The sequence below is a fragment of the Styela clava genome, chromosome 3 (assembly GCF_964204865.1).
Source record: "Styela clava chromosome 3, kaStyClav1.hap1.2, whole genome shotgun sequence".
Taxonomy (NCBI): domain Eukaryota; kingdom Metazoa; phylum Chordata; class Ascidiacea; order Stolidobranchia; family Styelidae; genus Styela; species Styela clava.
The window spans coordinates 4023276-4087030 of NC_135252.1; the positions used below are offsets into that span (position 1 = coordinate 4023276).

The 63755-nt window shown below is 34.1% G+C and overlaps 4 protein-coding genes across 7 annotated transcripts; 1 reads left to right on the top strand and 3 right to left on the bottom strand.

Annotated features, from left to right (window-relative positions):
• Window positions 1-2076: 2076 nt before the first annotated feature.
• On the bottom strand, window positions 2077-24849 carry LOC120342588 (myosin-binding protein C, cardiac-type-like). Of its 2 annotated transcripts, XM_078110713.1 has the most exons (27): window positions 24690-24849; window positions 24019-24228; window positions 23514-23561; window positions 22229-22277; window positions 22070-22123; window positions 21742-21914; window positions 21326-21478; window positions 21134-21238; window positions 20912-20988; window positions 20570-20683; window positions 20373-20486; window positions 20075-20191; window positions 19813-19960; window positions 19516-19649; window positions 18071-18284; window positions 16662-16766; window positions 16243-16431; window positions 14738-14850; window positions 13634-13832; window positions 9340-9428; window positions 8118-8310; window positions 7441-7585; window positions 5695-5846; window positions 5247-5456; window positions 4152-4274; window positions 4050-4063; window positions 2077-4009 (listed from the first exon to the last, which is right to left on the bottom strand). In XM_078110713.1, exons 1-26 carry the CDS (start codon window positions 24709-24711, stop codon window positions 4053-4055), a joined length of 3261 nt encoding a protein of 1086 aa, XP_077966839.1. In that variant the 5' UTR covers window positions 24712-24849; the 3' UTR covers window positions 2077-4009; window positions 4050-4052. The 2 variants fall into 2 exon arrangements, with proteins under 2 accessions (XP_077966839.1, XP_039267422.2); XM_039411488.2 differs by having other exon boundaries at window positions 2077-4063.
• Window positions 24850-25865: 1016 nt separating this feature from the next.
• On the bottom strand, window positions 25866-33096 carry LOC120342589 (dual oxidase maturation factor 1-like). 2 transcript variants are annotated; one of them, XM_039411490.2, is made up of 8 exons: window positions 32952-32975; window positions 30321-30509; window positions 30008-30065; window positions 29006-29140; window positions 28353-28554; window positions 27840-28063; window positions 27269-27379; window positions 25866-27094 (listed from the first exon to the last, which is right to left on the bottom strand). In XM_039411490.2, the coding sequence occupies exons 2-8, from the start codon at window positions 30465-30467 to the stop codon at window positions 26856-26858; spliced, it is 1116 nt and encodes a 371-aa protein (XP_039267424.1). In that variant the 5' UTR covers window positions 30468-30509; window positions 32952-32975; the 3' UTR covers window positions 25866-26855. The 2 variants fall into 2 exon arrangements, with proteins under 2 accessions (XP_039267424.1, XP_077966840.1); XM_078110714.1 differs by lacking the exon at window positions 29006-29140 and having other exon boundaries at window positions 32952-33096.
• Window positions 33097-35910: 2814 nt separating this feature from the next.
• On the top strand, window positions 35911-51693 carry LOC120342587 (dual oxidase 1-like). 2 transcript variants are annotated; one of them, XM_039411487.2, is made up of 33 exons: window positions 35911-36143; window positions 36707-36793; window positions 36918-37067; window positions 37715-37884; window positions 37960-38173; window positions 38476-38600; window positions 38703-38808; window positions 38967-39163; window positions 39698-39794; window positions 39948-40108; window positions 40883-41067; window positions 41521-41636; window positions 41731-41868; window positions 42160-42312; window positions 42865-42986; window positions 43061-43164; window positions 43643-43799; window positions 43872-44118; window positions 44196-44289; window positions 44791-44969; window positions 45246-45312; window positions 45379-45456; window positions 46111-46268; window positions 46463-46693; window positions 48445-48544; window positions 48742-48902; window positions 49167-49337; window positions 49523-49653; window positions 49726-49824; window positions 49919-50083; window positions 50262-50417; window positions 50708-50836; window positions 50977-51693. In XM_039411487.2, the coding sequence occupies exons 1-33, from the start codon at window positions 36104-36106 to the stop codon at window positions 51097-51099; spliced, it is 4611 nt and encodes a 1536-aa protein (XP_039267421.2). In that variant the 5' UTR covers window positions 35911-36103; the 3' UTR covers window positions 51100-51693. The 2 variants fall into 2 exon arrangements, with proteins under 2 accessions (XP_039267421.2, XP_039267420.2); XM_039411486.2 differs by having other exon boundaries at window positions 35926-36143; window positions 46108-46268.
• LOC120342591 (meiotic recombination protein SPO11-like) lies at window positions 51380-59536 on the bottom strand. The gene is made up of 12 exons (XM_039411496.2): window positions 59434-59536; window positions 58298-58414; window positions 57834-57917; window positions 57505-57620; window positions 55157-55248; window positions 54743-54913; window positions 54440-54586; window positions 53825-53924; window positions 53600-53637; window positions 52964-53040; window positions 51736-51847; window positions 51380-51663 (listed from the first exon to the last, which is right to left on the bottom strand). The coding sequence occupies exons 2-12, from the start codon at window positions 58399-58401 to the stop codon at window positions 51544-51546; spliced, it is 1161 nt and encodes a 386-aa protein (XP_039267430.2). The 5' UTR covers window positions 58402-58414; window positions 59434-59536; the 3' UTR covers window positions 51380-51543.
• Between the last annotated feature and the right edge of the window lie 4219 nt (window positions 59537-63755).

Here is a 63755-nt window from a genome sequence, read left to right on the forward strand (position 1 = left end):
GAATATGTTTTGTAAACTTGATAAAACCTATAATCAGTGTGAAAATTTCATATTTACGCTTCGGGCAATGGAAAATGTAGAATCCCACAAAAAGTGTATTTCAGCCTATACGGAATTGTAAAGTATCCATCTTTATCATGTGCTGCTATCATGCTATGTGGGATGTTACGAGTTGCCGATAAAGAATTCCATCCGTATCAAATATTATTCAACTTTTATATAATAATTTCCCCACTTTTTTTCAATTATTTGAACCTAACGATGCAATCGAACTTGGTTTATTTCTATAACTATTGGATCTTCAATATTTCTTTCAAATTGGAAAAATTTATTTTAAGTCAAGCCTTATAAAAATATGTTCCATGAAAAAAATTAAGCTTAAGTTGGACTTTTTTAGTGTTGTTTTCCTTCTCTAAACCTGATTTGAATTTTATTGATGAAAACTGATTTGAATGTTAGTTATCACAAACTAAATATTTAATTTAACAAATCAAATTGGTAATTTGGATATGAAGCAAGCTACCATGAATTGCTTTTATTTTTTATTGCGGTTTTAAAATTTATTGTCCAAACTGCCTGGTAATTTATTATATTGCATGAAATTTAATATGTCGTCAACTTCAGAACAACTTGACTAATCTTTAATACCGAAACTGCCACAAAATAGTAAATCGAAATATGGCATTTATCATAGGCTCAACAATCGTACTTCAATATAGAAAACAATATTTTCCTAGACATATCCTATGGTTTGATTACATACATATCTAACATATAACAATTTACATAAAAAATCTGATATAAAGTATCGTATATTTGACACTCAATGATGTAAAATATTATATAACAAGTTCATACACTTCACTTGATATATTTCATATTTCATCTAACCGTTAATGGGATCAAATTGTATGCTAGTAAAAACCCATCACTCAAGATGAAATTTGATCTCTAGTTTGATTTGAAATAGAAAATCATATTTTACCACCCGAGAGGTCAAAAATACATGTAGTCTGCTTCGTATTATAAAAGATACTTCTGCAGCAGTAATATTTGCAGAATATATGTCGTGGGAAATGCTTGTCTCATTTTTCATGTTTGGCAGCGTTCGGTTTTTATTGTGTTGAGGTTTTGTAATATAATGCTATCACAATGTAATTTTATCTTATATCGGTTACTGTTTCATTTCTATTTTCGGTCAAAATGTAGTTGTGCTGTTTTCGCATTGTATTGGGAAGGTTTTCAGGTAGTTCAGACAATAGAAACATTTATTCGTTTAAATTAATGTGATGATTGACGTGATACTGGAGATAACTTGACAGTAATAGTTTAATGAGGCATCATCCACTTTATACATTAATCTGAAAATCACCCAACAGTACTTTTTCTTCTATTGAAACAGGCATACGGGTTTTTAAGTTCTAGTCGGTTTGAACTATAATGGTGTTCAACGAGTCAAATGCGTTGCCACACAAATATATCTACCACTTTAGTGAACTGAACTTTTCCTGAACGATATTTCGACTAATAGAGAAATGAAGAAGTGGGTTTCTGACTATTAAACTGCAGTAGTTCGGTCATATTTGTAGTTATGTAACTTTTACGTAAGTTCAAAATTACAGTTCCCAACAACAAACTATTTATGATATATAGTTATCAAAGTAGTTCATAACGAATTGCAATCGCTTTAAAATAACAAAACTTGTTTCTTTATTACAATATAATGATATTAATGTTATTCGTGAGAAGATTTTAGAAGATTTTATGAAGATTACATCACATTGTGCTGAAAATACTGTTTTCTCTCGATTTCGTTAATAATATACAAAAATGTTACTATATTCAATTATTGCAGCCTGTTTGGTGTGGTCTAAATATAATTTTAACAGAATATGCATTTTTGTTTGAATAATTCATATGAATTTTATTTTTTAAAACGACATATATATTTAAAAAAATTTAAATTTGTAATTGTATCTCAATTTGATTACAATATTTATAGAATCTATTCTGAACTTTTATCAGTATATTGACTGATAAAATATATTGAAATACCTTATCGAATAATTTTCAATATACTTCTGAATTATTTATTGTATACTCGACCGTAAATATAAATTGTATTACAGTGACCAATGAATGAAGTAAATAAATGTATTTCATAACCAAAGCATTCAGATACGAAACACGAAAAACGTTTATGTCAATTTGATGCAATATATAATTGGAATAATTGAATTTATTGGAAGTATATTAATACGTAATTTTCTTAAATAACTCTTCAATTTGACAGTCATAAAGGTCACGCTATCTCGGATATTCCCATCTGTATATCGTGTCACATAAACGCCATCTTGAATACCATAATGTGACGATAAGTATGCAGTTTCGACCAAATTATTTTAATATTGCTCCAGATATCAAACCTTAAATATGGCAATTGTGTTGTATTTTATTTTTCTCTCAATGAATCATGGTTTCCATTGTGAATCATTGTTATATGGAAATACATTTGAATAATTTCATTGCATTGCAGCAACTTGAACGCGGAAATGAAAAATCACTGAATTGAAAAACGAAATAGAATATCAAAAAAAAATATTATATCATTATAACGAAAGTAATAGCGAGAGGAGAATTTTTCTTGTGCTGTTTCGATTTTGCAATAAGGGAGCTTTTAGTAATCACACACCAAGTAACAGCGTGCCTCAAAGTTTAGAGATATGTATATCCCAACACACTTTTATGTAGCCGCACCATGTATTGTCCTCAACTAAATTAAATAATTGGAATAACTTGAATGATAGATAAGGGGGAAGTCGGCATAAATTTTCAAAATTAGAGTACAAATACTCAAATCATAAAAATTTAAAGATAACCATCATTTAATAAATCTAACAACGGCATCTAGCAACTGATATGAAAATACTCATATTTTAACACACGTCATCTTTCTGTGTCATGCATATGATATAATATATTTTGAAAGAATATTTATTTACAAAATTAACAACAAAATAAGTTGACAGATGAAATAAAAAGATATTATTCAAAATAACTAAATACCCAATAATTGTTTATATTTATTCGTTGAACAAAACGTTAAATAATCTATGCTAATACAAGGTCGATGAAATTTGAACCCTTTTAAAACCAAGTCTAACATTTCCAATGTTGAATTCAACAATTTATTTTACAAAAATGAATAACATTTTACTGTAACCTATAGAAATACATACAACACATGGAAAACATTATTTTTAAAAAATACGCTGCAAACAACTTTGTCATGCACGAGACGAGAATTCAGTAAACACTGTTGAAATCTCAAGTCTTGGAACTTCGGAACGGCTTGAATGTTATATAATATTTAATATATTTCAGTTTACATTCAAACAATCCGAAGTTATTTTCTGCCGACAAAATGAGCAGTTAAATGATTGCATAATATTAAAGCGATTATATGTTATATAATTTTGTTTCCATTAGTGAGTGAATGCGCAATGGCCTTTTAATTTGACAAAACCAGAAAATATTTGTTCATCACCACAAAAATTGGTCTACGATTTTAATCATAAAATAAAAATAAAAAAATTAACTTTACGTCATCAAAAGAATGAATCCTCCTAAAACATGGTTCTGATTCTTTCAATATCAGCTGTTTTCTAATAAGTGACTTATTGTATAGAGCGCTCGTTACAACTATTGGTTTATTCAGAATTTGGAGAAAATGTATTTTTCTAATAATATCAAATTCTCTAAGTTACTCAATAAATTACCGACTTTCCAAAATGCTTTGAATTGTACTATATTATAAATGTATGTATAATTTATTAGTTCAGAAATAAAATATTATTTTTATCGAATTCGTGACTTATCCAAAATTGGTCAATCATAAATAACAATCACTATAAGAATAAAGAATATAATATATCATTATCATTTACAGATGATGTTCGTCGAGCACGAGTCTTTTATTTCAAATTAAGTTGATAGGATTTGATGAAAACACATTCTTGACCGATATCTCAATACATCTTCAAATACCTCCTTTATCCTTGAGCTGTAAAAATAATGAAAAGAGATAAGCAGGGGATATTGTTGAAACTTTATGTTGCTATAAATTTACGAGTTTAACACTAGGAACAAACCTTTGATTTCTTTGATGGTGACTTCAGCAGAGCAGGATGCTTCTCCGAGTTCGTTCGTAGCAGTAACTGTGTAAGTGCCGGCGTCATTCAGTCTTGCACGACGAATTTCAAGTTGTACGATTCCTGTTAATTAACAAAGACATATGAAAAGCTTCATATATTATATCATATTTATAAGTCATTCAATGTTCATGATTTTGAGTATTTCTAATCGCAATACTATTAATGTATAACCCCTTCAAACTCTGAGCGAAAGTGATCGCACTGCACTCGGAATAGGGGAATCTGGGGTTGTGTATATAATCACCCATACTGAGGAACAATTTATATCATCGGAATTTAATATGCAGACACTACAAAAACTACTCAATTAAGGCGTGAAGTCGATCTGTCTATCTATCTATGGCGTGATTGGAAAATTATTAAAATCTGTTCTAAAATTAGCAAATTCAACTTAAAGTCAAAATTACATTACAAACAGAAAATATAAATACTTATTCTAGTGGTCTGTAAACACCTACAACGAGCTATAAACAAAAATTCTGGTGTTACAGTGAGAGACAGCCTCTCAAACCTGCTTCACGCCAATTGAGATAAGCCTTGAAGTCAAAAACCCTTCTTTCAACAAAAAGTATAATATTTCAGAACAATTTTTCCTCTGTTAATAGGGGGGTCAATAAAAGGATATTTATCACTATAGTAAAATAGAAGTTAAGTTGAAAAACTTCCATAGTAACTATACATTTAGTCAATTCTGTCTTATTTAAGAGGGATACTGCTGACAATTACAAAGAAAGACATTTTTATTTGTAATGAAATAACTACACAATAACAAAATTCCTGTCAATTTACTGGTATATACTGTAAAATTTTATTAATAATATTTCAGGTTTAACAGTAGGTAATTATGCCAACCATCCGTGTTTGAAAGCGTACTCAAAAAAATGAAAAATAACCATAAATTCGTCAATAGTGCAGAAAATTTACTGACATTTCTAAGAGCAGATACCATTACATAGCAAGGGTCAAATCGGTATAAACTTTTGACCAGAAGTCACGGGAAAAAGCACATCACGTGACATAAACAGCACTTACCCATGGACTGAGTCAGCTTGTATTTAGGGTTATCAATGATTTCGATCTTGTTTTTAAACCAACGTATCTTGGGTCTAGGATTGCATTTCAGAGCACAGCTTAGTGTTCCGTTGTAGTTTTCAACAATTCTTCTGTTATTGAGAGTTTGAGTAAATTCTGGCTTCATTCTGAAATCCATTGCTGCGTATTCTGGCTTTTTGTACACGGTTTCTGTCAAATTCGTGTAGGATATTAATATTATGTTATATGTAAGGAAGGGGTAAAAATGAAGCAATAGTATGACATATGTTAATTACCCTGGACACTACGGAATATTTTATAACTTGAAACAGTTAATTGAATATCGTATCGCATAAGCTTTTGAAACATTAGTTTGACAAAAAAAAGAGTATCCATCGATATTGTTGTTTTGAATTTGCTTCTTCTGTGGGAAACCTAAAGTTCTTACTTTCTTTGGGGATATTTGCACTGTCCTTTGTTGCAGCTCCATCTCCGACACCGACTTCATTCATTGCTTTCACTCGGAAGAAATAATTATTTCCTAGGACCAGATCACTGACTTGGCATTGCTTGTGTCGGAGCTTGTCGTAAACAACAAACCTGAAAGAACATAAAGAATAATGTCAACAAACACGCTCAGTATTTTGTGGCGAACGCTTCTTATCTACTTTCAATGGTGAATATACATTGATTTGATAAAAAAGACATAACAAACAGTAGCATAACTGAAGGCAAATAAAAACACATTAATTGCACCAAATTGCTGTTGTATTTATTGCTACAACATACTTCATGCGTTATCTTTATATAATCGGAAATTGTTTCATTCAAGACAAAACACATTAATGCTTAAAATTAATCTACCGTTTCCGATATCAAATTATCCACGTACAATCATGTTATGTTAATGATTCGGGTATGGACTTAGTTTGGACAACCCTGATATAACTTTAATATTCAAATAAGTTTGATTGTTTGTTGTTATAGAAACAAGTATTCTTCTTCGACATCAACGCGGCGGGTATATTCAAACGATTTTCTGGAAATGGTTTATTTTGAGTGACTGGGATGCTACCGATTGTCAGCTTGTCACTTTGATGACAGTTAGATAATGGCTTTGAATGTTTTAACGATTTGATGCCTTCAGAACTTTGATTAATTGCTCCGATGCAAACCTCCGTAACCATCCTGCCCATAAAATATTTCATATTCGATGTGCAACTGTCAACCAAGTCAACCGAAATGCAAGGGCAAGTTTTAACGAAAACTTTCAGCGTTTCCAATATCAAAACCAAACTTGATAAAGCGTAAATTAATAACGTTGTGTTGGTTTGCTACTTTCAGAAGACGTAATGACACGTAAACCATGTGTATCCTTAACTTTAAAGCCATGTTATGTTTTATAAATCATTCCCCTTTCTCGTTTTTAATACAAACTCTGTGTACTAAACACCACGCACTTGACCATGCGTAAAACAGTCTGACATTACCCCAATATATTCGCACTTTTGCGGCAAATTTGTATTGTGTAAACCCGAACCAGCTGAAAACTACATAGATACATAATTTTTTACAACCGACATGTTAACTGAGAGTAAGGCCGTAGGCAATGGGCAACTTAGGAGATGATCAGTCCAAACAGGGAATAAACAGGTTTTAAAACAGAGAATATTCTATGTTCCTGGTCCATTAAACATATTACCCTTGTGCGGTTCAAAAATGGGAATTGACGTTGCATGATTTTCTCATTTCATTATCAACATACTCAGCTATACAAACAAAAACGTTTTTGATTTTCACTACACTAAAAATCTAGTTGTTATTTGCCAAGTTTCAGCATTTCAAGGCAATATTTTATCTTTCAGAAATGGGATTGCTTTAAGATTGAAAGTGTAATTCTCAGATGACATTATGTACTTTGTTGGATTATATTGTGATAAATAAGCTGACAAATGTATGTAAGAGTAAATATTGGAGAGAAAACCAAACCGCAAATTATTCAAAATCCCCCAAGCTGTTTAAACTAAACAACGCTATTTATATACACCAGAAAGAACAATTCACATTTCTGTGTGCAATTAATATGGGCCACTAATAGTGCGATATTATTGATAGCGCGATTCATTTATTGCTCATGCAAAACAATAAAACTACCTCATTGGATTATCCTCTGACAGAGTAAAATACAACTTACCAGTCTTCACTTCTGGCATCCCTCTTTTCAACCACATAGCCAATGATATCAGTGTTGCCAGAATCGCTCGGTTCTTCCCATTTGAGTGAAGCTGAATTCCCAAGCACTTCAACAAGTTTTACTTGTCGTGGTTTTGATGGGATATCTGTAAATAGGTTATGATTGCAGTCTACACTTTATCTTAAGACGTTTTTAGGCATAAACTTGATTAATTTTTTATATACCTAATGACTAATGAGAAGGTGAAAAAAATGCTGTACATCATATACCGGGAGAAATAGAAACATGGAAAATAAAATAAATAGATTAGCTTTGTGGCTGTACTGCAGATATGATACTTTGCAGGTGTTCAAACTCTCATAAATATACAGAATTTATTTATGAATTCAACGTTTCCAATTTTTTATTCAAACTTATTTTTGTTTTATTTTATAAATTATGATAGTTTTTCCAGTCATTTTTAAGGCATTTCCGATAGTCTCGATTGGACAATTTATTTGATGATCAAGAAGTCAAGTAGAAATTAGAGTAACTAGGGGACCAACAGATATAAATTAAGCTTAATTAGATAAAGAAAATCGACAATAAGATAATAGCTTACTATATCTTTCAAAATATTGCTATTTAACTCTAGAAAAAGCATAGAGTATGGATGGAATGACAGTGAAATATCATACCAATGACAGCAACATCAATGTGTGCTTTTACAATATCTTCCCCAACTTTCAATTCCAGTTGATAACGACCAGAATCCCATCGTTCAGCTTTTCTGATGAATAGCACTGTGGAGTCAGGAGAGTTACGTACGGCAACGTGTTCCTCCAAGGGTTTTTCGTCCATTGTCCATGTCAACACTGGTTTTGGTTTTCCCTGCAAAAAAACACGGAACAGTGATAAATTTATTATTTTGTGGAGCTGAATCGTTTGTATGAACTCAGTGTAAACACGCGTGGATGCATATAATTTTCTGTTCCGCATAGCCCGATTAAATATATTATAGTGCAGATAAGAAATGACCATAAGTTAGAAAGTTAGTTAATGGGGTATAGTATTGGGTTTGAGCGAGAAAGATTCACTATTGACGAGTTTAAATGACCTTCTAACCATTCTAAGTATATTGTATTATGTGCTATATTCGTGACGATACTTGCAATTCTATGTTGCGTGATAGTAATGTTTTCAAAATATTTGTAACAATAATACAATAATGCGAGCGGTAAGTAGGTTGAATTTTCACAAAATAACAATTTAAATTTTTTCCACGAACTTGGACATGCATTTTGCAAACTAGTAAGCATATAAAGCTATAAAGTTACACGTTTCGCATCATCTATTGCATTAAATCGCTATATTCCGTGAAAACTCTAAGTTATTTGATATTTTGATCCGAGACAAACATTGATGCGAGATCGAGATACCATACATCGTGAATGCTTTTCATGTTGTTGCTATAAATAAATTATATTAAATATAATATACCTGACAAACATGAAAATCATTGCTAAGTTTGAGTTCGCGATATTGTTTTGATCTAGTTTCATGCAGTTTGAATACCAGGGATATCCCCAACGAAATTGCTGACCTTCGGTATTTGTATCGAGTAGACTATTTTTTAAAGTAATGATAAAATGATATGACGGGGTTGCTATTCTGCTCTAACTCCCCTCATTGCAGGCCCTAGTTTTTGTAATTAAATTCCACCCACCCATAAGCCATAACCAATGTGAAAAAATATCATTATCACGAACATGTTTGAAATCATCTAAACAATTTCTAAAAAGCAAAATATGACAAAGATATTCAGATCTATGTGCATTTTACCAACTTGTTCCAGAGCAATAGATAGATATATATTTCATATATATTTCCCAAGACAAACAGTTTATAAACTTGACATACCTGATATGGCACATTGATATGAAGTTTACCGCCCACTTTTACTTTCACCGGTTTCAGATAAGGTCTTGGTAGAGATATCTTCGGTTCCTCTGTAAAATATCAAATTTCAAAATTATTTTATTTTTTTTATTTTTTTACAAATGCCGATAGACTATGTGATTTTGTTCACTTTTTGTTAATTTTTGAAAATTCAGAACATACAAAAAGATAGCTAATTTTGGAACATGAATGAACATGGAATCGATATTCTGACAAAAACCGTAGGAATGTTTCTGAAAGGCATTGTTAACATAATATGGTACTCTATTTTGTAACCGGTAAGATATTAATTAAAGTAAACAAGCAACCATTACATTCAATAGAATCTGCATATATTCAAAGTAGGTAAAATTGTAGCGCCCTATAATCAAATATATTCTTTCTAAATAGTGCAAACACACGTGCATGATGCCAACTTATGTAACCAATTTTCATTGCTCAGTGTTGTTTCAAGTCAAGAACATGTAATCCTAACTCAATCTCATACAAAATCTCGGTATGCACGTTACATAATATTTGAAGATTTTTACAGAGTCGAAAAATATGAATTGACCACAAAAGCATCGAGTTTCACTCTAAAACAACCTTTTAAAGTGCTATGTTTGTCTGTTTAAAACTTTCGTTTAATGTACCATTGATAACTCGTGCTGTTTCTGGCATAGTTTACTTTTCTACCTATTGCCTACAAAAATTTAGATAAATTGATTAAAATATGTCACGCAAGCCAGATGGTATTTGCACTTTAAAACTAATCAGGTATGCTGTAATTTTATCTGTAAATAAATATATATTGCTTTACAAAACACTAAAATAACACCAAATAAAATTAGAAATAATGACTCAGGCGAATCTCATATATAGCCTTTGACATTTTTGGTTAGTGAGATCATCTTAGAATGCAAGCACTCAGCATCTTTTCAACGAAAGTAGTCACCATTATTATATTATATAGTGCCATAAATCAAGATTTTGAGAGTTGAAAAAGCTCTCCTCTTATCCTACTCATAATACAAATATTAAAAAGTTAGGGAAAGACTACTTTATCTGTTTCATTATTGACTATGTTTTTATTTCACAAGAAAAAACCTTTTGCCATTTGAGCGTTTGAGAAGAAAAATGCACATAGACATACAGAACATATTTGATTTGCATGTTATAAATTGTAGAAACAACTATTCAATTACCCGCCGTGCGAAGGAGTCACCCGACGTTTTTTCAGTAGCCCTAGTTTTTTCTACCTCACAAATTTTCCCCATTAATTTGGAAAGCAATGGGAATACCCCATAACATTATGGCGTTATCACAAATTCGAAACTGAATAGTCGTGTCTGTTGTCAACCAAATTGACGTCATAGTTATTTGATTAAAATTATAAATAAATGATAATAATAGTATATTTATTGGGACTACGTTTCCATGTTAGTCATCTTTAATAGCCAATATCTGGCAAAATTAGGACTTTTGACGTGAGCTCAGATTTTATCTTACAAGCGGTTACTTACTTATCTTACAATTACGATTTAGACGCAAAAAATAAATGTTATTCTGCATTATATGCATGGCCTTACCCCGTTTCGTTTGTTTGCTTTTTGATAAAATCTACAATCTTTCTACGAAAATGCAATTTCCAACTTTTATCAGATGCATGACTTGATGTTTTAGTGCATCAAAACGGAAAGAGATCGTTATTATGTTATGTAAAGATTGTTCTAGAAGCCTATTCAAGATGATTTTTGAGTTTTAAGATAAGACTACTACATCGTCGCAAATCATGTGCGTAAATATTTACGTCATATCATCATATAATTAGTGAAAATTGCGAGAAGATGCAAAAGGCATGTTCCGGCAAACTCTGAAAAAACGACGTATCACTCATACGTTTACATTTATGCCTATAGTATAGAAAGTAATATAAATTTTAATTCTAGATAAAACATATATTCATTGCATTTGGTTGAATGGGAATGTAAATATGGGAAATATTCATTTATTGAACTATCCAAAATGTTAATGAAATATATTAGATTAATTTCAAGATTTTTTCTTTCTGTTTTATAGTTAATAAAAAAAAATCATAAATATTGCTTAACAACAATAACTAAAGTCATTACATGAGATAAATGCAAAAAAATATGATACGGTTTAATTATAGGACTATTACGTGTTGCTATATCTATACCATTAACATTTTTTCATTGTTATATGTTAATATTATGTAAAACCATGTCTGGAGTTGCAATCTTAAATATATTATAATTGGCCTATATGAAAGTTAGTGATGTACGATAAAATTGTCCTCGTCCCAGGTTTGTTAAATTACTCAAACTTAAAACAGCATAAGTATGTCAAGATCGGAACTGTCGATAGACCGGTCACGTCTTGTCTTGGGTTTGACTTTGACATCAAATTAATTCTTTGAGCACTGCGAGTTTTATAAATTTACTATGACGTTTACAAAAATGAAATTGAGTATTGTGTTATTCAATACTCCGATTAAAGAAGATTATAAAACACAAGCGTTTAGTGAAAACTCACAAGTTGTATACGAGATAATTAAAAAATGAACTTAAATGAAAAATAAAAAAGTGGAGCAAATGAAAAAAGATTTTGATAATCAATATTTTTTTGAATAAATGTGAACTTTGACAAAAATTAACTGTAAAAAAATTCGCAAGGGCATTTGTCAAATCTATACTTCTTAGGTCTTTATATTGGTATAACATTCTTGAAGAATGCTTCAAACGCTCGTGTTGAAATTTGAGTGATTTCAAAGTCAAATATCAAGTCAAGGCAAAGTTTGACTAGATTTTGTGATAAGATTTCTACAACAGGTATTTCAATCAAGCCCACAAAATAATCTCTGTTCTTTCTATACTTTCTGAGTTTCATGTACAACAACTCCATATATGCGCGTAGAATATAAGAAATATTTGAGATGTCAGTCCCAAAATGGCAGGGTTAATATTTTTAGTTGTCAATCGGCGCCGTCAGACATAATGCGATGCCAAATCGTGCGACGACCATCGAGATTCCCGAGTTCAAGAATATGATGAACTTTATAATGTAGTAATGATAGATGAGTGTAAGTGTCAAATTTAATGCGTGAATTCAAAACTAACAACCTCAAGTTATTTAGTTTTTATACAACTTGGAAAATTTCGGAAATGATTACAATCGGGTTATTGTATGAATGGAAATTCCGTTACGAGGTTAAAAATGAAAAAATCTGGAAAATAATTTACATTAATATGACGTTTTATGATTATCAAATTAGCTGTTGGGATACATCACTCAATAGGTACCTGTTGATTCCAATGTCGAACTGGACGAATACATACTATCGTTGAATTCGAAAGATCATTGATTTGGCGGTAAATGGTATATTCATTCAGATATTTTTAAGAAAAATGCCCATAAGGCATATTGTAAAAAGAACTTAAAAAAAATTCAAATGTTCTTCCATTGAATGTACCACGTTTATATACTAAACATTCCCAAATATTCATTTCATATCGTCTGATTTTCTCGTTTATAATACACTTTTATTAGATATCATGCATATCATGTTGGGAAAGTTTCTAATTCAAAACCTAATTCCGGATTGATGTTTATCAAACATTTCTAATTTTCTTGCGTCTGTTCACTTACGTCACAAATATTGCTTCCCAACTTTCGCTCACATTAATGCGATAAGAATATGATTTATATTATTTTATATACAAGTCATATTCTATTTATATAACATCGATGATCTGTAAGACCTATTTAGCTCCAAATAAAACATCGATTACGCCAATGGTGTGACAAGGGCGCGACCTGTTGAACGCTCATTATAGTGGAAACTGGGAAATATCCTAAATTTGATTCGCAACCTTAAATATTCTAAAGTTTTGGGACTGTGGTGTGCATACAAATGCAAGATTTGTACTAGTTATATCGGTATTAAAATAAAACGTCTTTGGGATATTGAAAAGTATAGTGAATTTACGAATAAATATTCGTGCCAAAAATGAATAGGTGTTTTTTGAAGTGGGAAACCGTGGCTTCGTCTTTTCATTCTTTTTATCACTTCAACTCTTGGTTGCAAAGTAAGAGCGCAATAATAATCGGACTATGTTCTTGCCCTCAACTTGATATATCTTTTTTTGAATTTCTCTCACAAACTTTCAACAATTTTTGATCGTAAAATTTTCATGTCCATTAGCGGGATATTTATTTATCTAAGACGATTTATCAAAATTTTCATCTCACTTACCAACGAGGAACGCACAAACGACGGGTCCTACTTCCGCGAAAGGGCTTGATCCCGCTTTGTTAACGGCACTCATTCGGAAACAGTATTTCTTGCACGTTTCCAGTTTTTCCAAGTTGATTTTGGTCAACTTATTGCTCAATAAACCTTTTTGTACAAGCTTCCATTCACCACCTTCGGCTGTTTTGAGTTGCATTTCCAGCTGGATTTAAAATTAAAATAACACATTAGTGGTGCCTCAATAAATAAAGTTGTTTAGGGCATTTGTATTGAATTATTATATATTGTTAAACAATCTAAATCTAGTCGTTTTATTGGTCTTCGATAATGATGCATATTCAGTCTATGCGTTACATAATATTCGAACAAATAAAAACTCATTGCTGCTATCATCGAAAGCCACCAGGGTAAAATTCCACTAGGGTGATGATATTATGAAATCAACATAGGCCAAATATTGCATATTTTGTGGACATAATTATGTATATATTTCAAGTTAACTACTATGTGGGCACCACGCTCTTTCAAACTACTTTTCAGATCGCTAGAAAAATTATGTCTCCAAGAATGACATATTGCCGTATTTATGCAAATAAATTCGACCGCGGTGGCGACCCCCGTTTTCAATGCTTCGATTTAATAACCGCTTATCCGTTCGCGGTTTCAAATATATTTCAAGTCTATCGTGGTAATTCGCTTCGAATATCTTCACAATATTTTGTTTTGTTCAGCTTGGTTGAAAATGAAAATATTTTATCTGAGGTGCCAACAATTTGGGCCTTTAGAAAATAAAAAGTGGTACCGTGTCAATCATGGATTGGATATAACTTGACTTTCAATATAATATTTAGTGGATCCATAAATGGCCCGGACCGGCATAGCAATTGAATTCATGGCATTGAAGCGTGAAAGTATTTAATAGGATTTTAACATATTTTATATCTTTAACACGATTATTTTAACAATCTATAAGCTTTAGAGATATACAATCATTCATCTTCTTCACGTCAAACCATTTTATGAAATATTTAAAACCGACACTGAAACGGCGCCAGAATAATGTCGCTCAACACTGACATATAGCGGATATATCGACATATAAACTACCTTGTAACCATCAAGTCCGGCTGCTCCAATTTCCATTGGAGGAATCCAAGATAACTCGATGCTGTCATCAGTAGTTGCAGACACCTTGAAGTTGGTTGGAACACTGCAGGGAGCTATAAATAAATAATAAAAATGATTGAATATTTGGGATTTCTGAAAATGACATATACATAAAAATAATATCATGCAATGGCGATGCATCCGATATAGTAACGCAACGATGATCCAAAGATTGAGCTTGTCGTATGAATAATCTTATTTACCATATCAATGTTATTTTGAATTTTAGATATAAAACTACTTCCATACAAATTGTTTTAAAACTTTGCCCACGATTAAATCTTTAAGAAAAATAACCCGAATTCAAAATGATTGAATTAATTATAAAGGACGCACCGCCATGTATCGGACTGACGATCCAAATATCATTCATCGTAACGCATCTGAAAGCACGCATATTGGGACCATTGTTGCTCTTTGAACAGAGTTTAAAATTGGTGGCTGTAGTAACAGACAAAAATACTTTACCGAATGTTCTTCTTTCTCGAGCACGTGGCCCTCGCGCTGAACCTTTGTTACTCGCGATTTACTATTTGATAAACGTAGTTATGTAATCTCGACGTAATAGAAAAAATGGGGATAAATTTTAATTGTTAAATTCGGTGGATTTGCAAAGTTTAATAAAGTTGTTACAAATATTTCTTATATTAAATCAATTTAAGATTTTCCATCATCAAAACAATTTCTTGTAAATTTGGGAACTTATAAATCATGCTGATAGTTTTTCGACTGATTTAGACCAATCGCATCCTTTCTTTCGCGAAAAATGGATACATATATTTATCATGCATAGAAAATAGATTCGTAATGTTTTCCAATACCATACGTCATAAATCGTGTATAAAAAGCGCGAGTGTGACGTCAAGTGATCATATAAAAGGCGTGTGGGAGATAAAATATGATAAAAGATAAGATAACTTGAGTAAAAACACACAAAATCGTAAAAAATGAGGTGGGATAAATAGACACATTGTTACAAATTCCGATTAACGTGTCGATAAGAGTGTACTGAAAGATATGGCAAGAGATGTGATTAACCCACAAACTATCATTGGTATTTGGCTGTATGAAAACAGCGACTAAAATATTTGGATGTTTTCTATTTTTTGATCACACTGAGCAAAACGCAGGCCACCGATGAATGTTGGATACAAAAGAATTTTTGAGCGTTAAAGCAATTATCATTGAAGATATCGTAGATAAAGTTTTTGCACAATGCAATGTCATTTTAAATCATTAATCACAGTTGTTTACTATATGTCAGAAAATGTTTGTGTGTGCTGGGTAATTATTGTTAGGTTATGCAGTGTAGAAGAGAAAGCGTAAATGACTAGAGACGATCTTTTTTCGTGAAATGATTGCGTTGACAAATGTATTATATTAATTAATGAATAAAAGGAACCAAAGAACAGTTGTTAAATATTCAATACATTGAATTTATTTACCCAGGGGTGTAAACGGTAAGCTTGGTTTGCTAGGCTCGCTGAGTCCGACTGCGTTCGCGGCGAGAATTCGAATCTGGTATTCAATGCCTTCAATCATACGACGAGCTTCGTAATCGGTACATTCAATTGGTGCTGCGTTCAGACGAATCCATCTTTCTGACTGAGTCTTCTTGCGTTCAATTACGTATCCTGATATAAAGAAGTTTCTTTTTATTCACTCGAACAAGGCGTTGAGAAAGAATTAACAAAGATTCTTTATTCAAATTTTGAAAACAGCATTGCTTACAGCCACAAAGTTTCATTATACTCTGGATTAGTTAGTTAATGTTCGGTAATTCATTGCGTGGCCGATTGTTTTTAAATCACCAAAATGAGGAATAAACCATCTTACAAATTCCTCAATAGTTCCACGATCTTACCCTTGATTGGACATCCTGCATTTTCACCAGGCTCTTTCCATTCAACTTGGCAGGTTTCTGCGGTGACATTCGAGATGACCGGAGTTGTTGGAGTTGCAGGCACATCTGCAGAATAATTTAGATAAAAATATGTTAGAATTGTTTACGAGAATAACATTTGTTAACCCTGCTAAAACGCTCAACAAGCGTACCAAAGAAACAATTGATACTTTTTCATGGAATTTCCATGAATATATATTAATTATCTAGCTTACGTCATTTCCGATTTCACATAATTGTAAAATAGATTAATTCTTATCACAAAATTATCAAAAAATATAATTTTGTTCGGTTATTCGACTTCATAACCTCATGATTGGCTTAATAATCGTTGTATTGTGCAATTCCGTTAGATTTGAGGCCGCGATGACATTTAAAGTTATTATCTTTTTACATGATAAATGAAACGGAATACCAGTAGCATTCAAGTTTATCTCATTCCCACATATCATATACTGTACCACAAGTTTGACATATTACGAAATTCGGTAATAAAAACGTAAAACACGATCTCGATTCGACACGAGATATTTGCATAAACTGAGACAGAGTTTACCTTTCTGTTATTTTGATATCAACAAACACATTAGTAACACCTGTTGTTTTTGACGCAAAGTGTCATATAATATAAAATTTAATTTTCAATAAAATGCTTCATTCTTCGTAAGCGGCATTTTTAAATGTAAAAATCTAAGCGTATTTCAAAAGAACCAAATATAGAGTGAATGAATTTCTGGAAATGATTCAAAATCAACCGAATCAGATTCGTTTCAATCTATAATTGAACCACAGAGCATTAACATAAAATATCAAAAATTTTAGAACGTAAGAGTGAGATTGATGTGTGAGATAACAAAGTGTTGTGACAATTTCAACATGCAAACTTGGCATCAATAAATACACAAAAACACTCTATGTAAGCTGTTACACGAGTCAAGAGGTTTACAAACATCGCTTCAAATTAGTGACCAAGAAGAGTACGTTTTAGTTGGGATCTTACAGTGAAGATTTATCACGCAATATATATATAGAACAAGTTTTTTCAACAAGTCTTTACCCCCCTACGATGAACGGGTTAAATTTCATTTGTGGGTAAAAAAAATTAGCATCGAAGCATGCTTTAACTGTAGTCATGTAAACTCGACGTGAATATGAAAAATTTGAGGATAAATTTTAATTGTTTAATCTGTAAGGAGATAAATGAAAGAATAATTGTTGAGAACCACTGATGCAAAAACTTAATTTGTTTCACTACATCAGCGTAATTATAATGACTTGGTCCAAGATGACATCGATTAACAAACTTGAGTGAATATGTATCACTTTCAGGTTGATTTCGACAAAAAGAGTTTAAAACAAACAAATCTCACCAACTATCTTTAATAAAAATTCAAACTCTTGTCTACGGATGTATTCAGAATCAGTGCCTTCTTGGTCCGACTTATCCCAAGTCAGTACGCAGGTATATAGACCACTGTCAGAAATCTTTGCACCAAGAATCTCCATGTATGTGATCTGGTGTTCTGCGCTGGTGTTAGACCAAATTCTTTTACCGGTTGAAGGAATAGTTTCAGTGGGGCCATCCTGTGAAAGTGCAAATGTGAGAAAGTGCTATGTGAATCAGTGCTTAGCGTGAACTTAGTATCAGTCAGAAAATCGTGTCATTCGTGATTAAAAAATCATATTTATACATATTTGCATACCGCCCTAGCAAGATAATAAATTTCGGTGAGTCAAGAGTTATAGTGTGAAGTAATATTGGATTGGCTTGACGAAAATCACACAGATTTATAAACATCTCAAGAAAAAAACGACCTTTCTTTTTTGTAATATTTTTTGCTCATAAATTTAGAAAATATTTCACCACAGAAATACGCCGACAGGGTGGCATAGATAAAGGTAGCACTAGTTACCGCGTAATACAGCCTAGCATGTTACGTAAACGAAATTCTTTTCTTGTGACAAGTAATAACAGATAAATTGACGATTAGATTTCAAAGCAAGTATATGACAGCGCTGATACAGTATTTCATATTAATATCAATCATATGGTCGGTACATTGAAAACCCGAAAAACATGAAAAGTTCATATCAACTAATATAAAACGTTTTTAAATTTTGCAAATAGTGATTTGACTTCAGTGTGACAACATGCTCATAACCGTGGAGTGCCCTCCCACCTATTACTCTGACAGTGAATATGGCAGTTTCACAGCCTTCCTCGCTTGAAAGATTCAAAGTATATTCGCCAGAATCATTTCTTCTACATTTATCAATAATTAATGTAGTTTTCGAGCCATTTTGGGAGTCAATAACTCTAACTCGGTTTTTTGTGTCTTCTTCAATAACCTGCATGACGTTTCCAGTTCTTTTAGTAAAATTTGGCATTGTGCAATATATAATGTAATAAACATATTAACAACATAATCTTTTTATTTTCTTTTGTTTATAACAAACTTTTATTTTTTATTCAATTAAGTAAATAATTAATTGAAGTTTTATTTTATTTTAAACTCTTTATTGAGTTAAATTCAACAAAAGTGAAAGTGACGTCGTTCGTGCTAAAAAGGAGCTAAAATTTGATAGACTACTGCAGAGACTTGCCTATATCAATTTGTCAGTATATTTTAGTATTTGAGGATAAACGTTATTTTATCAATACCTGTACGAGTCAGGAAGCATATAATTTATTTTCATTTTATTTATGGACATATCGAGTCTCACAGCGTTACTACCACGAGTTCCAACGAGTTTTACTACGTGTTTTAACACTATACTGCCATCTGGCGAGTAAACCAAAAATAATACCGCTTACCTTGGGTCCCTTTTTCCATTCTGGAACAGGAGCTGGTTCTCCCGATATCGGAATGTCGAGCTTAATTTTATTTCCTGCTCGGACAACAATGGCTCGGTCTTTTTGAGAATTGTCAAGAAAAATTTTTGGTGGTACTGAGAAGAAATGAAACATTTATATATATATATGAAAAGTACCAAATGCTCTGCGCCAAATGCTAACTAGAATAACAATTAGCCAAAGCAAATCGGCATGTTGATAATAATAATAGCACCTAGTATAATCAAATTTTATTTAAAAAATGGTTTGAATACGTACCTTTCTTTTTTTCGACTACGATATGTCCGCCTGTCAATTCCAATGCAGCAGTTATAGAACTAGTTACAGATCCTTCCGTTGCAAAGGAATATTCTCCTTGATCATTGTCATTTACTTTTGAAATTGTGAGTATGCGTGATTTCTTGTCCTATTCAATTGTAACAATATTCATTTAACTCCACTCGTAGGAATAAATTTGAATGTTTAAATGAGTAAATGTTCTAATCGTAAAAGTATTTAATAAGTGTTAAAACATTCTTACCTCAATGATCTTGATTCTATCATCAGCAACAATTGGTTTGCCATCTTTTAACCACTGTCCTTTCACAGCTTCATCTGATACTTGACAAGCAAATTCAGCAGTATCTTTGAAGTTAACCTGAAAAATGCAACTACGATTAAAAATATGAAATTCATGGGTCCAAGATAATTATTCATAGTGATTTTGAAAAACTAAAAATATTGATCTATTTTATTTTGTCTTTGTAAATTAGCTGCCATTCAGCCAATTCTAGCTCATTCAATTTTAGCCCCTAGTATATGTCCTGGATTCTAGATACCTTCAAGTCAGAAAAAGATTGGGTGATTTGAGAAGTTTCTTGGACGACGATTTCTGCACAAGATTGAGCCCCGTTGGTAACAATTTGATAAAAACCTTCATCATCAGTTGAAATCTAAAAATAAATGTGAATTCATTTATATTCTTGAATATATATTAAAAAGTTATGTTGTATATTAAAGTAGAAATAATAAGTACCTTTTTAACGTTAAAAGTAACTTTGACTCCTTCTTTCTTGATGTTGTATTTCTCTCCTTGTTCTATTTGAGATCCGTCTTTCAGAATTCTGAATTTTCCATTTTCGTTGGATAGCTGGCAACAGAAAAATAAAATTATGATATGTAACATTAACGAAACAGATATATTTATATCGTAAACAACTGAAAATTCACATGCAAAGATTGATAACGAGATAATTAAGACGAGTAGATAATTCAAATTCTCATATTTTAAAATGAATTTGCGTCGGAATGGTACATCCCAAAACTTTTTTAAAATTAAAATATAGAGAATATGGCAAAATTGTAACAATCAACTCACTTCACAATTGAATTCAGCATCTTCACCCTCTTTGACTTGAATATCTTCAAGTCCTTTCGTGATAGTTACAGGGTGTTCTGTAAAGTCAAAATTCATTTTACTTGCGATTTTCACACAATTACTAACTATTAAAAACTTAACAACTTTAATAATAACTGTGATATTTTCTCTTATATTTTCCTTTCTACAAAGAAGGAAAATTTTGTGAATAGAGTAAAATACCTCGAACAAATAGTTCACATGTTGTGACGTCCTTTCCTACAACGCAAGAATATGCAGAATCGTCTGACAAGACAGTTTGGTCGATGATCAAAGTTCGTTTGTTTTCTGAAAATATTATTTAGACATTGATCAATATGGCAGCAAACGTTTTCGATGATTTTAATGAATTTTGGACATCCCACAAAAACCCACCTTTAGTCATTATCTGAAAATGTTTGCTTGCTTCAATATTTTCTCCATTTTTCTGCCATTTTACTGTCATCTGCTCATTTGCAACTTCTGCCTCAAGCACAACTTTTTCTCCAATGGTGCACGCAATGGTTTCTGGCAATTTCTTGGAAAATGCTATAAAATAAATTCACTTCATCAGCTCAACAGCTTGAATAATCTATTTATATATGTCTTAGATCCTATTTTAATACCAAATTCGTATTTCAATATTTCAAATATTTAATTCAAATGGCCATATAATAATTTATCATAATTTTGCTAATGTATTTCCTAATTTTGTAATCTCATTCCAAAATATACATATATATACTAAGTTATTGATCATATGATATCGAAATTAGATATGAGATGGACAGGACTTATATTTCTGTTCGTACAAGTTGCTTTCTGCGTTTCTCGTTTCTTCGTATTTGACAATCTTCTCAACATCGCTCTCATGTCAACAATTCCAAACTTGAAAGCAATTGCTTCATATTCACGAGATGACGCACTTTTCAAAAGAGACCATACGTCCCATTCACCAGATTCTTCCTCTTTTCTGTATTTCTCTCTATAAAATCACGTAAAATCAATGTTTACTTTTAACAAAGATTTGTATAAATAAGAAAAGTAGACGAGGGTGGTAAAATCGACTCTAAGAGGTATTTCATTCTATTTTCATTGCTATTAATTTTGAATTACTGAAATATCATATTTATTACTTACACTTTCTTCAGTCTGTTGCGAAAATCAACATCTTTCTCCAATTCTTTTTCATCCCTGAATGCATAAGTAATCAATAATTAGTTGAAGATTTAACTATTTATAGTATTATTCAAACTCATGTCAAATGATAGATACAAATCTGATATTATAATCACTCACGGTACATATCCCTTTTTGATTTCAATTTTCTTTTCTTCCACGACTGGAGCTGAAATATTAAGAATTTTATGATTGAAAAATTTTCATAAAGACAAATATAACGGTACTGTGGATCAGTAGATATAGCGTGTGCGTGAGTTTTAATGAGTAGAATAAAATATACAAATCATGTTCTAGGGTGGTAAAAAATAAAGCAGGTTTTTAGTCAAACAATGACACTGATGATAGAAAACACACTGAAATAACGTAAACCAAAAATGGTTTGTAAATTACGATTCTGTTGCATTTGTTGCATTCTAATGGTGTGAGTAAGTAGTACTGTGCTGGCTCTAAATGCGCATAAGGCGTTCAAAAGCGTTTAGCTATCAAACATTCCAATATTTTTGCAGTTCTTACTCAGTTATAATATGTATAGCAGAGCAGAATAAACTCATATATGTACTCATTGTGCATACGACATTAACTGGTCGCAGTGTTAACGTTTGTTAAAGCAACAAAGTTTTTTGCGCCAAGATACGTAAATATTTGTTTTCAGTGCGAAATAAGCGATGTTTGTTTGAGAGTGATGACCTTGGAGAGAGATTGATTGTGTAACAAAATGCGGATAGAAAATTATACAATTTGAGCCACTAGTAATTTGATTGCTGCTGAATTATAATTAGTTAGTGCAAGTTGTCTGTTTTAGTGCTGACTCACGACCAACAAATACATTGAAAGAGCATTCTTCGTCGCCAGCCTGACCAGACACTTTAAGTCTGTAGTTGCCAGTATCACTCTGTTTTGGCATTTTGAATTTCAAAAACTGTTCACCAGTTCTCTCGTTCTCAAATATATCGAGTCTGTCTCCCTTTGACAGAGTGTTCCATTTTCCCTTTATCCAGGTAACTTTAATCTTGTGTATGACGTCACCGCCAACGATTTTGGCGCGAACTGTCACTTCTCGACCTTTCGTCGCCCAAATGATGAAAATTAACACCAAATGAACAATGCGTATGAATGTGTTACAAACTATTATGTGTTAAACGATTATTAATACAAAGCACATGGATATCATATATCTAGGTTATTATAACCACGGATATAATGTGCTTCGCGACGATGACATTTTGTAGATAAGAACTGTTTTGAAATCAGATTAATAGCAAACTTATTTCACCTTATCTCGTATTCAATATAATTCTAATTGCCATAGAACAAATGCATTTCTCATATAAATTAGCATAATACTATGCGCTTAGACATTGATGAAACTGTTTCATTAAATTTTCCATTAACCAAGTATTACCTTCTGTCGTTTCTACATCTTTCGGCTTCTCAGCAATAACTTCTTCTCCTGAAAATTGAAAATGAAATAATGTTTGAATAGGGTCCACAAAAATGGAATCGCGAACGTTACAATAAATCCAAATTAGATATTATCTCATTATATGCAAGTAGAGGTGGGTAATTCAAAACTGCGATTCTTATGTTAGGTATTACCATTTTGAGACAAATTTTAAAAACAGGTCAACAGTCATATTACTTAAAAATCACCATAAACGCTAGAAGAACGCTATAACAAATGATAAAGACAATTTACCTCACGACAATGTTCATTTTTTAAAATTGAAAAATTATGTTTTACAAAATATGTTATAGTTTGTGTTATTTTTCTAAAACATGTTAGATAAACATATAGATTTGTTCAATAAACGTACGTAGAGCATTTGTAAAATTCAAACAAAAAATTTGAATATTCTTTTCAACTGTACTTATTACTAACGATAATAATAATAAAAATAAATATTTACTGGGAGTGGCTGGTTCCACAGCAGCAGCTGGTTCAGTTGGAGGTGGAGCAACAGGTTCCTCTTTTGGTGAATTTTCTTTTGGAATATCCTTTTCTTTTTTCTCTGTTTTATTTTTTGTTTCCGCGGGTTTAGTTTCTTCGGCTTTTGGGTCTTCCTTCTTCTTCTTGACAACTTTTTTGACGACCTTCTTCTTGACTATCTTTTTAGGCTCTATAATGAAATATATAAACGATTGTGAAGAGCGTTTCCGGTATTTTTTGTTTTAATGATACATTGATGTATTCCTAAATTAATTTTGTCAAAAATACATTGGAGTGGCTTTATTTTGGCCAGGCAAGACTGCTATTAACCTACTCAACAAATTGATATTAAATTCTATACTCCAACGTCTAAAAATTGGTTTTGTGCTAAATAGGATGTTTTGCAATCTCAGAATTTGGTAGATCTTTGAATTGTTTTGTTGATAAACGAACTACTTACAACTGTCATAAAGGAAGGTTGAAAAAAATCTATTATCATCTTAGATAAGATTTAGCCACATCGTAGCAGTTATAGAAAGAGGAAAGGGCAGAGGCAATTTTATAGCATGTATTAATTAACAACTTAATAGAACGAGCAATAGAATAGAAATTTGTAAAATTAGAAAATGATATGAAATACAGAAAGCTTACCTGTTCCTGGTGCAGCAGGCATTTTTGGTTTTCAGTCAACGATTAAAATATAATAGGAATCTGTTGATTCAATAAATATAAATCTTCTTAAATAAGCTTGCTAGCATGGAATAAAATCCAGTTGGAAAACTGAGACGAAACTGAGCCTGGCGATTTTATTCATTTATTTTCATTTCCAACTTACGTAGAAATTTGAAGTTTGTGTTGAAATAAATTTTAAATATATCCTAATTAATTTATTGAGTCCGCGACGGAACCATGAATTGCGATGACGCCAATGTTTCTGATCTTTCTCTGCAACTTCGCCTTCCTGAAATGCTTCAGAACATATACATCTCACTTCTGGTTAAACCCTGTTTCATGTCAATCAAAAACCATGGTCGGAGCGTACATTGTTGGAACGCATCATCTACGACTCGAAAACGGATGTTATATAACAAGCAAGTACGTTTTGCATACTGAATAACTAATAATCATCCCGCCACTGTCTCCCTCTCTCGTGCAGAAGTCTGGAAACTATCTATAAAGAATGTTTTCTATCTACACACGACATGAGTAAAGAATGCGATAAAATAGAATCATTGTCGACGCTCTGTTCTATATATAGGTATAAAACTGTTCATGCTCGAGACAAGATTCATGGCGTGAATTGCTGGTTGCAGCTGACGCCCAGAAAGTGCTAAATAACAATCGCGCTAGCCGACATTGCTGCGAAACTCGTTAATAATATCTCAATTGGATATTACTTAGGTCCATAGTATAGTATACTATTCCAAAGCTAATATACTGAATACTTTATCCTAAAATAAAATCTTTAAATTTGTTAAGTGTTTGCAACTTTTATAAACCAATTCATAACTATTTCAACCCTAAAAGGATTTAAACGAATCGTGTCTGATAGTATGATAGTCTTGAATTGACCATCGAGTGCAAACCTTGACTTAAAAGAATGTGGTGAAGCTAATCACGAACATTGAAAACCATATTATTCAATTATTTTTTAGTTCTAAAATGCTAATGATCATGCAACCCATCAACTTCGTTTGCTTTCCCCAACATCTTAGCTAACTATGAAACTTCACGATTCGTTCTGCATTCAACGACTAGTATCTTCCCAATAAGCCTGATATCAAAAGTTTCCAATATGACGGTTCTAGATATACATTAAAATCAAACTTATGATTATGATTTTTATAATTTTAGAACATTTACAATGCATTATATGCATATTGCATTACATCAAAAAGTGATATGCACATAGGCGATAGCTAAAGACAAGTATATTGGATTTGTAGAATCGAATATTTACCGTCATAGAGTTTTGTTACATTAGGTATCGGCCATTTTGGATATGACATTTCATAATGTAGCAAAAATCAATATTGTCTAACAAGAATTAGGAATTTTTCACATAAGAAACGAATAAACCAATTTTAATCATTGAAATGAATTTGAAATAAAATATTACAGAAGAATGGAGTTCTTATCTACTCTATAACAAAAGGTTTCTAATTCATTGCAAATCAACTTGATGATATACTTTCGATTTTCGAACGTCTGGACATGTAATTTAAAGTTAGATTGATGCAATATGATCTCTGCGATAATGCAAAAAGAATAAACTGCAACTATATATGAATATGAATTTGTTGTCCTAAAGACAGGAAGAAATTGTGAGCGCTCAAATAATATTTTTGCCAAATTTTTTTTTTCTTTGTGTTATTGCCCGTCACCATTTGTAGGCGGTTTTTGATACTTTTCAGTGTCATGTAAAAAGTTTGGGTACAATTGGATTGGATTTTGTTATTAGCCAAAAATTCGCGAAAAAAAGGTAAAACGTGAAAGGTAAATGGAACTATTCTAACAAGTTCTCTCAATGGTGGAATTTTAGGGGAGTTATACATGACAACATACTTAAACACAGATAAAATTGGTTTCCACACACTCAACACTACTTTCAAACATACGCATTCGTGATGAGATGACATGAGATAAATGACAAAAATTTCTCCAGAAATCTTCAATATAAACGGGAAAATTTTGTGGTATCATTCATAAACAGAGAATTATGTGAACCAAAAGTACAGCAAATAACGAGCGTTAGCAGTATTACCAAAACCGAACGGACACAATGTTTAGTAAATAAACAGTTCGGCTTTAAATATCTTAGAGCACCTCTTCTACTTTTTTGAATTTAAAACGTTTACTGTCTTTGCCGGCAAAGACTTCATCTGCGCTATCAGAGATAGTCACTGTGCTCCTTTTCCGACTCGTACTTTCGTCAATAGTTTCCATAACAAAACTTGGATTGACTTCTCCACTTGAACTTGAAGATTTTAAAATTCCACGAATTGGAGTCGAAGGTTCACTTGATTTCGAAATATTGTAGTCAAGTTCGATATCATCTAGATGCAAACAGCTTATTATTACGATATAATGTATACATATTTATACATACGGTGTAGATAATTTAAATGTTTTATGAAATAATGAAACAAAAACGTTTTTCCAATATTATACTTAAACAATTGATCCTAATCGAAATTATATTTTCATTGAAGTATAAAAGAATGACTAACCGTCTTCTTGCTTGTCTTGGTTGTCTCTGAGCATGAAAAATTTCTCCAAGTATGACTTATTCACTTTTTCCAATATATAAGCAATAGTACCCAGCACAACACATGAAAAACCTGCAAAACGGAACATAGACCGACCAAATAGGTAAGAAATTCCCGCCTATTGGCCAAAATCATTCCACATCAATAAGATATCTTGTTTATGCCCGTTTAACTATTATACTAATTACGATATTCAAAAAATCAATCTTCATATAACTCTTTTTGAGTACCGAAAATGAGTCACAAAAATTGGCGCTCCAGAAGTATGTGTACCAGTATGGAGGTAACTAATTTTGTTCGCCTACTTTACATCAAGTTGTGTAAAGGGAAGGAACCCTATGAACAGGGGTCATATTCACTTGGCTAACACAGACAGTTCCCGAACTCGTAATAGAACTAAAACAAGAAAAATGAAAAAAAAAATCATGGCCTGACCCTAACCTGGTACACACACTACGGGAGTACCCCAAAAGTAATATAATTAATAGTTAATTAATAATGATGTGGTAACGTTATTGACCGAAGTACTTACCTACAAAAAGGCATGACCAAAAACACCATCCGAAGGCGAGTATCAGCCTATCTGAAGGATCTTTGTATCCAAGTGTAATCACAAGTTGTTCGCCAGCATTTACCGTTGCGAAAGAGATATTCGTGCACAGGAGAAGAATACCAGTCAAGATCATGAACACACTACCATGTTGTAGTGCCATATGAAACAATACATTGGTGAGTCCCCAACATGCCAGAGCTGTCCTGGATATCGATAGTCAAAACATTAAATACTGATATATACTAATATACTCATACATTTTTTTTTATTCTGGTCTAACATAGTTTTGAGGTAAATCACGCTCTTTTATCTATGTAATGATTTTATATGTTCTATGACTATGATACATCTGTAAATTGCAAATATGATTATATTTTCCGCTTTCAATTATAACTCAACCAAATATAAGACCTAAGTAAAAGACTGCCTATCATTTTTTTTAAAAAGTAAATTGATTGTTACTTGGCATTACAACTCAACAAATATTCTTACCACAATAAGTACGACGCGTAATGTCCTGCCATCCAGTATTTCCTACCCCATGGCCAAAGTGAGTGAAATCTTACACTTGAAAAATGTTCTGCTACCGTGAGAATCGGGAAAGGTAAACCGCGTTGTAACGAATCAAATATAGTATCGTCTACGGTAAGAAATGTGAATTGTTCATTCAAATTTATGTTTTTTTCTCTCAACCCTGGAAAATGAAGATCAATGAAATAGAATATGGAAATAACGGTCCAGAGTAATCTATTCGGAATAATGAAGTATACCAATTTATAATTAAAAATAACGCTTTTCCTAGTTTAAACCATAATCGCTTGTTCATAAAGTAAAAATAATTATCGTTTTGGAAACTGCGATTGATGGTGCAGCAGAGCAAGATCTATTCCCATAACATGTACAAATGTTTAAAATCAAAAAACATGGTAGAGAATTATCATAAAGTCTAGTGGCCCACATTCACGATATTCATGATTCTATGAATATAGTCTTATTCCCCACGGATGCAAATTGCATTTAAGAATGAAAATATTTTTTCATGCATTTACATTCCTGTAACATAGTTATATTTTAGTTTTTGTCTCAATAAACACGTGCTGAACACACGGAATTAAAAATTAATCTTTTTCCATACATCAAAGTACCTTCCAGAGTAACATTAAACTTGTTCAATCCAATCATTACTCCTAATCTAAAATTTGTGATGTTTTCTTCGTTGACTTTATGTCGGAAATCCGCATTAATTTCTGCAACTTGCCATGATATTCCTTGCCCGCACGCTAGAAATTAAATTATTCTGAACTTTTGTCAAATTGAGAACAGTCATTAGTTCACTGTTCGTATTGATTTGTGGGGCCATGTTCACAACACGACCTAAGTATTTCTAGTCGTCGTGGCAAAACCATTTTTGAATATGGTATTCCCAAACCCTACCTGACTACGTCGTCCAAAAATTATGTCACAATAACGTAATAAGGCCACCCAAACTATACTAACTGTCATCCAAGACGCGCAGACGATCACCCGAAATCGAGCATGCTTTTTCGCTCGTTTTCTCGTCGTAACGATCCTAATATGAGAGAGATCGCTGGGGTTATTGAGTTCGATATCGTCGGCGAAGATGCCATTTCGGGCGACCGCAGCTATACTCTGACAAGCTGTTTGACGTGAATGTGAGGTCGTAGTGACGTAATATTTGCATGACTGAGCCAGGTGAGGGTTAGGAATAACATATGCAAAAATGGTCGTGCCACGCCAAATAGAATTTCTCACGTCGTTTAGTAAACATGCGCCGTTTTGTGCAATTTGTTCAAACTTTGCATACAATTTTGATACTGTATATCTTATCTGCTTGTCGAAGAAATTATAAAAGATCCAAACTTAAAATTTACTCAGTGTAGTAGTTAATTCTTAATTATGAAATAATTTAAACCCTCGGAACTGCTTTTATTGAGTAATTAGAAGAATAAATCTAAATAACTAAAATGTTACTTCAAAAAATAGATCACGTTATTCAGATATGGACATCGCGGTTACCAGCACTCAATAAAAAATATTTCTCTTTTATGAAAATATTAAGCTAATAACCTTGATTATAGAGATATATAGTGAGATCAAAACATGTCTGAGTGTTATATCGCACTTACCTATAATAAGAGCACCGACCAAAAGTGTCACTGACCATCTTAAGAGAAAATACGACCTCTGAAAAAGATATCACATGTTAAACATATTTTTGTGATAATAAAATCCCACGTCTTTTCAGGGCTTTGCCAACATTAGTTTCAACCGAATAAAAATGAAATATAATTTCCAAAAGACAGAGTCTGAATGTATAAACTGTTTAGGTTATTACAAAATATATATATATTTAAAATATTCATTTTAATATTATTGGCGCATCGTGCATTTTTGCGTTGCCTTATACGCGATATAGCAAAATATCTTATAAAATCTCACCTCGAGTCCCCGGACTCCAGGTAATATAAGCAGCAGAGCAAACGTCAGGGCTGAAGCTACAAACGCCACATACAATTGGTTGACATCTACCCCGGCAGATGTTTTCCTTTCTGCATAAAATGGCGGCCAACCATCGCTCAAGGTCATGCTGTTACAGTCCAAATATTTTAAAATTACATTTGAACAAGCCTTAGAAAAAATATATACAATAAAAATCAGTACTGATATTGAAAGATAATGAAAAATAATAATGACAAACATACAATACTACATGAGCCTTACATATAATAAATTAACAGCATATCAAGTTGATAAAAATATCTTTGCATCTATCTTTGCATCTATCGTGATTTCTAAATCACTCATAATTATCTGCCAAACAAGTCCATTATTATAGTAAAAAATTACTCATCGGGCTTACTGAGTACAATTTTATATCTCCGGAATCCTAAGTTCGATTTCGACGTGATAAGTTGATACATCAAAGTTGATACGGCAAATAGAGATAGATTGTTTACAAATAGTTTCGTCTCCAACCCTTGGTTGCTCCAGAGCGATTCATAATAAACAAATAATTAACAGGAGAATTATATCTCACTCAAAGCCTGACATGCACAATTAGAAAAATGCAATCGATGGAGCTTGTCGGTTGTTTGCTGTAAATACTATAAGATTCAGAAATCTGCACGGAAGGATGCGATGATTGACATAGTGTACATTAAAAACAATGTCGGAACAGTGTTATATCAGTTAATGTTTTTTTGTTAACCTTTGAGATTTAGCTAAATTTTATTCAGGTTAGACTTTGATTTTGGTTGATACATGTAGCTAATGATGTACCGCGAGTTAAATGTGTAATCATATCCGCTCATTGCTGTAATAGATATCGCAATTTACATGATTTGAATGCGTACTACATGTTGTGTTTACTAAACTTGGGCAGTTATGTAATTTTTTGTCACGCCATAGTGCAATATAACATGTATTTGAAAAATAGGAATTCTACCAATTCGAATTCTAATGGTTCACGTTTTGCCTTCGAAGTAGTTGAACTATACTTCAGAAGTAACTGCTGAATTAGCTTCGTGGAGTCATCTTGCTTTAATAAGGATAAGAGCGAGTCAGTTCAATTCATTTGTGTTCAATTCAAGTGTTTGGATATTTGTGGACACCAAAAGGAAGGAATTTGAGATGTATACTCTGAGTAAAGATAAGTAAGAAGGTAAATATATAAACATAAAATTGGAACCAAACTTCGGAGGAAATCGACTTAAATAAAGAGTTACGAATCAGTCGTCATTTGAAATTCAAAAAATATTTATTAGTTGAAAGCATCAAAGGAAAATAGTTTGGGTTGCTTCTAACCCCAAATTAGATAACTATTCTAGTTGGATTGTGCATGTCTGAGGAAGTCTGACCTTGGCCGGATGAAACTTTATAGATATATATCCTTGTATAATGTGCATACAGATCCGCCGACACAAAAGTATAGAAGAAGGATAAGTAGTCAGTCCCACAGAAACCCAATCAAATTATAACTTTTGTCCTTCACGACAGACAGAGCGGCTTTTTAATATACAGAGTCAAACGTTTGTGTTGCGGGGTGTGATGGTTGGTTCTATCAATCAATTTGGCAGAGCATAGGACCATAAATCCTATGAATATAACATCGCAATTAAATCACTTTTATTGTCCACCTGCTATTAGTTAAAACGAATCGATTGATGGACATCAAATTGATTACAGCTGCAAACAAGGATGAATCACCAAATAGAGGACGACTAGCTAGAAAAATACTCTTTCTTATACCTGCATAAATATTTGTTAACTCTTTTTATCAAATTCATTCGGTGATGCTGGATAAAATACAATGAAAGACGTCTGTATTTTGATACGATCGCACAGTTCAATAACACCACCAACGCCTATTAACTGTCGTAATTTTTACCAAAAAAACCTTTCGCTATGCTGTTATTCCATAATGCTATAACGTATGTAATGTAGCAAAATTTACGACACGTTACTGACGATATGACACTTGAACTTTCGGACAATGGTAATGTTGCGAGAAATACAATATACACCAATATCTAATAACTGTAGCACGCGATTCATGAGTCAAATATGCAAACTAGTTCTCGTTGTCCATTTTGTATCTGGAACTGACGTTTGAGGTAGCTTATAATCACATTTATGTTCCTCATAGAACTTTTGTCAAACACTTATTTATCATAACTTGTGTACTCGACTCTTCTATAAGTACACAACAATCTACCATTACTAAAAACAACATGGTACTTTACATAATAGATCAGACAGCGGAGTCGGCATCAAATATCCGAGATTATTAAATGAAGGCACCGAAAGTGAAATGACAAAAATGTCAGAAATCGAAAGGATTTGATATCTAATTAACATTAGTAGAGCACCTGCTTGCATGGCTGCGTTTCATTTGCTAATTATCCATTGTCCTAAGTTAGGAAACATTCTTTGTCACACATTGTAATAAATCGCATATATATAAAATAACGCATACGCTATGAAAACTGTTTAGTGTTGGCGAAAGGACGAAAGCGAGTTCTTTGCCATTTGTCGACAGTGAAGAATATAAAAGATAAAAAATGCAATTACCCGTGCTCCTGTACTTGATTATAATCACAAGCAAAATGAACGGCTCGCTGGCACCGGGTTCTATAGATTTAGTGAAAATCTCTCAACGGAACAGACCATTCGGCAAGAAATTTTATCGTAAATGACACTATCAACAATACATGATAAATATGTTCACGCGCTGTAATAAACGGATTATCATCGTGATTGCGTGTAGATTGTTGTCAGAGCTACTCTGATTAATCAAAAGTAAAACTTGAAATATGAACTTGAACACGCTCAGTCCGTCAATCACAGAGTATCGTCATCGTGTAATGGTAATACGTCTGTACTTAGTAAGTACAACATTTGTCTACCGTTAAAAGCGCAATTACTCTTTTCATTGCCTCACAATTAGAAAACTCGATGATTATTTCGCCACAAGATAAAATAATGTTGTGATAACACTTTTAGGTCAGTGCGAGCGATAGAGAAAACAAACACTTTTAGTTCACCCACTTGACCAGGCACAACAAATATCCATTTTGACAAGTGTTATTATGATAGATTTCATTGCTTAACGTCACACGTATGATTTTGATTTGAAAACACCGAAATATCTAGAATATGCAGTCTAAGTCGCACTACAAGATTCCAAATAGTTGGGTTGGTACCTTAAGTTCACATCGTTTTAGGTAATTGTTGTTCCTACCAAAACGAGCATTCTTTATTTCTTGGTATGTTCCGTAATAAGCAGCGAGAAAGTCAAATTTTTAGAAATTTAGTAAGTACAGCCATTATTCATACAGAGACATAGTAGTAGTTACGAATGCATTCGATATCGTGGTATCACTCTATATAGGCTCACCATACGTCCGCTTTAGGCGGGACAGTCCCGCTTTTCAACGTCTTGTCCCGACAGGTCAGCCAAATGTCCCGCTTTGGCGTTCAACCAGTCAGCATAAGACACGAACAATAACAGTTAGAGTGTTCTTGAAACTGTTGTTGCTGTGTAGCGTACCGTTTTTTACTGACGATTCGTGCGTGGTTTTGTTTGTTTCGTTGTTTTGTTAGCGGATAATTGCTACATTTTGTTATCGTGTGCGCCCCGTACGCCAAAAGGATGCTTAACGTTAACGTAAATTTAATTCTGTTTTTCGAACTGAAACCGATATTTAGACAGATAGCGCATGAACTTTTGATTACAGTATGGTCAATGAAGACGTTTGGGATGGTTTTAAATGTAGGCCCCAAATATAAAATTTAAAGGTGCAAAAATCACAGATATGGTCTTTGGAGACGTCCCGCTTTAAGATCACAAAAATATGGTGACCTTAACTCTATATGCAATTGAATACCCTTAGCCATTGGGTATGATATCTGACTCGGCATAAGTATTTTCAGTGAAAAGTAGACAGTTGGGCTGATCGTCTTCGGGTAAAGATTCTTGTCAAAACTTTACCAACGGAACCGAACGATATTATTTTATTTCAAGAAACTGGCTGCAGGGATTTGGGAAATTTACTATCGTGGCTTCCTAATGAAATTTTATTAGTTGCTAGCGATTTTCGGTGTTCAAGAATTATTGAGGCCAAATTGATACGATATTAAGGATAATTTAGATCACAAATTGCGCAGGATTGTGGTAAACATTTCAGAATTTGATGGAATTTTGCAGTAATTAGGCTGAAGGAACGAATACTCGTAGATTCAGATTGCGTTTAAATCGTTAAGATTACAATGGTTGTCGCCACTGCTAAAAGTGCACAATAGAATTGTAGACAAGGGGATATTATTATCGTAATCGTATTTTATGATATTTATGTTATAGCTATGAAGATGGATAGGCTACACCTAACGCTTAGTTTCTCGATGAAACAGGTAAAAAGAAGTAGTTCAGCACTCATTATGCATATAAGTTGCTGACGCACCAATTAACGTGGGGTTATTTTTTCATCCTACCTTAATTCCGATTTCTGTTTATGATTTAATTTATTAACTAAGAAGGGTAATTAATAAAATTGACTGCACACCAATTAGTGTCCCGCTTGTGAACAACGCTGAGAATCATTAGATAGTTTATTTAATTAGTCTGTTCCTAATTGCTGAATGAATAAATGAATATACCCAACAAACATATATCTAACATGTCTGGTTGTATGATCGTCTGTAAATGGTCGTTTTCTATGACTTCCGATTTGCTCAAGAATTAGGTAAAAAATGACAGCCCATTTTCTTTTGAATAACAGCATTCGCTCAGTTCGTAAAATCAGAGATAGATCAGCGAAATCAAAAATCTTCTTGATAAAATTAAACTGTTAACAGGTATTTTGATTTTCCTCATGAATGTTCTGCCTTCAAAAACGTAAAAGATACCGTCACACAATCATAGCTATCTCAAAATATTATGATATTTTGCCATGTATTATTAATCTCACTTTCTTAACGAATTTGGAGTATTTAAAAACAAGGCAAACATATTTGTATCGTTTCTACCTTTCTATTATCTATCTATTCTGGTACCAATCTAATTTCTATGAATACATTTTCGTTCTATTTAGTGTCATGTTATTTTTGAAATTTGGTTCTTACCATCCTGCTTATCAAATCAACATCTAACACAATAGCACATAATTTTGCATATTGAGTTCGTTATTGTTTTCATTATTTGTGAATCCGCCATAACAAGCTTCTGCGCAGTATAAAACAACTTCTAAACGCTAAAATACCCCAGGCGGAAAAGTGACTAGGGAAAACGACTTTGGCTGCACCATAATGAATTGGTTAATACACAGTGCAGGTGCTGTGAAGACAGCAAGAGAGTTACTTATTCTTACTTTTTGAAGGGTGAATATTAAACTGAGATAAACGGAAATTCTAGGGCACGAGGTATTTTAAGTTTGTATCTACTTAGATAATACTACGTTTTTGTGTTCGACAATGATATTTTCTCAACATTCAAACACCAAACATGTAGAAAATTTGTTTGCAGCCAGGACTTTTTTATTTGATGTAAAACTCTCAGCATATGTATACTCACATAGATTTTAGTCAAGATCGACCTATACTTTTATACGTTTGATTACATTTATTGCAGTTTAATATATTAACTATTGAGAAATGGAGTATATGCTAACTAAGTAGAAAATCACTTGTTATTGAGAAGAAGTTTTCAATCTGCAGAAAGGGTGAATATGTTTTACAGAATATTCCTATTGCTCGCTATCGCTCCTGGTAAGTTCATAACATATTCAATTCTGTTTGAACTTTTTAAAATATAATGGTATAAAGTACTCCTGTTCAATTATTGTGGCATGACCTAGAGGTGTTACATTGTTATTAAACTTTACTGTTAAATCATTGTGACATGGCCTAAAGATGTTACATTGTTATTATATCTGTCACAAAAGAAAGTTTGATAGTTTTAATTTTCGGTCCAAAAAAGCTCGTTCAACAATCAATGCATAGTATATATAATCATAGTTCTTATATTACCAATTCATAGTATATTCCCATGCGCCCCTTATTATGTATTTAAGACGATGTATAACTGGTTTAAAGAGTGAATAATTTGTCATCGGTGTCATTTTGTTTATCCATTTATACAACTCCTACGAATGAAGCGAGCTTGGTAAATATTTCAGAAATTAAAACCTTACCCGATGTTGGCTTAATTGGTTCATTGGTGCACAAATGTTTTGAAATATTTGTGAATTATTTATTGTTGTACCTCTTTAACTATTATGACCCGAATATAACAGACACTGTAATATTTGATCTATTCTATCATCCATCAGTTACATTTGGCAGCGATGGGAAGAATCATTTTTCAAGATTTGATGGCTGGTATAATAATCTTTTTCACACTGAATGGGGCACTCCAGGTAAATATATTTTATTTGAACAAACAACCAAGCGCAAATTGCATTTATTGGTGTACTAACATATTGTTTTACGCAATTTTACTGTTTTTTTCATAACACTTGTACAATCTCTTCTACCTCTCAGGTACTGCTATTTTCCGCATTGCAAACGAAGACAATATTTTTGGAACACAATCGAATGTTCCGAATTCGAGAAGAATAAGTGACGCTTTTCGAAGCGTAGAAGATGGTGTTCTCTCAACAAGCCGACAATCTGTCATGTTACCGTTTTTTGGTAGGTCTCCTCTATTCGTCTTGACCTTTTTTTATCCGCGTTTGTCACAATACACTCATTGAGTCGTAAGAAGAAGGATGGCAAAATAGCATACGATATAAATCGCTTTTCAGTCAAAATAGTAGAACAATGTTTAAATATATACCCACGAATGTCCAATGAATCCTTGCAGTACTGGTAGCCTTGCCATAGGTTTTAAAAGTGCTCCGCATGGTCAGTGCCTCGTAAATAAACTTTGATGAGCAGCAAATACATCCGAGACATTAAATAAAGTAGTTTTAAGTTACTCAGGAACATTCATCGGTGAATAACAAGGTTTTTATTTTTATACATTTATTGTGGGGCTCCGTAAATAAAATAGTCAAACTCTTCACGGGCTCCATAACCCCAAAAGTTTGAGAACCCCTGGCGTATGCGACTGAAAAAAAAAGTTTCATGCCGCTAAATATTCATTCACAATGCACCACCTTCAATTGGTTGTGGACAGTTTTTACATATTAAAGTACATGATAATCTTATTTCTGCCATAGCATTCTTGCTTTATACGCATGCGGATCCACTAGCGCAAAGATACTCAGAGACAGTAGAGAGTTAGTCTATCACTTAACCCGAACTGATAATTAAGTTCTTGTGCATTTCCATCACAGCTCAGATGATAGTAGATGATATAGTCGATACCAGACGTGTTGCTTGCCCAGCTGAATACTTGAACATTCGGGTGCCAAACACTACAAACAATGATGAAAAAATTATGCCTGTCTACAGATCTAAGTTTGACAAAAAGTCTGGATCTTCAGTCAATTCACCCAGAAACTTGGTGAGTTTATCATTAGCTTCAATCGAACAGTACAAATTAATTATGCTTTCACTTGAAATTATAATATCTTTGTAGGCAAATGAAGCCACGTCTTGGTTGGATGGAAGTACCATATATGGCCCCAGTCAATCCTGGTCTGAGCACCTGCGAGAATTCAGAAGAGGAAGGTTGAATTCTCAAGGAAATACGACGGAATTTCCTACATTTAATTACAATAAAATTCCCTTAATCAATCCGACATTAGATAGAAGTCAACATCCAATGAAAAGAAATCCTGCGGAGCTTCTGAGTAATTTTTTTGTTTATTTATTAATTTTAGCTAATTCAACTATGACGTTGATACTTACTCAATGCAGGCGACTCCTCGGCATGCGGATGATGGCAGCGACGAGTCCATTTCGCCGATGCCACCAATTTAGCTACAACGCGTTTAATTTATATATATCACATTATAAAGTATTCGACTTCATTCAATGTGAACAAATCAGAAACTGGGGATTATCGAACATCGTCCCAGGATGTAGGTGAAAGTCCCGAGCCCACGTGCATCCTTTGTTTCTTGAAGAATTCGGATTCTACTTTTATTTCTAGGTTTCGGAAACCCTCGTGGAAATGAGAACGTATTTTTAATGGCAGTCGGGATTATTTGGTTTCGCTATCATAACTTCCTTGCCCAAAGATTTGCAAGCCAGAATCCGGGATGGCCAGATGAAAAGGTACGTTCATACATAACAACGGTGTAAAACCTTCATGACAGTTATTGCATTTCGGCCCCCAAAAATCTAATTAATACTACTAATATGATATTGGTATTTAAGGTATTCGAAAACGCGAGAAGATGGACTGTTGCGACTTATCAGAACATAGCTCTGTACGAAATGTTGCCAGCGCTAGTGGAAAACTTCACTGTTCCTGCATACGAAGGTAACGCCTCCAATAGCTAGGCCTGTTGTCCATATTATATGTTTATCAATTTTTTTGTTGTACTCCGCTGGATAAACATTTGTATTTTAGCCAATACAACGCACCGAGCCCCATTTTCAAGAAAAGTATCTATTTATTCGTAAAAAATATTTCTACAGGATATAATTCTTTACTTGACCCGGCAATAACAGCAGAGTTTTCTGCCGCAGCAATGAGGATTGGTCATAGTATGATTCCTGCTGGAGTGTCCTTGAGGCGGCGAAACTGCAGCGTTGTCAATCCACTACCGGCAGAATACATGATGTCCGCAGGGGAGCCGGCACTGAGGCTTTGTAACACATATTGGCAACTGCAGGTTAGTTCGCAGTATGTTTCTGTTATAAACAACAAGTATATAATACCTTTTGAATATACCGAACGAAATATGAATCGAGCTGCTGAATACTATGTCTGTATTCATATCGTATGCGCTTCTATTTTTTGACCGGCTCGCACCACATTCTTTGAGGTATATATATTGTGGAAATCATTGGCACATTTAAGATACCATTTCAGTTCGTTTCAAGATTTTTTATACAATCTTACACAAGGAAAATTCTAGAATCCTCAATTAAGCGCCTCTAAGTGAGTTTCACGTAAGAGTAGCGGCAATTACGGCGTAACTTCCATTATTTGTGTTCGATATTGACCACCCCTATTTAATATATATATTTCCCAAATACGCCAATTGAATCACAACTGGTTGTTTGAATACCAAACAACTCTAAATGTTTTAGGCTCGGTGGTATAGTGTTTCATAATGCCCAGAAACCAAAATACTTAGTTTTTCCAGGTATCTATAATTAACTTTTCCGTTTGACAATGTCCTACTATGATCTTATCGCTTCAGGGGGCAATAACAAAACATGGTATTGATGACATTATTCGAGGACTGATTTCACAAACTGCGGAGAGGGCAGATCATAGGATTGTTGACGATTTAAGAGGTATGTTAATTGAATATAAAATTTACTATAGCTAAACAATTTGCATTCCCATAACTGTTTTAGCTGCCCTCAAACATTTTGCCATTTTCAACCGTTGATCCAAGGTGCCGGAGAAATTGTCCTTTCAATGATTCAAAACGTTTACTTCGTCAGATTTTCTATATGGTCCTCTAAAGAGATCGAGAATGGATTTACTTGCATTAACCATTGAACGAGGTAGAGATGCGGGATTAGCAAGTTACAACAATGTGCGACGAAGTTTGGGACTTTCTGAAATAAGGAGTTTTTCACAATTTACTGGAGTTCCGGATTTGGTAATATAACTGTTTATGATTCGGTATACAGATACCGTCATTTCTTAACTCGTGTCTCACAATACTCTTTGTAAAGTTATGTGCTTCCCGTATATCAGTGCCGATTACATTTTTTAAGAAAGTCCTACATTGGGTATTACTTATCGATATTGATAAGTGATGGGACATGCGGTGTCGCTAATGAGCCAGAGCAAAGGATACACGCCGCTAGAACGATAAGTCGGCGGTCTCTGATCGATATCTCGTATAAAACGTTATCAATTTAAATTTGGACTTTAGATATGGACTTGATGCCATACAAATATTTGGGGGCTTACCTTAGAATTATCATCGTACATTCAGGGTCTTTAACCTGTTCGTGCTCAAATGGAATATCTTCTGAATTTTGAACTGTCACATTTCTATTCATGCATGCTATGCTATCGAAATATAGTTGCCCATTAGACTTAGAAATGTTATTCACAAGTTTCGAAATTAGATTTTGGAGACGAAGTATGATTTTATTATTATCGCTACTGAATCAACTGCTTTCAAAGGTTAAAGATTGTTGTTGTCGCTAGAAGGCAATTGCTTCATTTATTTTAACAATGGGATTCGTTTTTAACTTTGGTTGATGGCGTCATCAAAATTAAAAATTGCGCAGCGTGTGGCGGTTCCGCAATCGTATTTCAGCAAACTGGTGGTCAGACTACCGGTACTGTGGAAGAGTTGATGCTACTTTGTTTTGGTCTTTGCGTCCATATATTTGAGCATTGCTCTCTTGTTTCAATGAAGGTCCTTGCAAGTATCACCGAAGTATATCGAAATAACACCAATCTTTTGGAAGTATATGTTGGCGGTATCTTGGAGTCCGCAGCGAATAACAACGGAGCAGATTCGCTTTTTGGTCGGATTATAATTGAGCAGATGGTCCGATTAAGAAATAGCGATAGATACTGGTTCGAAAACGTGGAAGAAGGGTGAGCTACTGACAGTTTACAATATATGCGCAATTTATCATATACCATGGCCACGGCTCCACAAACCACCTAACACTGAATTTCCTTTCGACAATCTGTGGTTCACCGCTAACTTCAATTCAAGACATATATATCAAAGAAACTTTGAAATGATCAATTTCACAGATCAACGTACATGTCGAACCAGATAGTTAAATGTCTAATTCTATGGTGCACGAACTAAATGGTAATTTGCTAAGTTGATTCTATTTTCAAATAAACCAAATACGAATTTCCTGCGTTGATCTGTATCGCAATACAGATATGCATGCACTCAGAAAAACATTAGGTGGATGAAGAAACTTTCACGCATTGCTAAGGATAGATGAGGGTTATTGTTGACATGCGTCAATAATTATTGGATATAGATGATCATATAAAAGAATTTATGTAAAATTACGTTTGTGTTTTTAGATATTTTTCAAGGAATAATATCAGTGAAATTCGAAATACCACGTTTCGCGACGTCATAATTGCCACTACTTCAATTGAAGCAGACGAACTTCAACGAGATATTTTTTTCACTATAGGTAAATTTTGCTTGAATATACCTAACAAAACCATATGTATCTCTTTTTTCAAATTGCTTCGCCTTGACGTCAACGCCTATTTTCAATATTACAGGTAATCCGTGTCCTGCTATTACTGTCGTGAGTTCGAATTTTACTCGACCTTGCACTGCAAACAAAGGAATGAACTTTTTTCAAGGGTATTGGGGAAAGCTAGCAGGATCGATTATACTTATGATTCTTTTACCGATATGTGAGTATTAACACGATTACAATGTGCTAATAAAGTGCTTGGTTTTTGTGTGCAAAGCCATGCAAAGTATTGACGATACCTGTAAAGCGATTGCTACATCAGTATGCATATGAATACGAGTACTCAGGCCAAAAAGGGCCAAAGTCTCAACTGAGTCAGCTCCATTAGCAAGAATCATCGATGTCTATATGACATCCCAATGGCTCTATCTTCGAAACATTTAAATGATGATAAGCCTCGTATATATATATATATTTTTGAATTGAATACTAAACTATGTTGATATAAAAGTGTCGTACATCGTGATGTGCGGTATTGCAAAGCGAAATGTGAGCGAGCAAAAGAAGGAGCAGACAATCGTAAGAAAAAAAATCCGAAAGCAATCTACTCGACTTTGCAGCACGGGAAACACTGATGAAAACATGGATAACAACATGTTTACTGGTAAATGAAATTTAGTCGCGTCCACATAAAGCATAAGGATCACGACCATTCATTAACTGAAAAAGACGGAAACTATCATTTCCCCATATGTCACTCACATTTTAAAACTGATATATATTTTTAAGATAGTCTATTACACCTTTTTCGAAGCTATTCGTTGATTATTGTAACTAAACTAAAAGTCTTTGGAAGACAAATGGCCAATAAACTATTTAATCTATACCCAACTTTGGAGATCACAATCAAAAAGCGACAAATAGCACACAAAGCTGTGCAAACAGCCAATTTTTACAACCTCGGTCAAAAATCTATCTTGAGCGTATGAAGTGTCTAAGCTGCTTCACAAATTTAAATTGTTACGTCATCCTTGAGTTATTGTTGATTGGACACTGATACGGAAACGTTATCGAAGCCACGATCAGCGCTAAAATAATTTAAATTCAAAATAATTTGGCTTCGAGCTGGTCTATTTTCAAAATATGAGTGGACGAGTCCATTTAGTGAAACGACGAAGTAGACCACATTCGATCGTATATATTATTTTTAACAAAGGTTTCGAAATTGAAGGAAAAAACAAATCAAAGCCAATTGTTGTGACTATGAAGGGGAAAGTTATGAAAATATTGAATATGTGTGGCACAACTCTCAGAAGATTGAACGTGGAAAAATTTAACGTAAGTATTGTTTTAAATAATTTGAACATGTTTTGAAATATTCAGACCAATGATATTGAATTTGTTTATCACAGAAAGCTCACTTATTGCTCTCTCAAAATAAGGGAAAAACAATGATGGTTATTCGAGTACCCAAGGAATATGATGTAGTAATAAGATTCTCGGGACAGAGTGAAAGGTAAAATGTTGACTTTGGTTTTAACTTAACCCACTTAATGAAGAACAACATAAGTCCATTTAGTCAAGTGCAGTTTGATAAAGTATATTCTTATTGAAAAATCCGGCGCTCCAGAAGTATGTGTACCAATATGGCGGTAACTAATCTTGTTTGCCTTCTTTACATCAAGTGGTGTAAAGGAACTGAAACCTATAGGCAGGGTACATTCACTTGGCTAACACAGACAGTCCCGAAGTCGTAATAGAAGTTAAATAAGTAGAATCAGGAAAAAATTATGACCTAACCTGGTACACATACTACGTTAGTACCAAAATTCCCGTATGAGATTAAGCGGTTACAGTTGGACATCTTTCAGAAACTGTATAAACAGTAAGTATTTATAAAAGAGATAATAAAATTCCCACTTATGGTATAAATTAATTATATATCCACATAAAAATCGCAATTTACGTGTAATCAACTAAAGAATGTTCTACAGAGACGCAGCGCGAAATATAGTTCAAAGTTTTTTAACGAAAACCGGTGTCAACGTATCTTGTTTTGGAATTTCTGAAAAGGAATTACTTGCAGAAGCTGTCACAAAGGAAACTAGACAAGAACTTTTAGACGATTTCTTCCGGAGAGTGTTCGGTGAAGTACGTTTCTTTGTTTTACTTACACGGTATATATAGAAGGTTGAAAAGCAAACAACTTAACAATTTTTCTAGGTTCTGAATATAAGTCAAATGAGTCCACGGAAAAAAGGTCATTCCATTCCCAAATTAGCAAGCACTGAAAAGAACTTGAGAGAAGATATTGCGGATTGTGAATTAACAGAAGCTGAGTTTGCTGAGACACTTGGAATGAAATCAGGATCGCTCTTTGTAAAACAGATGTTTGAGATGGCTGACACCGATAAAAGCGGATATTTATCAATGCGTGAAGTAGCGGATTTGATGGTTATTCTCATGAATGGTATATACAATTCCTATTGATACTTTGTTCGAAATTGTATACGCATTATTATAACTGACCTTCAAATTACTTTTCAGGTACCCCAGAACAGAAGGCTAAAATGTTGTTTGATATGTACGACGTGGACAAAAGTGGCCAGATATCACGAAATGAAGGACGACTGATGATCAGGTATGAGTTTTTATAATAATAAAAAAAAGGTTTAATCACATTTGCTGAAAAAATCAAAAGAAAAGTACACTCAAAGAAAATTACATTGCCAATTTCCTGCAAGTTGATTTTTGTGCCAATGTAGAATGTATATATATATACAAATCCTACCCGGGCTTTTGGGAGGTTTAACGTCTCAGTTGTGGGTTAACAATCGAGACAAAACTCACAAAAGATAACAAAGAAACAACTTATAACCTAGAAAACTTACAACACTACTGCTGAGTTTAATATCAATATTTAATATTTTAAGTGTTTCGTAAAATATTCATTCTCCTTGACAGAAACGCAATGGTGATAACTTGCAAATGAATTGTTGTTTAATTGAGATCATTTCCGCCGCAGTTACTTCTTATAACGTGATTGAACATTTTCAATAGTCCACTGCATCACCTCTTTCATATATATATATATATATTTATATGAAAATCTAATTATATATATTGACGTTTCACAAATCAGGTCTTTCTTGGAAATGGCTTCGTACAGATCTGAGGGTGATGAGATTGAAGAGGCTATAGAAGCTATTTTTCGTCAATGTGGAGTAGGTGACAAAGAAAGTTTGACCGAGGAAATATTTACCAATGTTTTAATGAAAGATCACAGAGATGCATTTGCTCGTGCCAAACTCAACCTTCCTGGCAAGTATATTCGGGTTAGATCTACAGAAGCATATCCATACTATTGTTTTAAAACAAAGTATTCAGTTTTGACCTTTTCGTAATGAATGATACCATGGACTTCATGGGATAATTTTAACGTATGAAAAAACGTTTTGTCCTGAATAAAATTCGAGCCATTTATGTTGTTGGTGAATTGAGCTGAAGAGTCAAATCACAGGTAATCATTGAAAAATGCATTTGGTGGACAGTTTAAAAATTCCTTCTTCTCTAATTATAACATTCAATAAACTTTAGGTGTGAAACAAGCCACGACAAGAAAAAACACCATTGCGAAAGAACGACAACCGTCTGGAAAACAAAAGTATACAATGTGATGCAGTTGATTCGTTGGAATTTATAAATTTATTATGCATCTTTTCATTTACAGAGAACTTGCACCACAACTATCCGTGATGAGAAATCGTAAGAAAAGCAAAACAACAGATGCCATGTCAAAACGAACCAGGTAAAATTACACAATACATAACTATTTTTCTGGTTCCTTCGTCAATACTATGGATGAAAGTGATTCCACAATATCTAATTTAATTGAGATCAATTTACTGAATCAATTAAGCTGTATAATCTTGGACATTAAAATGCTGAGCTGAGATCCTGATTCTCATTGTATCAACCGTAGGACGCTTTATGTAAAAGTATATACCAATAGAAACACACACTCGCTATACTATCAGAGTATATCCTGTAGGGCATAACATGAGAGAAATGCAAAAATATATGGACATCACGTAAACCCAAACGAAACAGTACCGATAGTCTTTCTTATCAAAGAACACTCGACTTCGCTGACCACCAACCAGATCGCTGAAATGCGATCTCGGCACAGCCACACGGTGAGCAATTTTTAATATTGATGAGGTCAACACACATAACTTCAAGGTGAAAAACGAATCCCATAGAGTCCATAGAAAAAATGTTTGAAATATTAGCCTTCTAGCGACAACAGCTATCTTTCACCAATTGAAATTTCAAAGCATTTTGTTGTTTTTCACACCAACAGCAAAAAGAAGAATACTAAGAAGAATAGTAACTACAAAATAACAACGATCCATAAGTCCATTTCGAGTCCTATAATTCCAAATTGTAATTTATACAGCAGGATCACATTAATGTCAGAGACCAATATAGAGGATTACACAGGCTGGAGGAATTACATCAAGATTTTTAAGCGATTTGTTGAAAACAACAGACGTCATATATTCTGCATCGTAATATTTTATTCTATTACTGCAGCTCTTGTTATCGAGCGAGCTACCCGTAAGTATATATATATAATATATTGCAACATTAATTAAATATGAAAAATATCATACAGACGACGCACTGCCTAATATATAAACTGATTACCAAGATTCTACACATTACATTGGTTTAATTCTATGATAACCGATAATCGTACTCTCGTTGTCAATGACAATGCAAAAAATAGTGCGACATTCATTTATTAACAGATTATGCTCTTAAAAGCGAACATACTGGCATACGTCAAATCACTGAGTGGGGGTTGATAATCAGCCGAGGAGCAGCAGCTGCGATATCCTTCCATTTTTCAATCATTCTTCTGACAATGTGTCGAAACTTGATCACCTTCTGCAGAGAAACCTTTTTGAACAATTTCATTCCGTTCGATGCAGCGGTTGCTTTTCACAAACAAATTGCATATGTTGCAATAGTAGAAACCGGTAAGTTGAATGAAATATTCTAACAAATAACTGAGCATCTTCTAACCCCAAAATCTGCCGTCGATGTCGAAGATCTTACTATCTAGAGCAGGGTGGTTCAACCCCAGGCCCGGGGGCTACATGTGGCCCGCGGTTTCATTATCTGTGGCCCGGGTTGCATTCGGAGAGAAATCAAAAAATTGCATTTGGTGTTGTTTATTCGTAAAATTAACAAGACAAATCTTTGACATATTGTTACCCCACTAATATCACTGAATTGACTAGTGTTATGGTTAGCTGAGCCACCTAGTGAAGTTGGATGATGTGCTTGGCAGTTTAAATTGTTATCTGGCTTTCTTTTTTTTGGTCGGGAATACATGCTAACAATTTTGGCATTCTAGAAAACTAAAAATCGAATGCGGATTCTATTAGCCTAGGTTGGCTTTGCCAGATAACTAAATAATATTAATGTTATGGCCTAACAATATAATTCATATCGGGTGTTTTTTTTGCAACCAGCCTGAACAGCATTACTAAAAAGCTGTCTATATGTCAGAAAATTTAGTAATTACCCTCCTGTACCTCACATTTGATAATCAATCAATCTGCAGTTATTTTGTAAACAAGAGTTTGAAAAGAAAGCTGACGAATTTAAACAGATTTTTAACTGGATATGGGAGGGAAAATACCACAATGCTTGCTTGATATGTCGGCATTATTTAAAACGGCATTTTAGAATCTTGTGTTGTGATCAATGAACATTTTCCAAAGTTAGGATTTTGCTTTGTAAATCTCATCGACGTTCGAAAGCCCTTACATTTGCGGATGCATTTTTTTCGTTATGAAGAGCCTAAAATCTCACACTAAATGTAGATATAGTAGGTCGGGGGAAGTCGGACCCACTAATAAGTTATTTTGAATAAGGATTATGTCTCTTAAATTGTTTTTAAACAGATTCCTTTTCTTGCATATTGAAAAGTATGTCCGTCCTACCCCATAAAGGACATAACAGGGCAGTTTTCAAAAGAGTTTAAACAGTTTTAGGAAAACTAGAAATTTAAAATTTAGTTTGCACTTCTTCAACTGCAATTTTTATATCTTCTTTACACGGACTACCTTTAGGAGTATTTATTTTGTAATTTCTTGGCATAACCTTGGGCGTATTTTATACGCATATGGAAAAAAAAATTGGACGGGATAAGATGAAATTTTATGCCGGGCCTAACTTCTAAGAGACCCAGTATAAATATGGCGATGAGTGTGCTTTTGATCTTTGTTATAAAAGCTTAGTACCAAAAAATAGTTGTTCATAAGTTTTGATGACGACGGCCCATTGACATTCCCAACAGACTATATTTAAAAATATTCTCCTCCCTCCCCCACTCAAAATCCACCCTCCCTTTTAAGTGACCCTGCCAACCCAAAAATGAGTACTGGCAGTCTGCTAAAGAATTTATTCGATCTAATGCAACTACTTTCAACAGATAAACAAAATAGAACCGAGTTCGCAGACTTTTCCGGCTAAAATTATTTGTCGGCACTCTATAATTTGACGTTTTTCTGTCCCAACAGAAACATCCTTTCCCCAAAAAGCACCGCCTTGTAAGTTGTCGGGCCTGAAATGTAAAATCTTGGTAAAAATAATTTTGTGGCCCCCGGAGCAGACAAACTCCGACCACCTTGAATTTAGAGTATGCAATTACCGTTTACCAAGTCACCTTCTGTCTTGAGAAAGCCGTCATTACATTTATTGCTTTATGTGAATATTTTAGGTTTTCACGTATTCGGACACATCATTAACTTCTATCATCTAAGTGTTCATCCTCTTCCTGCGCTGGCGTGCGTATTTCCAAAATTACTGGTGGACGATGGGTACGTATATTAGGAAGATATATATATATATATATATATGTTGTGTGAACCATCAACTAAAACATACCGTACTTGGAATACTTCTCATTCTTTTATTCAGTATAGATGATGAACCGTGCGTAAATGATTGGTAGATGGTGATAGTTTTACTTATTGCATCATATACTAGAGATTGATTTAATCCACTCAATTTTCAGATCTGATCTGCCACCGCCTCTAGTTTGGTGGCTTTATAAAACAATTACTGGATTCACTGGAATACTGTTGGTGGCCGTGCTGTCAGTAATTTATGTCTTTGCAATGCAGTACTCTCGGAGATATTGCTTTCGAGCCTTCTGGATGACGCATCATCTTTTTGGTATGCTCATAAATAAGAATTTGTGTATAGGCCTTTTTAATAAGAATAATATATAATTCTAAATGGCAGAGAAGTATAGCTTCTAGCCTAGCTCAACACAAATAAACAGTATTTATTAGAAAAAATAACATTTCCGTCTTCTATCGGTTACTGTTGCATGTTCCATGGAAACTGATACTTGCTGACGGTCTTTCGCAAAAATCGCCGACAAATATACAAATTTTGTATTTCTATTCTATACGATTTTTACTTTATCGTTTGTAGTGGTTCTATTCATTCTCATGATCTTGCACGGATCGGTCGGATTGATTCAATCTCCTCTATTCCACTTCTATCTTGTCGGACCTGCATTCGTATTTACAGTTGATCAACTGATAACTTTGAGTCGTTCAAAAGTTGATACAGCGGTAGTGAAAGCTGATCCTCTGCCTTCGGGTAAGTGAACATACAGCTTCCATAAAACACTCGAAATGTGAACATAATTGGAGCTAAAATACGCAGTCTTACATGTAAATAAATTGACGAAATGTATTATTTATTAATTTTTTCCAGTCTGATTTGCTTTGATTACATATCAGTTCTACAGACCGTGTTTAATATCTCTTTTTTGTTTATTTTAGATGTTCTTAATCTCGTATTCAAACGTCCAACTGGATTTGATTATCGATCAGGGCAATGGGTCAGGATAGCTTGCTTGTCTCTTGGAACAACTGAATATCATCCATTCACTCTTACGTCAGCTCCACACGAGGTGGGTAATTCTTTCCTAATATACTTTGGTAACTAAATTATAATAACTGATCTACTTATTTGTATACTTTAGCAACACCTATCGGTACACATAAGAGCCGTAGGACCATGGACGAAGAATGTACGTAGAATTTATCAAGAAGCAAGAGACCAGAAATTGGCATATCCAAAGGTGTATATATATTGATTCTATATATCTAAATGAACTTCTTCATAACTTGACAATCTGATTGTAAACTCTAACCTAACCTATGTACTGCTTTCAGCTGTATCTGGACGGTCCGTTCGGAGAAGGTCACCAAGATTGGTACAAGTACGAAGTATCTATACTCGTCGGTGCAGGAATCGGAGTCACACCATTTGCTTCCATATTAAAAGATATTGTGCAAAAATATAAAACCAGCAAGGGATTTCAAATCGCATGTAAAAAGGTAAAGAGCAAGCAGTTATTGTTATATGTTAGCTAATGTTTTATATTATTTTTGGCAAAGTACAAGTTCGATTCAAGCGTTTCATATTTTTAGCATATATATGATGCAATTTAACTTTTATTTTTGAGACATCATGTCACAGAACGCATTCGAAAATTTATTTTATTGGTTTGCTCAGGTATACTTCATTTGGGTAACGCGAACTCAACGCCACTTCGAATGGTTGACGGACATAATACAAGACCTTGAAGATGCGGATCGAGAACACATGGTGGACACACATATTTACATCACTCAGTTTCATCACAAATTTGACTTGAGGACAACAATGCTGGTCAGTATTTTAAACGAATGTATAGATAAACAGTAAGGAAACTTGCCCGTTGCGCCATATGTATCTTTTGTATAACAACCATCGGTGATTTTCTTTCCAATTACACGGTGAACCCCCAAAAACGTAAATTATTTAACACTTGAACTTCTGTTTGCGTATGATGCGCAAAAGTTTCAGTAATGTAGCCCGTTTCGCACAAAAGTTATGTTCTCTCTAGATTGCATATGTTCGAAATTACTTGGGTTCTGTTTTTGGATCAGCCTGTATGATGCGAATGTTTTAATTTACAGTACATATGTGAAAGATTCTTCCAAAAAGAAGCCAACAAAAGCCTATTCACGGGACTTCAAGCAACTACCCATTTTGGTCGGCCACAGTTTAGATCATTTTTTGAAGCTCTGCAGGGACTTCATGAAGAGGTAAAAACCAAAAGCAAATAGTGTATTGGGTTATATCTTTTCCTAGCTTATAGTTGATGCTTAACGCTGAATCATTTCATATCACTAGACACTATAAACAGTTTTAAATTTTTGCTGTTTTTTTTTTTTTACAATCCCAGGTGAAACAATTCGGAGTGTTCAGTTGCGGTCCACCTGGACTAACCAACGACGTAGAATCGTCTAGCAAAGATATCAATCGCAGAGGAAAATCACAGTTTCTGCATTTCTTCGAAAACTTTTAGCTTTAAAATACCAACACAAATGCGTCGCTTAACAATTGACAGTTTTTCCTCAAATCCTGATCTCGCGTTGGAATGTCAGTCAACATGATGTAAATACTGACATAGATGAACCTTTTAGTACTGACGCATTTTTTCACCATTTGTCTTTTTATATATCATAGCATATTTTCTTGTGTGTCCTGTTCAATAACAACATCGTACAACTAGAATATAAACTTGCCCTTTTTAAAACTGCAATGAGTAAGAAGAGATGCATATAGCTAAACCACCTACAAAAAAACCAAATTCTTTTTTTTAATATCGTTGAGTTCGCGAGATCACAAGTACCTTGGAACACGATAATTTACGAAGGCTTTTTTTTTGCCGGTGAAAAACAAACAACAGTCAGTGAGGAACATCTAAATACAAACTCAAAAACTTTAGCATCGGACACCGGTCGGTTTTTCATATCCACTCGCCTTGTTTGACTTTTAAAGGCAAATAAACATCACCAAGAAATGTTGAAGAGATGTGAGAAAGAGACTGAATTTCTGCTTTGTGTTTGAATTCCTCCATCGCTTTCACCTGAATACGAATAGATATATATGTACTTAGCATTCAGGTTGCAGTGAAATGTCATTGTTAAGCGTGGAATACCTGTTTCAGTATTTCCGGATGACTTGCCATGTAAGGTCGTTTCATCAAGTCTCTACATTTGCGTTCATCTGTTCCACTGAAAGGAAGTAGGCACTGTTTCGGTAGATTTAGTCTACAAGACAAATGAAATATATATTATTGCCAAATACCTTAAACCAGTGGTTCTCAAACTTTTAAAATGTAAATATCCAAAATAAGAAGGGCAAGATCAAATTTAACAAAATATTCTTATTGGACACGTAGTGGACATAACGATCGTTTCAAAATTTTGTTATTGTTATTTGTCTCCATCATTTTTTTTTAAAAAATCGCTTTTCTCTTTGACTACTGGACCAATTGCTTTGAAATTTTCAATGAGTAAAGATTGATTTTTTTGCCAGAAGGCTATTACTTTTATTTATTTCTAAATTTTGCATGAAATCTGATATTTCGTCTAAAATTTCGCTGTATTATTTTATCCATGGGAACACTGGCTGTCCGGTTTGATTCTGTAAATTATTTTTACGCGAGACTCGGAATTTTTTGTGGGTACCGGTGGCGTCAAAGGTAAATACTGCTTCGCTCTGATTAACGTGTCCATATATTTGAGCACAGCTCTCTTGTTTTTAATTAGCTTCATGCCCCCTCAAAAAATTGTCAGCCCTCACCTCTCTTGTGAGAAGCGCCCGCCGTTTGAGATCCACTGCTTTAAACGCTTCTATAATTAGTTTTTGGGTATGCTGAATAGCAAGAATATACACATCACACAATCGGCATTCCGTATTCAAAGAATCCAGTTCTTGGCAAGAATCCGCCAAAACTATTGATTTAACAGTAAAAACCACGTTTAAATATAATTTGGTATACACTGATAATTTCAAAGAATATTTTTATGTCCAATGCGTGAATTAACAAAGGAAAGTCATTGCATGAATTTATACAAATGATTGATTCGAAATTCATCGATGGTTGTGGGAGTGGAGAGTTTCAAGGGGCAATGTCATTGTCGTGTACCAGGTTCAAATATCGCTTACGTTGAGCACATTTAAGCAATCTTGAACAATAAATATTATATATAACAATATAGCTCACTCGGTGAATGTAATTTTAAAAGAATATATAGTGTGAAAAAAACAAATAGGTCAACGCACTAAACCTAAGATAAACGCTTACACATTCTATTTAATTAACTTTCCCACAAATTGCGATTCTCAATGGAATAGGTTCGATCTTTAATAAAATAACTAACCTTTTAACATCAGTTGGCAGTAAACCAATCCACTTCATGTTTCTCACAGCCAGATTGCAGGAATCATAGGCTAGAGACTAGAAAATATTTGATTGAGACGGTACAAAAATCGTGATGTTAAATTGGGTGACCGTACACCCATGTGTATATCCGCGGGTTCAATCTATATGTGGGTGCTAAAACTCATAGATTAGGGTTAGTATGGGTTCAAATATCCGCGAAACAAAAAAAATTTTCATAGGTGCAATAGTATGCAGGTGCAATTGTCGTGGGTTCAAATGTACGGGAACCGTTAAATTGATGAGAATATATATACATATCTACACGTCTGTCATTTTAACTGTGCGATGAGAGTTCAGATTTTCCTCCATTGCAGAGAATAAGGTGAACATCAAAGCTTTGTATATATCCCTATCTCACATCGCGGGAATTCAGCTTTTGAAGAACGGAATAATATTTAGTAGAAGTAGAATGCCACCAATGTATTTTTATTGATTTATTGGTATGCTCGAGAAATATAAATACAAAACTGTGAAAGGAAGACGTTTCTAGCTTTTTTAGATAGGCCTACTTTTCAAAATTAATTAGAAATGCACTCTATTTTGTGTACAACGACCCAATATAAAAAATACTCACGAGAGAGCCAAAACGATAAACACACATGATCTCGATACCTAAAAAAAATTAATAGACATTCATACAACATTTATTCTGTAATCAGTGCAAGGTAAGATGCAAAACGCTCCCAGTTGGTCTTGCCTGGGGGCAAATAATTCAAAATAATATTACAATACACTTTGATATGATTATGCAGCATACCAACAGAACCGCGACATACAAAGCTACACAATAAATACCAACCATGAGGATCCGAATCAAATAACCCTAGAACGGGTAAATGAAGTCGATCACTGAGAATTCTGGTCAGTAGTCGAGTATTAACGTCTGGTACTCCTTTACCCTGTAAACGCAGTGTGAATTAAAAACACAATAATCAAAATTCCGGGGCCCGCTCATGATTCTTGTTCTGTTACTGCAATGATGGTAACGCAGCGCAGCAACCTGTTTCTTCACTACCGAACTCACATCGATGGATACCGAAATTTGCTCGGCCTGTGACTTCGGGTGACTATCAGCCTGCAGGCTGGGTAGTCATCCCCGCCCGTCCTGGTAACTTTCTGACAGAATGCACCTAGTTTTTTCACTCATAGATCGATCCCCTTTGTTTCTAAGTGAAATCGCATGGCCTCGCTTTAAGCAAAATTACTTAAAATCATATATGAAATGAAAAAGATTTTGGACTTCCAAACACGATAGTTTTAATGAGACAAAAATCAAACTCGGAATTGTCAAATATTTGAATATTTAATTTGGCACACGACGTTTCTAATAAATCTATATGCCCTTTGTCGTATTTCACGAAGCAATATCGAAAGAAACGTGGCGTTTTGGAAGTGGAATAACAAAAAAACCTACCGTTATTATAATACATGATAAAATCGTGGGAAGATTCTCACTCAATAGTCTCTGAAACGTCGCATCTTTTTCGATCACCAGAATAAATTTAGCAGTTTTTGACAGGACGGAAGTTACTGAATGGATTTGCACTGGAACCGACACGCCCTATATAAAAACGCATGCGGTAATATAGTGATGACAATAATTCGACGTCATACAACTACAAAGTTTTGAAATCTTCTAGTGATTTTGCAACTGTGTCACAAAGATGGCATATCATATTTTTACTTCCATTCGAATATAAATAGTAGTAGACCTCACCGATGCTGATTCTGAGCAATCTATTATTTCACCGTCCTCGCAGATCAGTTTTAAATCGCCTGCTATGCAGCCCTTTGAAGTAGCGACAACGTGGAGCATGTGTCTTGGTACGCCCAGCATGCAACCGATATCGTCAACTAAATGATCCAGTGTGGTTTGACTTTTGAACAACTTAACAAAAAAGTCAACTTAATGATACTAATTACGCCAGATAATACCGACAACGATATATCAAAAAAATCGATTATAAACATAAGAAAACGCTACAAATCACACATGGACATATTCTGCCAATAATTGCACTTTATGGAGCTATTCCAAAGGCTAAGCCCCTTATGAACGTACCCCCATACTTTGGAACAAAATATTAGCACGCACAAATTACTTGTCAAAGTTTATACCATGCATGCATACCTTCGGGTCATTGTAAAACAAATCCCTTTTTGTAGCTGTTTGGTTACTTTGTAATAACTTGTATATCATACTGAGGACCTTCAAACACAATCCTGAAAAACATTTCATGAGAAATCATATCATGTGTAATAAATTAAACGATAAATTTGAGTAATTGGCAATGACATCAACACTAAAAATAGTTTTCGACATCATAGATATTGGGAATTCGATAGCATTCGAATAGTGGCTTTCGCCATAATTCGCATGTGATATTAGCAATATACATGATTTATTTTTTGATTTACATGGATTTTTATCACGTCCCGTGTCCCGGGCTGGGCTACGGTGTCTCGGAATTTACTGACAATCAAGGCGTTCTAAGATAGAAGGCTATGTAAGCGTGTCGGCTTCGTTCAAAACTGGAAACGAAAAAACTGGATTTACTCGAATAGGAAGTAGTTTCCAATCTCAGGATGTTTTCACTTTCTTGTGCGTAAAGCTAATGAACTCAGCTGGTTCAATTTCAAACATATTTGCACAGACGGTGCCCATCGATAGTGGGCTTGAGGAGGGTATTTCAGTAGGACACGTGGGACAAGTGGAGACATTTTGGAGACACCGCTCTAGGAGAGTCTTTGTCGCGCTTGTAAAAAAGAATGACCGTACGAGTGCTGAAGGCCTCCGGAAGAGGGCCAAGAGCCATAAAAGGCTGGGACTTGGTAAGCAATGCTCTAGGACAGTGTTTCCCAACCCGAGTCCGCGGTCTCAAATGAGTCCGCGGTCTCAAATGAGTCCGCGAGCGTTTGAATGAGTCCGCAACGAGCCAGAAATTCACTGCGGGCCGCAAACGTTTTTGCGAAACCCAACCATCAGCCACGATTTACGTTAGAATTTACATAAAACATAAAAAGCAAGTTTATTCATATAACAATAATCGAGTCAATAATTTCTGGATACTGAATGAGTAGGGCTTGGCATATATTCGAATATACAACTATTAGAATAGCAATTTATTATTTGATAAAATTTAACTTCTGATCTGTGTGAAAAAATGTGATTCATTGGCCATACGTCCGGCTTTTAACTTTCCAAACATATGCGCGGCCAACCAATGACTTACAACCTTTAATTTTGGCCTGCGAGCCACAAAATGTTCTGGCTTTACTGTTCTACAAACAGCTCATATTTGTCGAATTCACAAAAATACGAATCAAAACAAAATATAACCGGGCACTTTACCACGCATTTTTGGGTCCACGGAGTGTCATGATATTTTCTGAATAGTATTGCTTTTATTTCGTCAACACAACCGCAGATTGAAATGATTACAATTAAATTAATATTAAAGCAAGGCAATGAGTATTTTTTTTTTTTTTGATTTACTAATATACTGATTATATTTTTAATAATTACTAAATCAAGTTGTACTTTCTAGAAATTTATAGCAGAAATTTAACTTCTGATCTGTGTGAAAAAATGTGGTTCATTGGCCATACGCCCGGCTTTTAACTTTCTAAAAATATGCGCGGCCCACCAATGACTTGCAACCTTTAATTTTGGCCTGCGAGCGACAAAATATTGCCGACTCCTGGCTTTACTGTTGTACGAACAGCTCATGTTCGTGGAATTTACAAAAATACGAATCAAATCAAAGTATAATCGGGCTTTTTATCACGCATTTTTGGGTCCACGGATTGTCATGATATTTTCTGAATAGTATTGCTTTTATTTCGTCAACACAACCGCAGATTAAAATGATCACAATTAAATTATTATTAAAGCAAGGCGATGAATATTTTTTATTTTTATTCACTAATATACTAATTATATTTTTAATAGGTACTAAATCAAGTTGTACAACGGCGATAACAAATTCGCAAGATCGCAAATAATTTATATCAAAACTAAATATAACCGGGCAATATATTCTCACATTATTATGTTCGCAGATTGCCGTGGCATTTAAATGAACTAATGCTTTCATCTTGTCATAATTCAACGCAACCGCGAGTGACCATGAACACAATTAAATTAAAATAAGAACACATTTTAAATTCTTGTCGTTGTCAAGGATTGAATATTGTGCGACAGAAAAGGCCATTTATACACTACAGAAGTCGGCCCTTTTAACAAAGGCGTAATTGCGTAGCATTTCCAATTTTGAAATTCGGTAAAATTCTGTTGTGTTTGGTTTTATTACTTCTTCACACAGAGTACGGTTGCAATAAACCCACGTTGAGTCCGCAAAGGTTTTCGCAAGTAAGAAAATAGTCCGCGACCAAAAAAGGTTGGGAAACTCTGCTCTATGAAAACTAGCGCAGGTCGCTCCACTTATTGATAAATATGTATATAAAATAATACAGTACCGAATTTATAGCAAGAGTTATTTCTGCAGAGAGAGATGCGTGACACAGTGCAATCTTTTTTCACTTGCAGTCCTACTCCAGGTATGTATTCAACATTTTGCCAAGTTGATCTTGACCTGGAATCAGAGTGTGAAAAGTAATCACAGCGTTCCGTACAAGGCAACAACAGGCTTCAGTCGAGTAGAACAGATAACTTAGCACAAAGCAGCAAATACAAATTTGGAATTAGCAGTATGACACTAAAGTATTAAATCTTCGTCTTCTCACTAGATTCTTAAATTAAGAGTTTAGGACGACTCAATTTCAGTGACACGCATTTACAAAAATACCTGAATTGCAGACTGGGTTGTTGAAGATGCCGGACGTCATTCAAAAGTCTAACTATGCAATCCTCGATCTTAGCAAGTACTTCCCTGTTATACAAAATGAATAAATGACTGTTGAGTTGAATAAAGACAAGTGCATGTGAATTTCTGCGTTTTGCTATTTTTTTTTTAAACGGAATAAATTTAATATTTTCATCCTACGAAATGTGCCAGGAAGAGACGATTCAGCTTATATACACAAATATCATGAAATACAACTAACGTCAAACCTATTTGCATTAAAAAAATAAAATCATTAAAATTGAGACATCATTAAAATCCAAGTTGTTACTAACTCTACGGAGAAGTATTGTATATCGTCATAACTATGAGTAATTTTCATAGTCAAAAGAATATATATTCAACACTGCTTAAAAATTTCTGTTGAAAATTAGATTAGTAATCGGGAAAGGTGGGCACATTCTTACCGATCAGTTACGATTTCATCGTGTTTCGGACCGGGATATCTGAAGTAATCTTCTCTTGTTTGTGCGTCCAAATTTTCCCAAAAGTCACGAGAGAAATTACTCATTGCGACTGGTACACTATAATTTGTTTAAATATGAAAAAGAATCATTCATGGCATTTTCATTAGTAAGCCAACATTTTTGCGATATGTGAATTTGTAAGGCATTTCGAACGTTGGAAGTATTAATACAGCTGAATGTTTGTAATATCATGAAAATCGACATGAAAATTAAAGATTATCGAGGCAGATAGCTTAACAACCACAAACTGTCAGTTTCACGACGGTCATTTCAAATATTGCCTCGAAAAATCTTAGCCCATTCAAGAGACTAACCGTAACCACACATGCAATAATTCATGTGGACAATTAAGGAATATATTAGCGCAGTCTCAGATTTTTAGGAATGATGCTATTATCATGATGCTTATATTGATCAAATTGATGTTTATCTGTCGCGCATCCTAGATAAATGAATTATCAGTAATTTTAAAACTCTGCCATAATGAGAATATTGTTCTTGTATATTAATCACCACAATCAGTGCGATATCATTGATTTATAAAATCAAAATATAGGTATGGGTGAACGCAAACAAGCCAACTCTTTTTGTATTATGTGGATGCTTAATATCACAGATTTGTAAAGAGATCGTCTGTTCATAGCTAAGAGTTTGAAGTTGGAGATGGATATGACATCACATCCACGTTTCTTTTTGGCAGAAAAGGGGCGTTTGCTTTAACGTGAACGGCAAAGTAGAACCTACTGCCTTGCCTACGTTCATTTCCCTATGATTCTAGCGGCGATTTTTCCGGGTTTCGCACATGCAATTCATTAGACAGATTCCGACTGTTTAACTACTGGAAATTCATAAAACGTAGTAGAAATACAGAAATAACATCATTACTACTCAGGAGTTTCGCTGCTGATATTTTTCGCTTTGATGTTTCTGGGGATAGGACTGCAGGACGTATAAGTGTACCAGAGTACCGGTAAACTCCCCCTTGGATTGAATATCTTTCAGTTTAATATTAAACAAAAATAAAATCATTCCTTAAAATAAGTAACAAATTAACTTATATCCAAGTTATATCATACCGCAGGAAATACCACAAGGCGCTTTGCGAAGCAAGTTAGCCACAACAGTATAACGACAATCAGCAACAGACTCACTTTGGCCAGCATCACATAAACACTTTGTGACATCATCAGAAGTCAAGTGAGTTTTTTCTAACGGGTTGCCATATTTTGAATAATATCAGTTAACACCAGTACTAAACCGTGCAGGGTTTTAATTGAATGAACCAATTTTGCATTTTCATATCAGATGAAACCCATAATTAATTCATTTCTATAATATATTTGAAGATGAATATGCAAATTATAGTGTGACAGTTTTATAACACAATGTACCCCTGTATATCTGTAGTTGAGCACAGCAAAATTCCCCCTAAAAATCGAGGGTATCCATGATTCATAAACACGATTTGAATTATGATTACTTGATTAGGTGCGACCTTGTTTAAAAGGCTAGTGAGTGATCGTAGTGCTGTGAAAAATATGGCCTAGCGACGTAGTCGTGGTTATGGAAGTCTTAGGCCGTGAGAAGAGGCCCTGAAAAACGCCTAGAAAGTGAGTTTCGTGGCGCACATCTAGGAACTGAATAAATTCTTTAGTTTTGTATAAAAACGAACATACTGAATGCATTACAGCTTGTTACCGCTAACGAAAGTTGCACATTTTCTGAAAACATGCTTCAAAAATTCTTATGCAAAAATAGTACATATTGGGGATTCCCCGAAAATCAATAATCATAGGTTTACAACGACACAGAATAAAAAGTTGCTTTCATTTTATAGAACTCGTCAAACGCAACAACTTTTATGCGATGAAGTCACAAAAACACAAGTTGATCGGGTAAAATCCTGGTGCAAAATTGGATATAATGGGGTTCCCAGAAAATCAATAACCATAGGCTTACAACAACACAGCATAAAAACTATACAATTCATGAGCCCTGCTGCACACTAACACAAATGTATTTCTGTAACGTTTTGTCTGACCAATGATTTTAATGTCATTGGTCTGACCAAAATCAGACTTCCTCAGACAGTTTACAACAAAGAACAGCATAAGAATCTACATTTATTGTATAAAAGCTATCAAATGCATTTATTTTTAACCAATGAAGTCATACATTTACATCGTGAGCACAAAAACACAAATAAATCGGTTATTTCTCACATAAATCTACCGGAAAAGTAAAGAGAATCAAATGAATACAGCATGTACATAACATAGTGAACAGAAATGTTACAATTAGTTTCATTCAGTTTATGTGGTTGTGTATTTGAAACAAAGGCAATATTATTTATAGAAACTGGACCTTCGACACTAACAGATGTCTGAAAAAAAGTAATAACTAATATTTATTAAATTACCTTCAATATCTAATTCACTTTCCTCTGAATTGCTTCCGAAATTCTCATTCTCGAAAATCGACTTTTACTCTATAAATGTAGCCTACTATGGTTTTGCAGTCGATACAAAAATCTGTGTAGTTTAGGTTGCTTTTGCTTGCACGTGCATAAATGATTTTGACGCCTATTTTTCTTACATTTGCAGTTTGCCAACTCAAGAACTGATTTGGGGGCTGGAAGTAGATCCATCAATTTAACCCGTAGCCTACTGTGGTTTTGCAGTCGATACAAAAATCTGTGTAGTTTAGGTTGCTTTTGCTTGCACGTGCATAAATGATTTTGACGCCTATTTTTCTTACATTTGCAGTTTACCAACTCAAGAACTGATTTGGGGGCTGGAAGTAGATCCATCAATTTAATCCGCAAAACATCATCATCAAGAACCCATATATGGCCAAAGGTGACCGTACATTTGAACCCATGTGTATATCCGCGGGTTCAATCTATATGCGGGTGCTAAAACCCATGGGTTAGGGTGAGTATGGGTTCAAATATCCGTAAAACAAAAAAATTTCCATAGGTGCAATAGTATGCAGGTGCAATTGTCATGGGTTCAAATGTACGTGGGTTCAAATGTAATGGAACCATGGCCAATAAGTGGGAGAATAATTGGACTTGGTTCTAGTCAACATTGATGAAGTCCGGCCTGGTAATTTGCCCTCAGAACATGCTTCTTCAGTGAATCATTATTGGGTGGGAGAGTATAATCCATATGTTTGCCAGTGTTGAAAAGACGTCCCATGGTATCATTTACATTCTTCATATCCACTTCCTACAGTGAACGAACAAATTCCTCAGCTTCATTTATTATTGCCTCGTTAACCTCAAAAGATCTTCATAGTTTGAAAAAAAATGAATTGAAAAAATCAATGAAGTTCTCCAACATCAGGTTGATGGGTAGTTTCAATTGCAGAAAAGTGCCAAAGTATTTCATTATGAATTGCCTATCTAAGCTGTTCGCGACTGTTATCTTTTCATATAGCCTACCTTTACGCCTAAAGACTTCTTGTTCGATCCATTTTATTTTTAGAAGTATAGCACTGATAACAGCAGGGATTGGAGCCAGTGGTGGGATTCAGTGGCGTAACAACGGAATGTGGCGCCCCTGGATCTTGGCACCAAATGCCGCCTCCTTAACACGTCGTAAAAGCCGAATAAAATTCCACACAAAAAAGAATTAAAGCAGAAATTGTTAAATTTTATTGACAGTTCCAAATTTAATACGTCTAGTTTTCATTAAAGAAAATTCAGAAATTATATCGTCAAAAGATAATGTCTCGACTAAATCACTTTCAATGGACAGTATTGCTAGCGCAGACAGCCTTGCTTTCTCCCATAGTCGATCTCAAGTAAGATTTTATCAACTTAAATTTTGAAAAACTTCTTTCACAGCTTGCGATAGAAACGGCAACAGTGAAGTAAAGATTAGGACTCGTAAATAAATCAGGTGTTGATTCACATAAACGATGTTTGCTTAACCACTGCAGAACGTCCAGCGCTGTAGCGTCATTTTTAATTGTAAAACCACTTGATTGTACTAGTCGATAAAACCTAGAGATTTCTATTCTTAACTCGGTAAAACTTACGTCATCAGCATACATTTTCTCAAATTGTCCATATCTATTTCGATACTGTCACTTCGCAACAATAAGGAGTGGGGATTTAAAAAGCCGAAAACTTCATTTAGCGCACACATATCGCTGAAACGCTTTTCAGCTTCACTCCGAAACCGATCCATAGTTTTTAACATGCATCTCTTGACTTCTTCAACAGCCGAGCCGAGAGACCTACGTCTTCTGCATATTCGCCAGGAATCCTTTTTCTCTTTCTGACCCGTCTCTCTTCAATCGGTATTTCTTGATCTTCGCAGATCTTGATCGCTCTTTCAATGCATTGCTTTACCACTGCATTGCGCTTATTGTTCAGAAAAACAATGAATGCTTTCATCTTGTGGGTACATTCTTCCAGAGACAGACCTTTCCGCTGTAAATATTTTTGAGTGTCATGAGATTCTCTTGGGACTTCCAACCAAAATTGTAAAAAAGAAACGAAGGAAAACGCTGAATCGCATCCAAGATTCCACGCGCTTGTCCTCGTGTATCAATGTTTTCATTTTGATCACAAAAGTTGTAATGCACCCACAACGTCAATGAAATATTGCTGAAGCGCTTTCACAGCTTCGTAATGCGCACTCCATCGTGTGTCAATCACTCGTTTTACCACATTTGGCACATATTTTAGCAATACTTTCCATCTGTGAGTAGATTAAAAAAAAGGAATAAATCCTTTCCACAACAGCAAAAAATGTTTCAGAAACTTCCGACAATCCCACTGCGTGAACTCCTGCAAGGCTGAGTGAGTGGTTTCCACGTGGGATAAACAAGGCCTTAGAATTATTAGCTTTTATTCTGCGTTGCACTCCATTACGAATTCCTGTCTTGGTGAAAGCATTGTTGTATGCTTGGCCTCTACACAACATCATGTCTAAGCCATTTTGCCAAAGCTCATTGAGAATAGACTTGGTAATTTCGTATGCATTTTTTCTGTGAAGTGGAAAGAAATTCAGAAAGGATTCCTTTATTTGTACCTCGTTATTGCTGTCGATTTTAACGTATCTAACAATAAAATCCAGTTGATCGAGAGACGTCAGGAGTACTGTCAAGTAAAATTGAGAAATACTTTGCTGTCTTTATCTCCTCCAGAATGAGATATTTTACCTTTTTACCAAGGAGCTCGATTAATTCATTTTGAATAGCTGGTGAAAGGTACGTTGCCATGCCCTTTCTAGAGAGTTGGGTACCGAAAATGTGTTCGTCAATGACTGTACTGTAATTTGCAAGGAGTTTTGAAGTTTCAAGAAAATTCCCCTGGTTCCTTGAATTAGAATGATGACCACGAAGAGGAAGATTTTGTTTACTGATAAACTTTGTGACTGCGATT

Excerpts from the sequence above, each read along its gene's own strand:
- LOC120342588 (XM_078110713.1), bottom strand. The coding sequence starts at position 24,711 with ATGCCTGCTGCACCAGGAACAG. Across the intron at positions 21,479-21,741 it reads AGAAACGCAGAAAGCAACTT|CATTTTCCAAGAAATTGCCA; the intron begins GTACGAACAGAA and ends TTTATTTTATAG. Across the intron at positions 13,833-14,737 it reads CCGGACTTGATGGTTACAAG|CTGGAAATGCAACTCAAAAC; the intron begins GTAGTTTATATG and ends TTTTAAATCCAG.
- LOC120342587 (XM_039411486.2), top strand. The coding sequence starts at position 36,104 with ATGTTTTACAGAATATTCCTATTGCTCGCTATCGCTCCTG. Across the intron at positions 43,800-43,871 it reads TCCGGAGAGTGTTCGGTGAA|GTTCTGAATATAAGTCAAAT; the intron begins GTACGTTTCTTT and ends CAATTTTTCTAG. Across the intron at positions 46,269-46,462 it reads TGTTATCGAGCGAGCTACCC|ATTATGCTCTTAAAAGCGAA; the intron begins GTAAGTATATAT and ends ATTTATTAACAG.
- LOC120342591 (XM_039411496.2), bottom strand. The coding sequence starts at position 58,401 with ATGAGTAATTTCTCTCGTGACTTTTGGGAAAATTTGGACGCACAAACA. Across the intron at positions 54,587-54,742 it reads ATTGCTCAGAATCAGCATCG|GGCGTGTCGGTTCCAGTGCA; the intron begins GTGAGGTCTACT and ends GTTTTTATATAG. Across the intron at positions 53,925-54,439 it reads TATCATGTATTATAATAACG|GGTAAAGGAGTACCAGACGT; the intron begins GTAGGTTTTTTT and ends CTGCGTTTACAG.
- LOC120342589 (XM_039411490.2), bottom strand. The coding sequence starts at position 30,467 with ATGACCTTGAGCGATGGTTGGCCGCCATTTTATGCAGAAAGGAAAACA. Across the intron at positions 30,066-30,320 it reads CTGGAGTCCGGGGACTCGAG|AGGTCGTATTTTCTCTTAAG; the intron begins GTGAGATTTTAT and ends TATCTTTTTCAG. Across the intron at positions 28,064-28,352 it reads TACGCGTCGTACTTATTGTG|GACAGCTCTGGCATGTTGGG; the intron begins GTAAGAATATTT and ends ATCGATATCCAG.